At 41.4% G+C, this 72,089-nt stretch overlaps 1 protein-coding gene, 1 non-coding gene and 2 pseudogenes across 3 annotated transcripts; 2 read left to right on the top strand and 2 right to left on the bottom strand.

Moving 5' to 3' along the window:
• Positions 1-21,007: 21,007 nt before the first annotated feature.
• LOC133754171 (zinc finger protein 717-like) lies at positions 21,008-51,527 on the bottom strand. Of its 2 annotated transcripts, XM_062184712.1 has the most exons (5): positions 51,440-51,527; positions 48,030-48,087; positions 33,928-34,054; positions 33,607-33,699; positions 21,008-31,073 (listed from the first exon to the last, which is right to left on the bottom strand). In XM_062184712.1, the coding sequence occupies exons 2-5, from the start codon at positions 48,042-48,044 to the stop codon at positions 29,248-29,250; spliced, it is 2,061 nt and encodes a 686-aa protein (XP_062040696.1). In that variant the 5' UTR covers positions 48,045-48,087; positions 51,440-51,527; the 3' UTR covers positions 21,008-29,247. The 2 variants fall into 2 exon arrangements, with proteins under 2 accessions (XP_062040696.1, XP_062040694.1); XM_062184710.1 differs by lacking the exons at positions 48,030-48,087; positions 51,440-51,527 and adding an exon at positions 34,537-34,665.
• LOC133757266 (small nucleolar RNA SNORA76) lies at positions 45,709-45,839 on the top strand. Its single transcript, XR_009865637.1, has one exon. It is a non-coding gene; the product is annotated as a small nucleolar RNA SNORA76 (small nucleolar RNA).
• Positions 51,528-58,777: 7,250 nt separating the features above from the next.
• On the bottom strand, positions 58,778-60,109 carry LOC133756410 (dnaJ homolog subfamily A member 3, mitochondrial-like; annotated as a pseudogene).
• Positions 60,108-64,838, top strand: LOC133756409 (actin-related protein 2-like; annotated as a pseudogene).
• Positions 64,839-72,089: the final 7,251 nt, after the last annotated feature.

The following is a 72,089-nucleotide window of genomic DNA, read 5'->3' as shown; positions in this document are numbered from 1 at the left end:
AGGCCTAAAGCCCACCAGATTATTATCAAGCCCCTTCTATCAGGTTCTATTTGCCTCTCAATCAGAAAAATTACTTGTAGCTTAGACAGCACCTTTCTTAGCTCCTCTAATAATGACTCTGTCCTTTGTTCTAGGCCCTGTCTAGTGCACTTGAGCCTCATTCCTTTGTAATCATAACCTCTACTCTACCACCAATGGCTCTACTCCCAACCTGTGTGTACTGATGGTCCTCTTCCCCACTTCATGCTGTATAATTGTTCAAACCTGGTAAATGCCACTCTTAGGATCATTGGTTACTATCCTCACTCTGTCTTTTATGACCTTTTCTAAATATGAGCAGTGTCGGCGAACTTGGAAGGCTTCCATATCCTTGGCAACTCATGACGACAGCCTAGGATGGTTACTGGCGCCATAAACTAGAGTGTCAATTTGTTGGGTCAACAACAGGAGCCACTGTGCACTTGCTCCTCATGTGGGATCTCTGTCCTTAATGTGCTGTACATTGTGATTTAATGCTATAACTAGTACTCAAACAGTATGTTTCACGTTGTGTTTCTATGTGGGTGCAAACTGTTGAAATCTTTATACTAAATTGATCTTCTGTATATAAAGAGGATTGAAAATGAATCTTGATGCAAATGGAAGGGGAGAGGGAGCGGGAGAGGGGAGGGTTGCGGGTGGGAGGGAAGTTATGGGAGGTGGAAGCCATTGTAATCCATGAGCTGTACACTGGAAATTTATATTCATTAAATAAAAGTTTAAAAAAAAAAGTGAAGTGAGGGTTTTAAAAAAAAAAAAACTGATTAGGTTAGTGAGCTAGGAGACCACGCTTTTACCACGCCCCTATGTGACCTCATGCCCCTACCTGGCCACACCTGAGCATCCACTGGCCAATCAGGTTAATTAACCACTCCCCTTTGGAAGTGGATTGAAAGCCTGAGACAGGTGTGTCTGGCCCTTTTTCTTCCCGTTCCCTTCCCCTGGCCTCTTGCCAGGAAGGGGCTGGCTGCAGTCCTGCGCCTCCAGGGCTCATGGCCTTCAGGCCAACCCGTCCTATGCTTCCTGGCCTAGACGCTCCTCCACATGGCTGGCTCCTGGTACTTGGTATGAACCCAGATTTACCTCTGTCCTTTAGACAGGGCCCTCACTCTCCTATGCATCTTTCACACTGAATAAAAGCTTAAAATGTACCATGCTGCCTTGTTCATTTATGCTGGTACTCAGAATTCTTCTCTGAATATTAGGCAAGAACCAACATGGGCTTATTAATATTGGGAATTTATTAATAAGCATATGGTGATATCATATGGCACCCCAAATTCCAATAACATATATGGCACCCCAGAAGGGACTTTTGGGAAACTTTAAGGCTCCATATTTCTTTTCTTTTTTTTTTTTTGACAGGCAGAGTTAGTGAGAGAGAGAGAGATAGAGAGAATGGTCTTCCTTCCGTTGGTTCACCCCCCAAATGGCTGCCACGGCTGGTGCGCTGCGCTGATCCAAAGCCAGGAGCCAGGTGCTTCCTCCTGGTCTCCCATGTGGGTGCAGGGCCCATCCTCCACTGCACTCCCAGGCCACAGCAGAGAGCTGGACTGGAAGAGGGGCAACCGGGACAGAATCCAGCGCCCTGACAGGGACTAGAACCCCGGGGTGCCAGCACCGCAGGAGGAGGATTAGCCTAGTGAGCTGCAGTGCCGGCCAAGGCTCCATATTTTGGTATATATTTTAGGGGGGGCCAAATTCTGATATCATTCATACACGTATAATTATCCCCATGTAATAACTGAGACAAATTTATAATAAAAATACACCCTTTGTTTATCTGAAATGCAAACTTAACTGATTTCTGTATTTTATCCAGCATATCACATCCCTGTATGGATCTAATCTAGAGTGATGTAGAAAATAAAAATTGTGAAACTTTGAAGGTTAATACGTATCAATAAAACACTTTAAATCCCTATTACCCTTAAGTGAAATACAAAGAACTGGATGTGGGATTTTATTCTTCATCCAGCAAGCCAGAGACCGTGATAGAATGCAACAGGAAGAGCAGGATTCTGGCCAAAAACAAAGACTCAAGAATTGGACAGTGGGGGTGAGGAAGCAGATATGGGGATACAATTTCTGAGAAAAACACTCGAGTTTTATTAAGGAGCTTTCCGTAGCCAACAACCAGGACTACAAAAAGCCTGGCTGCCACATGAGTCTGTACTACAGAAACCCAGCGCGGTGTTGGTGCCTGTGTGCCACGAGACCACCGAAAGACTTAACTCCAAGCTGCAGGAGGGATTGGACTCCTTTCTGCCAACTCACAGCGCAAGGCCTCCTGAGTGTCCTTTCCTTATTTTCAGTTAAGGGGTCGAGGGTCTCACAGGAAGAGGAAAGCAACTGTGCACACTTCATAGGGGCAGATAGAAATGTTGGAGCCAGGGTCAGTGGTAGTACAACTTCTGGGAGATAAAAATTAGCATATGTGTGTGGGAGGGGCCTAATGAAAACAAAGCACCCACAGAAAAGGACGTAGCTGCCTTTAGTGGCCTCAGAAGCATGCCTGGGAAGCAGCCCAGTATTTTACACTGCAAAGTCCTGCCCATACTCCAATAACTATATAGGTGGTCCCAGCCTACCCCCAAGGAAGGGCACCCTAGGAGAATCCTCTCTACCTCATGCCAACTGGTCAGTCTAGTCTGCCTACCTGATGCCAACTGGTTGGCCTCGGCTGATAACATTGGGCAATAAAGGAACTTACTTATATATAAATAAAGTTATTTATATATAATAAAGGAATTATTCCTTGGGAGGAATTTCACTAATTCCACACCCAACAAACCTTTTATCCAGGAGAAGAGGGTGGGGAAAAGGAAAAGGGGAAATGGCAGGAAGACCTGGACCCTATTCCTTCATAAGCCCCAGTCTAAGTGCAGATTTCATGCTCAGCTCTTTCCTGTGACACTTGCTGGCCTGTCAGGTACATTCTATCAAACTTTACAACGTTACTTACGTCACTCTGAATGACTGGACACTCTCAGATTCTACCTGGAGAGGTGCCCATCCATTCTGAGGGATGCCTTACCCCATTAAACCTTGCTACCCACTACTCTCTGTCTCACGCCTGCATTCTTTCCTTATGATGGATGACAAAAACTTCTACTTCAGTCAACTCTGCTAACAGGAGCAGATCCGATTCATTGGGGAAGCTGAAAAGATCCCACTACTTTGAGTTCTCAGTGAAAGCAAGAATCAGTTTGTGAAATGACTCAAGGAATCATCTCAAAGTGGCTGTATTGGTGTGGCACAGATTTTACAAGTGGCATTAGACAAAATATGCAGAATAATTTGACTCAATTTTCATTTTAAAAAGGGCTTTGAAATGTCAGCTCAGTAACAGGCTTGATTGCTTATCTAAGTTCATTTCAATGTAAGCAGCACAACTATCAAGGAGCAGAATCTATATTGAATGTATCACTGTATCAGGCATGATGATAAGGATTTATGTAAATCCATTCACATGCTTCTCAACAAAATTCTGAGAGAAAGCATTGTTTAGCTGGGTCAGGTGCCTGTCCATAGCCACAGTCATTTATTACAGCTTAATCTTGCAAACAAAATCCCGTGTTTAAAATTAAGAAAATTATTGCCAAAGGAAAACTAGGTGAAAAGGTCAATCAAATGTGCAGAAAACTCATTCTTCTGAACATATTCAGTGACTTAGCTAATATAATCTTAATATCCCCCTGTTATCCTTGAATTTCAGAATGATTGAGAAAAAGAACAAACTGTGACTCCTCAAACAAATGCAACATATCCCAGAAGAATTATTTAATCCATTCTCCCATGGAGAATTAAATATACTCCCCACCCAACCCTTTAAGGTCTGCGTAAAGTAAGGGGGAAATGTGTGTGTGGTGGAGGAGTGTGGAGTGACGGGCAATACTGTGGGACAGAGCAGTCTTTGGACAACCTCTGATATATTTAAGCTCTCATTGTCTAGAACATTCTGATGTTTATTATACCTAAGCGCTCTGTCCAAGAGTAGAGTTCCAATTCAGATTGAAGCCTTTATTTGTTGTAGCCATTTCAACTGTCTGGTATTATAGTCTAATACAAAAATTATTTTTTAGAGATTTATTTTTATTTATCTGAAAAGCAGAGTTAGAGAGAAAGAGAGAGAGATGGAGAGAGCTTTCATCCACTGGTTCACTTCGCAAATGGCCATAATGGCCAGGGCTGGGCCAGACTTAAGCCAGGAGCTGGGAGGTTCTTCCAGGTCTCCCATGTGGACACAGGGGCCCAAGGACTTGGGCCATTTTCTGCTGCTTCCTCAAGTACATTAGCGAGGAACAGGATTGGAAGTGGAACAGCTGGGACTTGAACTGATGCCCAAATGGGATGCTGGCGTCACCGGCGCCAGCTTAACCCATTAAGCCATAGCACTGGCCTCAATAAATTCTGATAATTGTTTCATGATAGGTAGTTTGTTAAATTACATATTACATAATTTCACTTTTTGGGTTTTTAAAAGCACAATAGAAAATTAGCACACTTAAGGCTGTTTCCTTCATTAAAAATAACTTCCAGGAGTGGACATGTGATTCTGCTATTAAGATACTCCTTGGGACATCTGCATTCCATATCAGAGTTCCGGGGCTTTATTTTATTTTATTTTTCTGAAAGGCTGAGTTACAGAGAGAGAGAGAGAGACAGAAAGATCTTCCATCTGCTGGTTCACTCCCTAGATGGCCACAATGGACAGGACTGGGTCAGGCCAAAGCCTGGAGCTTCATCCAGGTCTCCCGTGTATGTGCAGAGGTCCAAGGACTGGGGCCACCCTCTACTGCTTTCCCAGGTGCATCAGCAGGGAGCTGGATAGGAAGAGGAGCAGCCAGGACACAAACTGGTGTCCATATGAGATAACCTGTGTCACAGACAGCAGCTTAACCTATTATGCCACAACACTACCCCCAGTGTTGGGGCTTTAGTCTCAGCTCCACTCCCATTTCTAATTTCCTACTAATGTACACCTTTGGAGTCAGCAAGTGATGGCTCAAGTACTTGGGTAGTGGATTCATCTAGCCCAGCCTCAACTATTTCAGGCATTTGGTCAAAGAAACAGCAGCTGAGAAATCTTTTGTCTTTCTGCCTTTGAAATTAATAAAGTAAATAAATACAAGTTGAAGAGTAGCTTCTACGCTCTTTAATTAATAAAGTAGCATTCTTCCCTTTGGGACTCATGCAATCAAGTTAAATATTTTAATCTCTTACCTTTATCCCAGGATTCCCTGGAAAACCAGGAGTCAGGTATCCCAAAAGGATCCTATTAAAAGGAACCAGAAAAGTAATAATTCATGTATTTAGTTATAGGTCATTTTTTATTCTTTCATAACATTTTGTTTTCTGACATATGATGTGGAAATAGCTCATTTTATATGTTATAATTGTCCCTAATTAGAAGAAAAAGAGAAAATATGGATAAGATCACATTTTCCACAATTTTTTGCATAATTAATTTGTTTTATAAACTTTATTAATTTGTTAAACATTGAAGAAAAATGTTAAAGTCAATCAAGTCACAATGTTAATAAAAATAAAAGTACATACCTACACAAGCTGAAAAAGTAGTAGTAGTAGACCCACTCATTCTTATAGTAATGAAAATCAAGATAAAATAAAGCTGGTGAAGATGATTCTTACATTTTTTAAAGATTTATTTATTTATTTGAAAGGCAGAGTTACACAGAGAGAAGAGAGGGAGAGAGAGAGAGAGAGAGAGAGATCTTCCATCCTATGGTTCACTCCCCAGATGTCCACAACAGCCGGAGCTGTGCAAATCTGAAGCCAGGAGCCAGGAGCTTCTTCCCGGTCTCCCACGTGGATGCAGGGGCCCAAGGACTTGGGCCATCTTCTACTGCTTTCCCAGGCCATAGCAGAGAACTGGACAGGAAGTGGAGCAGCCTGGTCTCGAACCGGAGCCCATATGGGATGCCAGTGCTTCAGGCCAGGGCGTTAACCCACTGCGCCACAGCGCTGGCCCCAATTCTTACATTTTTAATGTATCACCTCTATCATATGAACTCATAGACAAGGACATTGTTAAGAATTCAGTCTTCTTCATATCCAGATTAACGTAGAGGAAGAATACCCTCCTTGCAAAGGCAAGCAAGCAAACAAGACACAGAGAGTTTAGCTTGTGAATTCTGTGGTTTCACCCAGACCCCCCTACACAACAGGAATATTAAGTCAGCTGAAGTGTTTCCTATTGATGACTCACAGTTGGGACTCTCCAGGAACTGCCCTCCACTAAAGGGAATTATCTCTTCCAAGGTTCTGTCCCTGCCTTGGTCTGTGAAGAAAGACAGAGTATCGTCCCCCTACCACCCATTCAAGAGAAGTTTGAAGAGCCCTTAGTGCCCTTGGCTTTACTGAGGTCTCTGTTACACTTGCTGCAACACAATTCCATTTCTTGAACAAACCCTGCTTCTTTTATTCATTCCATCATACATGGCGTTTCTAAGAGCACTGTCCAACCAATTTTGAATATACAAGTCACTGTTTTTGAGATTGTTTCATAGGAAACCTGACTCAAGACCTGAATATGGTTGGTGCTAGAAGTGGTACAAGAGGGGCCGGCGCTGTGGCTCACTTGGTTAATCCTTCGCCTGCGGCGCCGGCATCTCATATGGGCACCAGATTCTAGTCCTGGTTGCCCCTCTTCCAGTCCAGCTCTCTGCTGTGGCCCAGTGGCCCGGTAGGGCAGTGGAGGATGGCCCAGGTGCTTGGGCCCCTGCACCAGCATGGGAGACCAGGGGAAAGCACCTGGCTCCTGGCTTCAGATCAGTGCAGCGCTGGCCGTAGTGGCCATTTGGGGAGTGAAACAATGGAAGACCTTTCTCTCTCTCTCTCTCTCTCTCTCTCTCTCTCTCTCACTGTCTATAACTCTACCTGTCAAATAAATTTAAAAAAAAGAAGTGGTAAAAGAAAGTGGACTGTATAAATGGAATTTGGAAGCTGGATTGCCCACATGCCAGCTGGTGTAGATGAAGCATTACCTTTGGCATGTTGTGGTAGTGCGGAAATACTTTCTCTAGTGTTTAACTAAATAGGGTGCAAGTGTCAGAGAATGGGCTAAGGATGCACTATTTCAGGGATTTAAGAAGGTTTAGGAAAAACAGGAACAATAAAATGGGGGGGGGTTATTATGAGTGTATCTATTGGAAAAAGATACTGAAAGGCTAATAGTGATTACACTAATACAAGGTCTCCTGACAGCATGTTAGAGGATACTCATCTTCTGGAATAAGAGAAGAGAAAAAGCAGACTATCAGGCATAGGTCTTAATGATAAGTTTATAAGGTCTCGTGAGAAGGTTGAGTACTCAAACCTGGAGACTGCACTATGTCACAGTCAGGGTCCAGGTCTGGGAAGAGTGGGACTCTAGGATTTGGCGTTGAGATATCTGAGTTGACACATTTAGGAACCGGGAAATCTCAGGCCTCCTGAAGCCCCTGGGCCTGTGGAAATGGCTCATTTGCCCCATTAGCAACTTATACTTTTCTCTTGTTTGACAAAGATGCAGAAATCTACTACCAGACAACTTAAGCTCACTGTACAGCTGCCAAACCAACAATTAGCACGCAATCAAAAATAACTGTATTGAGGAAGTATTAATTCTGATAAAAAGAGAAAGAGACTATAGACCAAAAGATTTCTAAGGCCTAAGCACCATGTAGAGACAGGATCCTAGAGAGAAGTATGGGACCAGATCCAAGGGTGCTGGATCAAGAAGGATAACATGGGGCCCGCACAGTGGTGCAGCGGGTAAAGCCGCCACCTGCAGTGCCGGCATCCCATATGGACACTGGTTCAAGTTCCGGCTGCTCCTCTTCCAATCCAGCTCTCTGCTATGGCCTGGGAAAGCAGTGGAAGATGGCTCAAGTGCTTGGGCCCCTGAACTTGTGTGGGAGACCCAGAAGAAGCTCCAGGTTCCTCGCTTCAGATCAGCGCAGCTCTGGCCGTTGCTGCCATTTGGGGAGTGAACCAAATGATGGAAAACATTCTCTCTCTCTCTCTCTCTCTCTCTCTCTCTCTGCCTGTACCTCTCTGTAACTCTTTCAAGTAAAATAAATAAATCTTTTTAAAAAGAGAAGGATGGCATATATAGTTGGGAAACTTTAATGATGTGGAAGCACTCTGCCCTGATACACAATTTCACACTCTAGTAAGGACCCTGGGAAATGATGTGAACTTGATTGTTGGTTACTGAAAACATGAATGATCTATAGTAAGTTACACAGGATGGCCAGAATGGCCTTGGCAAATGGTAGAAAGAAGGACGGAGAAGTGAACTCACCTGATTGGGTATACTTTGTAAAACTTGATAGGACAATAGCTTATTACCTTGTACAATACTGTTTATATTCCCAGAGACTATTCTACTTTCTAATTTTTTCATAGAGCTGGCCTAGTAAGGAAGCTTCAAACCAGGTGCTGATGTTGGCACACTCTGGAAATCTCCTGTGTGGTCTCAGGATAGTAGTATAGGAGGCTGTAAACCTAGGATTCATAATAGTAATGCCAACAACAGGCTTTCAAAGACCAGGTGGAACTTTTTAATAGCCTTAAGGAAAGCAGGTGCTTAGTAATGAACTACAAGTTTGAAACAGTAGTCAGTTCCATGCTGATCTTCAGAGCTGTGAAGACTTTTTTTTAAGATTTTGTTTATTTATTTGAGAGGTAGAGTTACAGACAGTAAGAGGGAGAGGAGACAGAAAGGGTCTTCCATCTGCTGGTTCGCTCCCCAAATGCCCGCAAAGGCGGTGGCTGGAACTGTGACAATCCGAAGCCAGGAGCCAGGAGTTTCATCTGGGTCTCCCAGGCGGGTGCAGGGGCCCAAGTCCTTGGGCCATCTTCTACTGCTTTCCCAGGCCACAGCAGAGAGCTGGACTGGAAGAGGAGCAACCAGGACTAGAACTGGCGCCCATGTTGGAAGCTGGTGCCACAGGTGGAGGATTAACCTACTGAGCCACAGCGCCAGCCCTAAAGACATTTAATAGAACACATACCCCTACACTTTCAGGTTCAAAGTGCATGAGCAGACTACAAAGGTATTTTTAAAGTATAAAATTAAACCAACGACAGGATCAGATGGCTAAGAACTCTTAAAGCATACACTCACATTACCCATTATTTAAGGTTGCAAATATGAAACAGATGGTTCAAGAATGGTCGTTATATAACAATTATTTGATAAATGTGACCTATTACATTTGTATTAGTATTTTGAAGTCCATGTTTTCCTATGGCCTATATTTCATGCTGCTATATTTTAAAAATTATTTTCTTAATTTTTGTCTTTAAATCAGGCAACAATTTTACTGTGGTTATTCAAAATACTAAAAGAATCTAAGTGACATAAGCAAAAATTCTCTATACTCTTTTATTTTGAAATTTCTGTACACCTAACTTTATTCCAAAATTTTTTTCGAAAGGTGACCAGTATTGTCAATGTAATTTTGAAGACATGTTATGTAAATCAAATTTGAAAAAGAGTTGCAGAACACATCTCAGCAGCACAAGTAAAAGCAAATGTACTTACAAGAGCCTAACACTGTGCCCCAAACCTCTCCCTCTCCCCTGGCATTTCCCTAAGACTCTGTGAAGGAGAATGAAAAACATACCTTTTGGGTCATCTAATTCGAACTGTAAAATAGTTTCGCTATACCAGTCAATTCAATGAGCCTCAATATGATTATCCAGCAAAGAGCAATGTTTCCAAGAACAACAAACTCTGTCAATCCTTAAATCTACAACGGAAGTCGCTGTGCAACTGCTCCCCATGTAGGACCTCTGCCCTTCATGTATTGTACTATGCAAATTAACGGTAAAACTAGTACTCAAACAGTACTCTACACTTTGTGTGTCTGTGTGGGTGCAATCTGTTGAAATCTTTACTTAGTGTATACTAAGTTGATCTTCTGTATATAAAGATAATTGAAAATGGATCGTAATGAAGAATAGGATGGGAGAGGGAGTGGGAGATGGGATGGTTGTGGGTGGGAGGGAGGTTATGGGGGATAAAGCCGCTACAACTCAAAAGTTGTACTTTGTAAATTTATATTTATTAAATAAAAAATTTATATATAAAAAAAGAACACCACTCTACCTGTTGAGCTACTTACCTACCATCTCCCATGTAAACAAATTTCACATAACCCAGCTTCAGAGTAAGCTTAACAATAATACTGATTGCATCCTGAGTATAGAAAAACAAAAATGTATTCCAACAGATAAGAAAAATAATGGGGCTGGCATTGTGGCATAGCTGGTTAAGCCACAGTCTGCAAAACAAGCATCCCATATGGGCACCAGTTTGAGTCCTGGCTACTCCACTCCAATCCAACTCCTTCCTATTGTGCACAGGAAGGCAGTAGAAGATGACCCAAGTCCTTAGGCCCCTGCACCCATTGGGGAGACCTAGATAAATCTCCTGGCTCCTGACTTCAGCCTGGCCAGAGTGAATCAGCAGATGAAAGAACCCCCCCCCCTTTCAAATACAATAAATAAACCTTAAAAAAAAAAACAGAAAAATGCAAGAAGGGCCTATTTCTATTCAAAGGAGCCAATTTTCTCTCTTGCTGTGCTTGTCTCTCAGTTATCAAGATTAGCTCATTTGGGGCAGCTTTTGTGGCAAAGCAAATTAAGCTGCTACCTGCAACACCAGCATCCCATATGGGTGCTGGTTCAAAACCCAGCTGCTCCATTTTCAATCCAGCTTCTGCCAATGTGCTTAAGAAAGCAGCAGACAATGGTCCAAGTACTCAGGTCCCTGTACCCATGTGGGAGAACTGAAAGCAGATCCAAGCTCCTGGTTTCAGCCTGGCGCAGCCCGGGCCATTATGGCCATCTGGGGAGTGAAACAGGGATGGAAAATCTCTCTCTCTCTCTAACTCTGACTGTCAAGTACATAAAAAGAAATCTTGAAAAAGATTATTTCACTAGCTAGTATATGTTCTCCATTTACTTTTTCATTTAAACATTCTGAATAAATGTGGGGAAAAAAGGAATAGCCAAGAATCAGTATGTATGAGAGAGGATCCATGGCACCCACTGGACAAGTAAGGCCAGCTTCACCCTAATGCAAAAATGTGATTACACTGCAGTGTGAGAAAATTAGAATTAATGTTCACATTACTTTGTTTCATATGTGTAATTTATTTATTTATTTATTTGAAAGGCAAAGTTAGAGAGAGGGAGAAGCAGAGGCAGAAGCAGAGAAAGAGAGAAGTCTTCCATCTGATGGTCCACTCCCCAAATGGCTGCAACAGCCTGGCTGGACCAGACAGAAGCAAGGAGCTTCATTTGGGTCTCCTATATGGGTGCAGGGGCCCAAGCTATTGAGCCATCTTCTGCTGCTTTCCCAGGTGCATTAGCAGGGCCAGGACTCAAATTGGTGGTTGTATGTGATGCCAGCACTGCAGGTGCTGTCTTAACCTGCTACACCACAGCACCAACCCTGTGCGTGTAACTTTACAGTCTTATTTTCAAAGAGCACAATACTATAGTTTCAGTAGCTTTTCCAAAATTCTGTATTACTTTTCCTGAAAATGCAATGAAAATTTAGTTTCTATAGAAGAAATAAGCTTAGAGAAAGAAGAGTGACACTATGGATCACCATGCAAGGTGCTGTTGTGCAGCAATGAATGCAGACACAACACAAAACCCCATAGCTGGGAGCCAGAGGAAACACTAGCTTTGGGGATTGAGGTGAGAGCAGACTGCAGCAGTTCATGCTACTGGATATATACCCAGAGGGAGAGCCTATTGAAAGTGCAGCAAAGCCATAAGGGAGACAGTATACACAGTGGAAAAAAAGAGCACGTTCTCTCTCCCCATCCCCTCATAAACAGCTCCTGGCAACCATCTGAGAAAGGGTGCCATCTTTTTTTTTTTTTTTTTTTGACAGGCAGAGTGGACAGTGAGAAAGAGAGACAGAGAGAAAGGTCTTCCTTTGCTGTTGCTTCACCCTCCAATAGCCGCTGCAGCCGGCGCACCACACTGATCTGAAGCCAGGAGCCAGGTGCTTCTCTTGGTCTCCCATGTGGGTGCAGGGCCCAAGCACTTGGGCCATCCTCCACTGCACTTCCGGGCCATAGCAGACAGCTGGCCTGGAAGAGGGGCAACCGGGACAGAATCTGGCACCTCGACCGGGACTAGAACCCGGTATGCCAGCACCACAAGGCAGAGGATTAGCCTGTTGAGCCATGGCGCTGGCCTATGGTGCCATCTTGATACAAGTAGTGGCAGCAGCAGAAGCACTAACTCCACTTCTCAAAAAATGCAAAACAATTGAAAGGGAAGGAGTCCTCCCAAATTCTTTCTATGAAGCCAGCATCACCTTAATCCCTAAACCAGAAAAAGATACAACAGAGAAAGATAACTATAGACCAATATCCCTAATGAACATCCTCAACAATTACAAAAATAGAAAAATGGAAGATGGCAGAATAGGGAGAGAGCTTACTGATTTAGACCAGGAGAAGATAGTTTAACAAAAGTGGAGATAGTGTAGTCTCAGAGAAAAGCTAGGGAAAAAATGGCAGAAGAAACTCTTCCGTAATTAGAGGGATGTGGTGGACCTACGTGGAAGGCACGGGTGCCCAGGACTTGGGACTCTAGCTGCCAAGAGCCTCCACACCAGCGCTGGAAAGTGAGGAGAGATGAAACCGCAGTAGCCTGAGACACTGGAAGAAAAGTGGCAGGAAGGTCCTAGAGAACAAGGCTTGAAGCTCGTGGGGCAAAGTACACCAGCCTAACTAGAGGAGAGAAAAAAAATAAAAGGGACAATATGGACACGATTCTCTCTTCAGTCACCTCATAAAGCCATACGAACTGATAGACCAGGCACCATTTTGGACATACATAACAACTGTGCCAGCTCAGAGCTGTGCCTGGCAATCAGCCAAGAAGAGAAACCTGACTCTGGTGGGGAGAAATAACAGGCGGCTAGGAACTTGTAACTGTGTGAAGCTTCTGAATTGGGACAGTGGAAACAAAAACACTGAGGGTGTGTGGGAGAACTCAAGTGTGGCCGAGACTTTGAGTAGTCTTGGTATCAGGCACCACAAGCTCAGGTACCCTGGCTGCCTGGTGAGAGACACTGCAGGGGAATATGCCTCGCGTGGCCCTGGTTGCCTGGTGAGAGACATTGCAGGGGATTCTGAACTTATCCTGAGGACTGCACAGGTCCTTTGTGTGGTCCTTGGTACAGAGCAAATATTATACCCACTGGGGCTAACACTCAGGCACTGATCACCATTGAGGAGAAGAGCTCAGCTGAACGGAATTACTTCCCTTCTGATTGAAAAAAGAGAGAGATTTACCTCACTAAACCTGGGTGTGTCACCTTAGGCATGCCCTTAACCCTGAAGAACTGAACAGAGCTCTCTGGCCACACCCACCACAAGCCTCTAAAGATTCACTGAAAGCAGACAGTCCACTTATCTACAGAGTCATAGTACAAAGAAAAAAGCTGCCACAGCAGGAAAAAAAAAAAGAAACCAACAAGTATCTCCACAAATGCCAAACAACAAACACAACAACCCAAGAAACAAGAATAAGGAAGACAACGTGACACTCCCCAAAGAACATGACACTTTAATACAAGATTATGAATGTGATGAGATCGAAGAAATGCAAGAAATGGAACTCAAAGAATTGATGATAAGAATACTTAGAAGTAATCAAAAACAAGCATACAAACTACTAAAATCCATGCAGGACATTAAAGAAAATCATTTATGAATAAGAAATCTTAAGGAATCAAAATGAAATGAAGAATTCAAAACAACATGAAACTGTGATAGTGATGGGAAATCATAATGAAAGGAAGAACTCAATAGATCAAATGGCAAACACATTAGAGAGCCTTAAAAACAGAATGGGTCAAGCAGAAGAGAGAATATTGGACTTAGAAGACAGAGCACAGGAAAGTATGTAGTCAAACCAAAGACAAGAAGAGGAAAATAGAAATCTAAATAATATTGTTGGGAATCTACAGGATACTATTTTAAAAAACCCAACATTCAGGTTCTAGGAGTTCCTGAAGGCATGGAGAGGGAGAAAGGATTAGAAGGCCTTTTTAGTGAGATACTAACAGAAAACTTCCCAGGTTTGAAGAAAGAAATAGATGTCCAAGTACAGAAAACACACAGAACTCCCAATAGACATGACCAGAAAAGATCTTTGCCACAACACATTGTAATCAAACTCACCACAGTGAGACATAAAGCAAAGATTCTAAAATGTGCAAGAGAAAAGCGTCAGATTACTCTCAGAGGATCTCCAATTTGACTCACAACAGACTTCTCATCAGAAACCCTACAGGCTAGGAGGGAATGGTGAAATATAGCCAAAAAACTAAGAGAAAAAAACTACCATCCCAGAATATTATATCCTGCAAAGATCTCATTGGTGCATGAAGGTGAAATAAAGACCTTTCATAACAAACAGAAATTGAAAGAATTTGTCACCACTCGTCCAACCCTGGAAAAGATGCTTAAAGATGTGTTACACACAGAAACACGGTCATCAATACAAGAGAAGGTAAAGGAAGAAAATCTCTCAGTAAAAGATCACAGGAAGTTCAAACTATATATTAGAAATATCTCTGGGGGGCTGGCGCTATGGCTCAGCTGGTTAACGCCCTGGCCTGAAGCGCTAGCACACCATGTGGGTGCCAGCTCAAGAGAGGGCTGCTCCACTTCTGATAGGGCTCTCTGCTGTGGCCTGGGAAAGCAGAAGATGGCGCAAGTCCTTGGGCCCCTGCACCTGCGTGGGAGACCCGGAGGAAGCTCCTGGCTCCTGGCTTCAGATCGGTGCAACTCCAGCCATTGCAGCCAAATGGGGAGTGAACCATCGGATGGAAGACCTCTCTCTCTCCCCCTCTTTCTTTCTCTCTCTCTCTGTGTGTAACTCTGACTTTCAAACAAATAAATCTTTAAAAAAAAAAAGAAGAAATATCTTTGGAAAAATGGCAGGGCAAAGTCATTACTTATCAATAGTCACATTGGATGTAAATGGCCTCAACTCTCCAGTTAAAAGACATAGACTGGCTGAATGGATTAAAAAACAAAACCCATGTATTTGCTGCTTGCAAGAAACACATCTTTCCAACAAAGGTGCATGTAGACTAAAAGTTAAAGGTTGGAAAAAGATATTCCATGCCTACAGAAACCACAAAAGAGCTGGCATAGACATCTTAATATCAGACAAAATAGACTTTAACGCAAAACTGTTAAAAGGGGCAAAGGGGAGCACTATATAATGATTAAGGGATCAATTCAACAGAAAGATGTAACTATTATTCTTAGGTGTTTAAATTTAACTGAAAATTGATCCCTGTTAAAATTAAGAGTGGGTATAAGGAGGGAGGAGATGTAGTTTGGCACATGCTCACTCGGATTTACCACTAATGGCAGAGCTAGAAACTTGCCATGGGACTCTAAATTCCATTAAGTTGGCATGTACCAATGCCATCTTACTAATTAAAGCGATCAGTTTATGTTCATAATTGATCATAAAGATAGGATTAAGTGTCAAAAGGATCACATAAATAAGACCAGTGTCCGCTAATAATAATTGATAGGGTTAAAAAGGAGAAAACGACCCAACGTGGGAAGCGGGATACACAGCAGACTCATAGAATGGCAAATGCCCTAAACAGCACTCTAGTCTCAGAATCAGCCCTTAAGGCATTCAGATTTGCATAGAAAGCCCATGAGAGTTTCTCAGGCATGAAAAGCCAAGATACTGTGGCCAAAAAATGACCTAAATGAAAGATTTCTGTGAGTGAGATCCCAGCAGAAAGAACAGGCCATTAAAGAATGAGGTACCTTTCTCTGAAGGGAGGAGAGAACTTCCACTTTGATTATGGCCTTGTCTAAATAAGGTCGGAGTTTGTGAACTCAAGAGACTTCCATAGCCTTGGCAGCTCATGACAAGAGCATCAGGTGATTACTGACATCATAAATAAGAATGTCAATTGTTAAATCAACAATGGGAGACACTGTGCACTTACTCCTCATGTAGGATTTCTTAATGTTGTACTATGAGAATTAATGGTAAAACTAGTATTCAAACAGTACTTTATACTTTGTGTGTCTTTGTGGGTGCAGTCTGTTAAAATCTTTCCTTAGTATATACTAAGTTGATCTTCTGTATATAATGACAATTAAAAGTGAATCTTAATGAAGAATGGGATGGGAGAGGAAGTAGGAGATGGGATGGTTTGCAGGTGGGAGGGTGGTTATGGGGGAAAAACTGCTATAATCCAAAATTGTACTTTGGAAATTTATATTTCTTAAATAAATTTTTTAAAAGATATCCAATTTCTCAAATCATTATCCTAAATTTAATTTTAAATGTTTTATAAATATAGTGTACTTGGTTGTGTGTGAGCATGTCTTCTGACATTTTTCTCACACATTTTCCCCTATAAATCCATATATTTAATAAAATTTCTTTTGCCCTCTCCTTACAACACCCACCATAATTTTTGTATAGACATGCCATATTTTAATTGCTTTAAGAGCCTACAACTCTGATAATAATAGCAACCACAGTGATAGCCATTGTTATGTGCTGTAGTTTTCTACACACTATATGTGACATACTCAATAGGTAGAGGCTGTTATTTACAAACACTGAAAGGTTAGATTACTTATCCACTTATCAGTAACTGGGAAAACTGGTACTATAATGACAACACTGTGACTACAGAATAAGCTTACTTTGTTATTAATATTCTTTTTTTTTTTTGACAGGCAGAGTGGACAGTGAGAGAGAGAGAGAGAGAGAGAAATATCTTTTTAAAGATGCAGTGTGTTGAATTTTTACATACATGTACTCCTTTGAAGATGTTAACAAAATGACAAGCATGCAAGTATTCATTACTTTCAAAAGTTTCCATGTGCCTGATTGTGATTACTTCTTTCTGCTCTTCTTTGATAATTCCCATATCTTATCCCTAAGTTATCTAACTTACTTCTGTAACAATAACTTTGTTTTGATGCTCTGTTTTAAAAAAGAATACAAAAATGCAAAAATCCTCAACAAAATACAAGCTAATCAAATCTAACAAAACATTAGAAAAATCATCCACCTGCACCAAGTGGGATTTAACCCTGGCATGCAGGGATAGTCAACACTTACAAATCAACAAATGAGATAGATCACATAACAAACTGAAGAACAAAAATAATGATTATTTCATAAGATGCAAAGAAATCATTTGATAAAATACAACATTCTTTCATGATGAAAATCTTAAGTAAATTTGGTATAAAAGGAACATTCCTCAAAAAAATCAAGGTAATTTATGACAAACCCACAACTAGCACTTTATTGAACAGGCAAAGTTGGAAGCATTTTCATTAAGATCCAGAAACAGACATAGATGCCCACTTTCACCATTGCTAATCAATACAGAACTGGATATTTTAGCCAGAGCTTGGGGAAAAAAAAGAAATCAAAGGGATACAAAAAGGAAAGGAGGAAGTCAAATTATCCCCATTTGCAGATGATATGATTCTATATATAGGGAAACCAAAATATTCCACTGAGACCATTGGTAAAGTGGCCAGATATGAAATTAATACACAAAAAACAAGTCTACTGTATACACAGACAATGCTCCATGAATGAGAAAGAACTTCTAGTATCAATCCCATTCACAATAGCTACAGAAAATAAATTAAATACCTTGGAATACAATTAACCAAGGAGGTAAAAGGTCTCTGTGATGAAAATTACAAAACATCATAGAAAGAAATATAAGAAAACAGAAAAATGGAAAAATCTTCCATTTTCATGGGTTGGAAGAAATAATATCATCAAAATGTCCACACTACTGAAAGCAATTTACGGGTTCAATACAATCTCAATCAAAATACCAATGAAATTCTTTTCAGATCTATAGAAAAATGATGCTAAAATTCATATGGAAACACAAGAGGCCCCAAATAGCTAAAGGAAACTTATACAACAAAAATAAAGAATTGAGGCATCACAATAACAGATTTTAAGACATACCATGGGATAGTTATAATCAAAACAGCCTGGTACTGGGCACAAAAAGAGATATGTAGAACAATGGAAAAGAATAGAATCTCCAGAAATCAATCCACACATCTACAATCAACTAATCTTTGACAAAGGAGCTAAAATAAATTTCTGGAGAAAATTCAGTCTCTTCAACAAATGGTGCTGGGAAAACAGGATTTCTGCTTGCAGAAGTGTGAAACAAAACCCCTACCTCACACCTTACACAAAAATCTACTCAAAATGGATTAAAGATCTTAATCTTAGACCTGATATCATCAAATTATTAGAGAACATTAGGGAAACTCTGCAAGACAATGGCATAGACAAAGACTTCTTGGGAAAGATACCAGAAGCACAAGCAATTAAAGCCAAAATAGACAAATGAGATTACACCAAGCTGAGGAGCTTCACACTGCAAAAGAAACAAACATACAGCAATGTGAAGAGACAACCAACAGAATGGGAGAAAGTATTTGAAAAATATGAAACTTATCAATATCCAGAACCTATAAAGAGCTCTATAAATTCAACAGCAACAAAACAAACAGTCCAGTTAAGAAATGGGTGAAGGACTTGAACATGCATTTTTCAAAAGAGGAAACTCAAATGGCCAACAGACACTTAAAAAAATCACTAACCATCAGGAAAATGCAAATCAAAACCACAGTGAGGTTTCACCTCATCCCAGTTAGAATGGCTCTCAAACAGAAATCAACAAAAATAATGCTGGCAAGGATGTGAGGAAAAAGGCACCCTCATGCACTATTGATGAGAAAGTAAACTAGTACAGCCATTGTGAAAGACAGTATGGAGATACCTCGGAAAAGAGATACACCTTATGACCCAGGAATTCCACTCCTGGGAATTTACCCAAACAAAATGAAATCAGCCTATAAAAGAGTTATCTGTACCCCATGTTCACTGCATCTCAATTCACAATAGGTAAGATATGGATTCATCCCAAATGTGCATCTACTTATGACTGGATAAAGACACCATGGTATATGTACACTATGTATTACTACTCAACCATAAAAAATGAAATCCTGTCTTTTGAAACAACGTGGATACAACTGAAAACCATTATACTTAGTGAAATAAGCCAGCCCCCAAAATACAAATACCACATATTTTCCCTGATTTGTGGTAACTAATAGAGTACAAAAAATGTAATGTATATTTACATTTTGAATTCAATGATTATTTGCAGTCCTTGTCTCTATGTTGAGGAACAATATTTTTATTCTTCTTACTATTTGTGGAACTCATTACTTAGTATAGTAAGTTTAGTTTTATGAGTTTAAAGTAAACTGAAATTAGATCATTGTAAAAATTAAGAGAGTGAATAGGAGAGGAAGGGGGAGGTAGGGTGGCAGCATGGGTAGGGTGGGAAGAATCACTATGTTTCTAAATCTGTATACATGAAATTTGTAAACCTTAAATAAAGTTTAAAAAAAGAGAAATGTTTAAATAAGGATGAGGATTTGGCACAGTGGTTAAGACTCCAGTCAGTGATACTTGAGTCCTATGTCAAATAGCCTGGGTTGAATCCTGATACCTCTTCCAATTCCAGCTTCCTGCTAATATTCACAATTGAGTCAGCAGGTGATGGCTCAAGAAATTCAGTCCCTGACACTCATGTAGATGTCCTAGATTGAATTCCAGGCTACTAGCTTTAGCTTGGTCAGCCATGACTTTTGTAGGCATTTGGGAGAGTGAACCAATAGATGGACTCCCCTCCCATTTCTTTCTCTCTCTTTCAAATAAAAAAAAATGTGAAATTAATCTCTTTTAAAAATAAAGGAATGTCTAAATAAAATTGAGAATTTAAACAAGATGATGGGGCCGGCGCCACGGCTCACTTGGCTAATCCTCCACCTGCGGCGCCGGTACCCCAGTTTCTAGTCCCAGTTGCTCCTCTTCCAGTCCAGCTCTCTGCTGTGGCCCGGGAGGGCAGTGGAGGATGGCTCAAGTGCTTGGGTCCCTGCACCTGCATGGGAGACCGGGATGAAGTACCCGGCTCCTGGCTTTGGATCGGCACAGTGCCATCTGTTGCGGCCATTAGAGGAATGAACCAACGGAAGGAAGACCTTTCTGTCTCTCTCTCACTGTCTATAACTCTCTCTCTGTGTCTCTCTTTCATTCACTGTCTAATTCTGCCTGGCAAAAAATTTAAAAAAAAAAAAAACACAAGATGATGAAAACTGTCATATTTAACCATAAAAATTAATTGTTATTTCTGATATATCTCAAGTAAAACTTTTTAAAGAAAAATTGCCTGAATTATATACCCTTACAATAATCCACAGAAGACTTAGAAATAAGAATTTTAAAACCTAATGCTTTTCCACAAGTGTCTCATGAACCTTATCACTTTAGTTCCTCTGCGCTTCTATTATGTTTTCTGTCTGTCTAAAAATAAAAATAGGGAAGAAACAGAATCAAAATGTAGTAAATAACAGGAGAAACTTTATTTGCCAAGGCATTTATTTATATTCCCCTTTCCTCTAAAAGTTTTAGGTACATAAAACTGAACTAAAATGATACAGAGAGGTTACACTGAGGTAACCATCTGCTCTAACTTGACCTTTAGAGCTTTCAGTACCTTTGTATCCAAGAAAATGAGGAATTCATATTTGTATATTGTTTATTTCAATTCTCAAAAGGTTGGGGAAAATAAGCTAACTGGAAGTGCTTTATGAAAACTGGTCTCAAGTGTAAAACTGTTACTCAAAGTATTTCCAAATTCTTAAACATTTTGAGAGAAAGAAACTAGTAGTTTTTTACCTTAAAATAACATTCTCAACTTACAATATTATGATCTTAAAACATTTTTTACTTTATAGACATTTAATCTACAATAGCTGCCAATAAAATAGTACAGAACACACATACATTTATAGAGTTTATTTAGTTATAAAATATGAATTAAGTCCAGGATTGATATTCAAAATACAGTTGGTCCTCCCCATCCACAAATCCCAACAAGCACAGAGGGAGAATATTCAAAAAAATAAAATTCCATTGATGCTGATGGGTAATATGTAGTTAGGCCTAAATGGTTTCTTCTGTACTGAACACATAACAAATGCTTCTGTACAGACTTTTTAATCTTGTCATTATTGCCTAAAAATACATTGCAACAACTATTTACATAGAAATTGCATTACATTAGATATGATTAATTTAGAGATGATTTAAAGGATACAGGAAGATGTGTACAGATTGCATGCAAATAATATGCCATTTTATATGAACTTGTATATCCATGATTTTGATAATCCTAGGGTCCTGCAACCAGTACTGCACAAATATCACTGAAAATGTATTTAAGAACTAGTACAGCAGCAAATATCCTAAACAAAAGCTCAACCACTACAAACAAAGGCCACTCAGTATGTACCAATTATCAGCCTTGCTTTCAAATGATAGATGGATAAATAGATGATAGATAAACAGACTATATATGCACACAATATAGAATGGTTACATATTATCTTGTTATAAAAGAAGCATTTTATTGCTTCGAAATCTGGGTTGACTGGGCCTCTTCTGGGACCTAATGCACTTCCTTACTCCTGTCATGTCACTTACTCCATTACACAGCAATTGCCTACTTTCTTAACTGTGTCACCTATTAGCCTGAAGCTGCAGGTCAGAGACTTTCCTCATTGAACACTTGCCCTATTTTATAGCACAATATCTTGTACACATCAATAACTGAAAATAGATTGCTTTATAGCATAAAATGAAATTCCAAGAAATGGTATAAAAGCATCTGTAACTTCGGTAGTCACAGATGAATACTGTAGCCACAGCAGGTTAAAGATCTCTAACAAATACAATAGTAAAGATTTTTAAGGTAATGCTTCCCATACCTTACTCAGCAAACCACATAACCTGAAAGGAGTATAATGGATTAAACTTACTCAATGACCCTTCAGGTCCTGAAGACCCAGAGCCCCAGGAAAGTCTTTAGCTCCCTGGTGAAAAATAGATAAGGGGTTTTAGAGTCATTAATAAGTATAGGAATTACTTAATATAGATCTTTTTTCCAGAAAGTATCGGGTACAGAGTTCTGAACTACATGCTTAATGAAAAAAAAAAGCAGTATGGCTGTCAAATTATATCTGAATGATCATAATTAGCAAAACAAGCATACTGCTAGAGATGCAAACAAGACTAAACATAGATTAATGCCAGGTACTGATTTGGTGACATTTTCAAAATTTTAGGATATCACTGTGTTACTTTCCAATTTTCCCCCATTGCTTATGTAGCACACCCCAGGGATGGCCTAGGAAAGTAATATGAATAACAACAGATTGATGAACACAGAGAAATGTTCAAGTGGCCTAGTCATGAATTCTGGTGGAGTCAGGTGCCAGAGACCTATTCCTTTTGGTGAGCCAATGCGGGGGGGGGGGGGGGGGACTATGTTAGGAGGGCTGCCAATTAGTGTACTGTGCTTTCAGATTTCAGGGCCCAGAATATTAATCAGGAATGCCAGCCAATAATAGGATTTGGGGAGCAAGTAGGCATAATTGGAATCCTATCCATAATTTATTGTCCTAGCTGATAAAAAATGTTTCAATCATTGAAGATAATATAGGATAAAAGTATTTAAAATATATTTTTAATATAAGACTGAGATGTGAATGGTAGAGGTCAAGCTAGTGACTATTTTCTGAAAACAAATTTCTTTATTTCTGAAAATTTAATACCCAGTTTGGAGAGCATCCAATTTGGGTTCTAATATAATTCTCTGGCTCCAGTAGGGTTACTCATGGTGTAACAACGAAGCAGGTAATTGGAATTAGCTCTTACACTGACAAAACGTCTTCTGGCACTTTCCTTTCTAACAGAAGGAACGGTTGCTTGGTTGTTTGCACTTAGTATTGAATACATATGCATACAATGAATTTCAAGTTAATTTTATTGTTCTTTCTTTTTAGAAGTTTGTCTTTATGTCATACATTGATAAATACAAATGTGCGTGGGATCCTACAAATTCCCCTGCACCAATATCTCTGTTTTCTACCATGTTTATCCTTTACAGAAGAAAGAAAAAACAGAGTGGGAAGCTGAAGAGACATTAAAACATTCTTCTATGAGACTAGATGACAAATAAATTATAAACAAACCTTCTTTGACAATTTATGTTCAAAACACTGAATTTTAAAAACTAGGTTCTATTTCTGATTGCAAACCATACCACAAGTCAGTTTGCAGAACTTTCATTAAGGTATCTAGAAGAGACAGATATAAATTATTCTGGTCTTATCTTGGGCACCATTTTATAAACACAGAGAAACCCATGCACCTAATTACACATATATTCTATGAGATTCTGTATGACCACATGGCACTGAAGTAAAGCACTGCCTCTGAAAATTCTACTTGCCATTTCTTTCTTGTAATAAAAAATCTATGAGACATTTCAATATGTTTCAGTATAATGTGCTTTAAAACTAGCATGACTTACAAAGAAAAAATAATATATTTACATGGTTTAAGGTCACGTGGAAAATAATAGTCTAACCATTTTTTTGATCATAAACTCTGGGACTACTAAGAATCTAGAAAACAAATCTGTTGTTATATATTAGCCAATGTTCACATTATAAACGTTAAAATCTGAAGTCGTCTTATCTTTAATTAAAAATCCAATTGAGAAAGTCACTTACTCAGCACTGGGGAGCCCTGTAGGCACTATGCTAACATATTTTTAAATTCCAAGTAGCTCTAGATCCCATATTAAACCCAAACTGGAAGAGGCAAGTCCAGTCCCAGAATGGAGAACCAGGTTCCAAAGGAACAGCTGAGGAAACTTTTCTGGTGGTCTGAGCTTTGAAACTACAGATGCTGGTTTGAGACCATTTTGAGAAATGGACACACCCAGACTGTGTAGTAATGAGAGCTCCCCACACAAAATATTCCAGGGACTTTGGTTTTCTGAATTACTGTTGTGAAGAGGTGGATGCTACAATGTGTGCTCCACCACACCAGGTGATGGGCATGTAATGGAACCAGAGAGAGCTGTTTCTAGAGAGGATTGGTGAAGACTGGTGCCATCTAACATTAAAGAAAATTTTTGTAGGCTGTATTAAAGAAGATACAGAAAAATATAATTTGAAACACTACTTTAATTAGAATGGCAAGATTGAAACCATAGAAGTTATGAAATACAGGCAGAATAAAGGGTTTGCTTTTGTAACTTGGTGATCACGATACAGTTGATAGAATCGCTGTTCAGAAATAGAATACTGCTAATGGGCATAGTTGTGAAATGAAAAAGACCCTTTCTAAAGAGATTCAGCCTGCTGCTGGGTAACAAAGAGGACATGGATGTCGATCTGGCAACTTTATGGATCATAGAGGAAACTTTGGAGGTGGTGGAGGCAATTCTGGCCTTGGTAGAAACTTTGGTGGAAGGTGGTGCTGTGGTAATGGATATGGTGGCAACAGAGGAAGTTACGGGAGGAAGTGATGTTGGTAGTCCCGGCTATAGTAACAGAGGAAGCTAGGATAGTGGTGGCCCAAGGTATGGAACCCTAAGTGGTAGATATGGTGGAGGAAGAGAATATGGTGGTTATAATTTAGGAGGAAGTGTTGAAGTGGTAACTGCAGTGGTGGTGAAAATCACAATGATTTTGGAAATTATGTGGACAAGAGCAATCAAATTATAAACCCATGAGAGGGGGCAGTTTTGGTGGAAGCAGCTCAGGCAATCATGATGGTGGTTATAAATCTGAAAGTCCCAGAGTGATATATATGGTAGCAGAAAGCTCTTAAAATAGAAGAAAAGTGCTGCAGTTCTTAGCAGGAGTGCAAGGAGTTGCCAGGAAAGCTGCAGTTACTTTGAGAAAGTCATCGCAAATAAGTAACAGGAACTGTAAAAACCTGCCACAGGAGGGAACAATAATCCATAGTAAGAAAAGTTACCACAGCTTAAAAAGGAAACCTTTCTTGTTCAGAACTGTCATAGCTAGTTTGCAGAAAATGCAGCAAATGGGTGATGTAATCCTGAGGTCTTTATGTTGCAGTTTTGTTTTTTCTTTTCATTACATCAGGTATATTTCTCTGTAAATTGTGGTAGTGGTGTCACAGATAAAAAATTAAACAACTGTTAACTCTTAAAAATAAATTGTATTTAATGAAGACTTCATAACGATGTATTGCAATCAGAATAATGTATTTTTTTCTTTCAGATCATTTCAATAGTCTACCAGCAAATGCTGTTGGTATTGTAACAATTCAAGACTCTCATAGAGAAATTTTAATCAGAAGCCCAGAGAAGACAGAAGAGAGATATTACCTAGTAATGTGCTATCAAAGTTAAGAGCCCTTTTAGGTTTTTATAAAATTCCATTCTGAGTTCTCCAGTTTAGACTAAATTTTGTAGGAGCAAAAAATAAAATAAAATAAAATAAATAAATAAATATAGTGGGAGCTAAAAGGGTGGGAATTGATGAATATTCTTGTTTTACGATTTGGCTCCTTTTTAAACTTCAAATCAAAATGAGGAAAAGCAGCTTGACCAGTTCTTTAAAGGGTCCTTCTGGTCCATGTGGACCAACTGGACCCTAATAACAAAATTTTTAAAAAAAGACAAATTTTCCTCTACCTGCTAGTGTTATAGCATAAAATTATTGAGACAAATGAAAAACATCAAAGAAGAGTTTTATTACCAGTTTGAATATTTTGTATCCCTCATGTGCTCAACAGAAAAAAAAAAAAAGAATTCAATTGCCCAAATACAGTCATCTGAGTACTATTTGCTAACCATTGAATCTAAATACTCCACTGAAAGGAACACATTGCTTAAGCACAGTCCATAGTACAGAGTCCCCAAATTGAAGTGCCATTCTTACTACATTATGGTGAAGCAAGGAAAATAAATTATAATGATGGATCGTATATAACTGGGCCCACATGCTTCCTTAACATTTACCATTGGTGCAAGTTTACCAGGTTCACCAGGAAGGCCTAAAATTTAGAACCAGTTATGTAGGTAAGCCAAAGGAAATCCAAATGCTATATTTTATATTCTCTGCAATATACTGTCAAGTTGCCCTATTGACTCTGATCCCTTACAGCTATGTGACTTTGCGCAAGTTACTTTTAACTCAATTTCTTAATCTGAATAATAGGATCACTTGCTCTACACAGAATGAGGCATTTACTGGTATCAGGGATACCAAATGCTATCATTCCCATCTGTTCCTTCACCCAATCTGACTGGGAACCTTTCCTCCTCTGACCCAGATGCACACTCTGAACACGCAATATCATCATCATATGTAACAAGGGCTCAATAATTGCCTGCCACTGTCCTGGGCTCTTTGACCCCAGGGAACTTTACCAGGGCTTTCTCTAACCAAATATCTACTTGAAACATTCAGAGAAAGACTGGAGTAAAATGCAGTAGAAATGAGGGTGTTGTTTCCTTCCTACTGGTATGACCTGGAGGAGGAATGGTGGTAAGTGGAAGGTGAACCCCATCCTTCAAGACCACATTTTACATCCAGCCACTCCCTTTGGGATCTCTCTTGGACTCCATTCTACTTTAGTCTCTCCTATCTTCTCACTGGACTTAACACCAGGATAGGGACACTGCACCTGCAGCACAGGCCAATGCTGCAGAGCCCAGGAAAGTCCTGCCAACCTTCACCATCCACACGTTCTGATCCAATTGCTTCCTTCTAGGCCTGCTGCATCTTGGAAGGTGTACATTATGCCTTGCTTCCAAGTGGACACTGACACTGTTCAGATCTTGTGGACATTTGAGACCTAAGTCAGTGGCAAAAGACTGTTACTCATTGTCCTGAATACAACGTCAGCGTCAGCACATTCACCTCCAACCCTTGTCCAGAGACTCAAAGGCACTAGGAGTTTTAGATAGAAGCTGCAGATGTCCCGGCCAAGGTGAGGTGGCAAAGAACCCAAGACCCCAGCCCAGTACCATACGCAACTCACAGAAATAGCAAACAAGTGAGCTCTTACATATTCACACCGGCAGTCTACACACACTGAGCTGGCCACATGACCAGTTTTCTTGCATCAGGACATAAAAAAGGCTCACAATCTGTACACAACGTGTAAGGCTTGAGTGATGCCCTCCCCACATATTAAGGTGCTGCACAAAGGGTCACATCATCCCCAGCCACTCCTTCTATGCTCCTGTTTCTGACATTTCTAGACCTACTGAGGTCCTGGAAGGAATTGTGCCTTGGTGTTCTTGCTAGTGAGCCTGGCCCCAAACACACAAAATGTATACCTACTCCCTCCCATTTCTGTTCTGGGTCCTGGGTCTTCTGCCTACAGGAGCCTCCGGGGGCAGTTAAGGAGTTACCATAATCAGGGGGCTTCTTGCTGGAATAGGTTCTGAGGGAGCCGCATCCTGGCTGAGCCCTGCAGTCTTTCTTTGAGGACTCAGAGCCAGGGCACTGGGGAGATCCTGTGTGTTGTTGCAGCTCACAATTTGCCTTCTGCACTACGGGATGCTTACTGTACTCTTGGATAATGCTTTTCTACTTCAGTGGAAAAGAAAGTCACTATGTGAAGCATTCTGCTTCCAATGCTACTAAGCTAATAATGGGGTCATGTCCATGTCTATTTACTACTTTTGTAATAAATTTCCTACATTTTCTACCATATCTGCCTTTCTGAACTCAACGGAGGGATGATTTTCTCCCACTACAATCACAGATTTCTCTACTCCTTTAAGTTGGTTAAAACTTTAAATATGCTAGAGCACATTTGTGAGAGCATGGACAATTAGATTATCAGCATAGATTTTGTTTTTGCCTTAAGCTTAACTATCTGGAATAAGCACAGCTATTTTGGCTGTTAATTTAATATGAAACACATACCACTTATTTCCCCTTAATTCTCTAATTTTCCTAATATTCATAATAATGATTAGCACGTAAAAGATGCCTAGGGGGCATGACCAGGACAAAGGAGCTACATCCAGTGGGTAGCAGTGGAGAGGGCAAGGGTGACTTGTAGGAATGTCCTCAGGATGGGACAGGGCAGGGGCAGCTAGCTGCAGCCAGAGTACCCAGCTTCGCATCGGAAGCCTGATGTGCACAATGGCTACACCACTGGAGTGAACTCTGATTCTGAGTGTGTATCTCTGAAGATCCAAGCTGAATGCAAGTCTCACCTGAATCCACAAAGGGCTTTGGGAGTGTGGGATGGAAGTTCACACAGATTTTAGGTTTCAAAGAGAATGAGAAAATTAAAGAAAAAAATATACTAAGAGGGACACAGAGCCACTGTAACATTTGACATTATCATATTTATAAGCAAATACCTGCAAATAGTTTAGTGAAATTAAAAAAAAAGGGGGTCACATGGGTTAGATAAATGCAGTCAAGTCATAAGTCAATTAACAAAGTGTGTAACTCACTTCAACAGAATGTAAAACAAAAGAAAACAAAATTAAAAATAGATGCTGGCACAAAATCAGTCACATAAAGACAGCCTGCACTTTATGCCACCACAACACTCAGCTCACAATTTCTCTCTGCCTGATAGACAGACTCCTACAGTGCAAACAGCTCCAGGTTCATCTACAAATAAGTCTGTGATAACCAGGATCAAAAAGGCCACTAGAGACTCAACTCTCTATACTAAACAGAACACTCATCATGCAGGGCTGGAGCCGTGTGGCACATCTGTGCTCACACAGCCGATGTGTACAAGTAAAATTGTAGGAGAAAGGATGTGCAGGCGAAACTGAGAAATTCCAAATAACTGTGTAAATTATGGAGATGAGATTTCAAACAACTGCATATTACAGACTGAATGGTCATTGGTTCCCAAAATTCATTGTGTAAGCAGGGGTCATTTACATGGTTTCAATCATAAGGGGAGGCTGAAAATGCAGGATGTATGTCTGAGAGAGGAGAGCAGACACTGAGGAACACACAGCCAGTCTCTAGCATACAAGGTCACTTCCTGTGTATCTGCTGAGGTGTCTCTTCTGATAAGAGTTTATCCACATTCAGTACACTCAGCAATGCCTCCTCTGTGATTTAGCTAACATTTGTTGAGGTTTGACTTGTGAGAAAAGATCTTTCAATACTCATTACATTCATAGGGTTTTTCTTCCATGAATATTTTTGAAAAAAGTTATGTTTATTTGAAAGGCAGAGGGACAGACAGAGGGAGAGACAGAGAAAGAGAGAGATCTTCCATTTGTTGATTTACTCCCCAAATGCCTGCAACAGCCAGAGCTGGATCAGGTTGAAGCCAAGATCCTGGAACTGCATCTGGGTCTTCCACATGAGTGGCAGGGACCCAATTAATTGGGCCATCATCTGCTGTATTCCCATGTGCATTAGTAGGAAGCTGGATTAAAAGTGGATTATCTTGGACTTGAACTAGATCTCTGATATGGGATGCAGGCATTCCAACTGGCAGCTTAACCTCTTGTGCCACAATGCCTGTTCCACTCCTGTGAATATTCTGATGCTTGTTGAGATGTGACTTCCTGCAAAAGGCTTTTCCACATTCTTTACATTCATATATTTTCTCACCTGTGTGAATTCTTTGATGTATCCTGAGATTTGACTTCTGGCAAAAGGTTTTAGAACATTCATTACACTCATAGGATTTCCCCCCTGTTTGAATTTTCTCATGCCTGACGAGATCTGACTTTCGGGAAAAGGCTTTCCCACATTCATTACACCCATAAGGTTTCTCCCCTGTGTGACTTCTCTGGTGTATAATCAGGTATGATTTCTGGTAAAAGGCTTTCCCACATTCATTACATGGATAAGCTTTTCCTTCTGTGTGATTTCTGCGATGTATGATGAGGTTTGACTTCAGATAAAAGGCTTTTCCACAATCATTACATTCATAGGGTTTCTCCCCTGTGTGAGTTTGCTCATGTCTGCTGAGGCTTGTTTTCCTGAAGAAAGTTTTTCCACATTCGTTGCACTTGTACGGCTTTTCCCCAGTGTGAGTCTGCTGGTGCATGCTGAGGTTTGCCTTCCTGCAGAAAGTTTTTCCACATTCATTACATTTATAGGGTTTCCCCCCTGTGTGAGTCTGCTGATGCCTACAGAATAGAGACCAGTGGTAGAATGCTTTATCACACTTTTTACATTCATACAGAGTTCTCTGATGTTGAGAGAGAGATGACTTGTAGAAGAAAGTTTTCCCACATTCTTCACATTCAAATAATTTCTCACCTGTATGAAGTCTTTGATGTGTCCTGAGGCTGGACTTCCGGCAAAAGGTTTTCCCACAGTCATTACATTCATAGGGCTTTTCCCCTGTGTGAATTCTCTGATGTATGATAAGGTCTGACTTCTGGTAAAAACTTTTTTCACATATATTGCATTCATTGTTTTTTTCCCCTGTGTGAGTTCTCTGGTGTCGGTGGAGGTTCGACTTCCGGCAAAAGCTTTTTCCACATTCATTACACCAATAGGACTTTCCCCCTGGGTGAATGCTGTGATGCACGGTGAAGTTTGATTTACAGTTGAAAGACTTCTCACACTCATTACACGCACAGGGATGTTCTCCTGTATGTGTCACCTGATGTACTGTAAGGTCTGATTTGTGTGTAAAGAACATTGCCTCGCTGTTGAAGGTGCTCCTTTGTCCACTGTGTTCAAAATTCTGTGGCAAAGCCTGATGCCGACTAGGATACTCGTAGAATCGGAGAGATTTCCCAGGTTCATCAACAGAGGCATCAGGTTTCTCTCCAGCCCACAGATCATCAGGCTCACTAAGGAGAAGAGAGTTCTGACATATTCTATACTCCTCAGGCCCCATTTCTGCATAATTTCCATCCTTCATTATCAGTTTTGACATATGGTTGGATTTTAAATTAAATGTTTCTCCTAAATAAGTGTTCTCCTTGGTTGATGTGTTGTTTGTCATTACAACTTGCCAGAAAATCACGTCTTGAATTTCCTGGCTTGTTCCAATGAGGTCGTCCATTTTCTGGAGAACTGAAATGAGGGGAAAAAAATCATATTCATCAACCACATCTAAACATTTCTTCTGGAATACGTGTATAAAGGCAAAATAGTTCCTTCCTGTCATGACAAAATCTTTAAACGTCAATAAAGGACATTCATTTATGACAGTACATGTTAATTCTCCCTGGTGAATCAATATAATAAATTACACTAGTAGATTTTCCAATGTGAAATCAGGATGGTTTTTGTTGTTTTATTTTTCCTTTTAACAAATTGGAAAACACTACTGCCTAGCTCTAGTATTATGCTGAGAACTTTTCATCAGCCATTTTTCCCACTCTCTCCATTTTTGCCTCATAATAACTATATTTTGTGCTTTTCTTTTGCTCTTCTTTCAGCTTAGGAGATGGCAAGGTTTTTATAAAACATCTACTTGTAGGTACAGGTGAGAGCCATGCATCTGTCAATTAAGCAGAAACATGGCTTAGGAACAGGCGATGTACGTCTGTCTACTTCTCACCATTCCCCAGGGAATGACTGTAGCCATTTGTGGGATTTTTCAAACACGTGACCTCTTCTCCCCCATTCATTAAGACAGCATACACCACATTCCTAAAGAAAGCTGACATCTTCTGCTCCTCAGCATCTTAAGAGGTTCAGAAAAGCTCTAGCCCACCACTCCTGGGCACAACCTCTCCCTGCCGGTCTAAAGGATCTGGTTCTGCAACCCAGTCTGAGACCATCATCGCTGAAAACTCTTTTTCTGGCTCCTTTTGAGATTAACATCCTTGACATTCTCCACTCACTTCCTCGTACATACTCCAGCCTGCAAATAATCTGCTTCTGGTGACTAACCTTCCATAGGCATTTCAGCTGTCACAGGCCTGTCACAGAAAACTGAGTCTTCTAAACATTTATCTCTTTGTACTTTTAGAACGCTAGCTTCAAAATCTATCCTCAAACAAACATGAATCCTTCAGTATGCATCTGGTGATTCACTTGGCCTTTGAACTCAGAATCCTCTGGTTCACCTCCCAAGTCTAGGACCAACATTTTCTAAGCTCCTATGCTGGATCCTAACTGGGCAACAAGATTTGTAAGGCTGTAGTACGCAAGGTTCATTCCTGAATCCCTATTCTCATGTTCTTTTTAAAAAGCATTTGTTTGTTTGTTGTTTATTTGAAAGGCAGAGTGACAGAGCCTAGGAGAGATGGAGATTGACTGACTGATTTGAAAGGCAGAGTGATAGTGCCCAGGAGAGAGAGATGGAGATCATCCACCTGCTGGTTCACTTCCCAAAAGGCTGGGCCAGATCAAAGCCAGCAGCCAAGAACTCTATCCAACTCTCCTGCATGGTGGCAGCACTTGGGCCTTCTTTTGCTGCTTTCTCAGGCACATTAGCAGGAAACTGGATCAGAAGCATAGCAGTAGGGACTTGAACTGACATGGGATGACAGCATCACACACGGCAGCCCAACCCACTATACCACAAGGCCTGACCCTTTTCTCACGTCTCACCACCTTCTAGGAAATCTACTAATACTTTAAATAACAGACCAGGGGGCAAGTATTTGGCAGAAAGGTTAGTAATCACATGGGATGTCCACATCCAATTTTGCAATGCCTGGTTTCAATCCTAGCTCTGCTCCCAAAACCAGCTTCCTCCTAATGTATACCTTGGAAGGAATAAAATAATAGCCCAAGTGTATGCATCTTGGGGGAGACCCAAATTGAGTTCTGGGATCATATCAACCTGGCTCAGTTTTGCATGTTGCTGTCATTTGTGTGAACAAGCAAATATCTGTCCCTCTGTTTCATTTGCTTTGTTTATCTGCCTTTTAAATAAAACAATTAAAAAAAAAATCCCAGTTTTAAGCTGATGATTTATAAATCTGTTTTCCCAATACAGATGTACACTATCTTTTCTGAATTTTACATCCTCCGTATATCAAATTTGGAAAACTTTAATCTCAACATTAAGGTAACCCAAGATAAATAATTCATATGTCTCTAAAATTGCCTTCTTTTAGGACCCTACCTAAAAGAACATGTGCCATTTTCCAGTCTTTCAATTTGGCAAAACATTCTTGAGTGTCTTACCTCATATCACCAAATACTGGGGTTTTTCTCTCTCAAAAGAATGCAAGCTCTTTAAATGAAGACATACCTGTTTCTTCATACTGTTATTTTTAAAACTACAAAAGGGTAAGCGCCTAAAAGCTGTCCAGTTAACCAGTACTGAAAGAATAAACATGGAAATAAATGCCTAAAGGATAACAACAGCATAAAATATAGAAAAGAACAACTGACAACTTAGAGAATGCATCTAAACCAAGAAAAAAATCTAAGAAAAGATGGGTAAGGATATTCAGCAACAAAGAACAAGGAAGATGAATATTAAGTGAGAACCTTCCCTGGAGACTAGAGAATGCCTATGTCTGATGCACACAACCAGCTGTCTGCAGGGCTGAGACTTGGGAATATTGGTTGGTAACATCTCAACCAAAGACATCTGGCGAGTGCTCTTTGTCCCAGCCTCACTACCCAGGATGCACAGACTGACCTGGCAGGCTGTGGTTTACGGGTTCTTCCACAACCCATGGCTCTACTCCTTGCTCCAACTTGAAGATGACCTCTGGTTTGGAAATGCAGCAGCCTGTTAATGCAAAACAACACAAGCCAGACGGCTCAGTCAGGTCCTTTGAAGAATAGCAATGGTTTAACTTCAGAAACTGTGCAATGAAGGGCTAATTTGAGCCCCTTGCTTCAGACAGTTGATGCTGACATTCTTTGTGGAATCTTACACCTAATGTCAAAGGGTTCATTTATTTGTCAAGTAGGAAGAAGGTGTTCTTCTTGGAAGGGACTGAGGCATTTCACTCACCTAAGCACATCAGGTTGCTGTAGGTCTCCAGCATCACATCCCTGTACAGAGCCCTCTGAGCACTGTCCAGCTTCTGCCACTCCTCCCAGGTGAAGGCCACAGCCACATCCTCAAAGGACACAAACATCTGCAACATGAAATATCTGTTAAATACTGCAGCTGTGAATCACAAAACAAGACTGGAAGTGCATTCTTCTGTGTTTATCTTACACACACCTTTTATAAGATGCAGCTTACTTTGTAGTCTATATAGCAATAGCAACAAAAATCAATATAAATATCCTGCCTGCATATTAATTTTTTTAATTTCAAAAAAGACAATATAATTGTTTCCCTTAATATCTGGAACTCATGTTTTTCCTACAAAGAACAGGATGAAAAATATCTGATTCCAAAAAGAGCTCATTGTTTTACCTAAAGACATAAACATTAGCTGAAATAACATGGTAGACAGACTGAGACACACATTCAATGTAGATCAGGGTAACAAAGAAGAAAATAATTTTTTCCTTTTTTTAAAAAAAATAATTATTTATTTGAAAGATACAGATAACAGCCAGGACTGGGCCACTCTGAAACCAAGAGCCAACATCTCCACCCAGATCTCACCCTGAAGCCAAAAGCCAGCATCTCCACCCAGATCTCCAACATGGGTGGCAAGGACTCAAGTGCCTGAGCCATCTTTTGCTGCTTCCCTAGGACATTAGCAGGGAGTAGATCAGAAACACAGTAGTCGAGTATCCAGGACTCCAAGCAGCACTCTGATATGGGATATGGGCATCCCAAGCAGAGACTTTATCCACCGTGCCACAACACCAGGCCCCTAAAATAGATTTTTCTGCATCATCAGGCTGCACTTCACTGAAATGCCAAAGTTACTCAAACTACTACACAAATGTGTCCTCATGAACACGAAGCAACAGAAATCAGATGCACTCCAGGTAAATCAAACTACATCAAAAGAACATACACAAAGTATATTTTTAAATATCATCCCATTTATAATACAGACTCTCACTAAAATAAGTGTCCAGGGCATTCTTCTTACCATGATAAAATGAATGTCACAGCTAAAGGAGACACATGGGACGATAATGATGCTCCATCACCACAGTTATTTATAAGAAGCAATTAGTCAATTCATATGCAAAGAGAAATATTGAAATGCTTTATAATTTATACTTACAAAACAATCTTCTGAAAATTATTATGAATTACATGGTTCAATGAATTAACAGATTATTTAAATAACCTACAAAATTCATTATACAAGTGAGAACACACAAATAAAACAACAAAAAGATGAAATGCCCAGCAGTACATTTCACAAAAATGTACGTTGCTCTACTTATTTGATAGGAGGGAAAAAGCAAACATACAAAAGAACCAAGCAACTGAAAAGACACCATGTTCAGACAAGAAGGATCTATATCAGTGTCCTTAAATCAGTACATTGACCTAGTATTACGCTCCCAGAAACAACACATTCTTGGATATAGACAAGCTAATTTAAAAGTTCGTGAGAAAAAATTAAAGAAGTAAGAAGAGATAGGGTATGGTATCACCACAAATCAATGTCCTTCCCTGGACTGCCATAGAAAATACAATGTATTGGATAGTCTAACTGCTCTACACGCTGTACAGTCCAGAGGTAGGGGCTGGTGTTGTGGCATAGCTTACTTTGTATTCTATATGTCAATAGCAAAGCCACTGCCTGCAATGCCGGCATCCCATATGGTGGCAGTTAGTGTCTCAGTTGCTACACTTTCCATCCCGCTGCCTGCTAATGGCCTGGGAAAAGCAGCCCCTGCTACCCACATGGGAGACCTGCAAGAGGCACCTGGCATCCTGCCAGATGGCCAAACCTATGCCACTGCGGCCATCTGGGGAGTAAACAAGTGGACTGAAGATCCCTGTCTCTCCCTCTAACTCTTTCAAACAAATAAATAAATAAATCTGAAACAAACAAAAAAGTCTAAGATCTTCTTCCTGGCTTATAGGTGGCAGCCTTCTTGGTGTGTTATCAGACGGTGATACCTCTTCCTTTTTTCTCTCTTCTTGTTCTTCTAAAGCAATCAATCCTACTAGATTAGGGTCTTGCCTTTATAAATTCATTTAAACACGATTACATCCTAAAAGTTCTAGCTCTAAATGGAGTCACCTTGAGGAGCTGGGACTAGCCTTAAACATACACATTCTGGGGACCTAAATCATCTCTCATGTTATAAACGTTTTGCCTAAAAATGACCTAAATGAAAGATCTCTGTGAGTGAGATCCCAGCAGAAAGAACAGGCCATCAAAGAAGGAGGTACCTTTCTCTGAAGGGAGGAGAGAACTTTCACTTTGATTATAGCCTTGTCTAAATAATGTCGGACTTTGTGGACTCAAGAGACTTCCATAGCCTTGGTAGCTCATGACAAGAGCCTCAGGTGATCACTGACATCATAAATAAGAGTGTCAATTGTTTTATCAAATACAGGAGTCACTGCGCACTTGCTCCCCATGTAGGACCTCTATCCTTAATGTGTTGTACTGTGAGAACTAACGGTAAAACTAGTCTTCAAACAGTACTTTATACTTTGTGTGTCTGGGTGGGTGCAAACTGTTGAAATCTTTACTTAGTATAGAGTTGATCTGTATATAAAGATAATTAAAAATGAAAAAAAAAAGACTAAAAAAATAACATGGAATTTGCCTTTCTCTATAGAATAATTGCATATTCCCCTTACAATGGAAATCACATAAACAGATTCATAGTCCTCTCTATGACTTGCTTTGACCAACAACATATGAATGGAAGTGACTTATTTTATAATTTATTTTTACTGATGTAAAGATTTCATGTAGTTCATAGAATTCTAATATGATACTTTCTTCCCCCACCCTCTCCCTTTTGTAATTTTTGTGATACATTTTAATTTACTTTATAGTCACAGGCTTAATGCTCTACTAAATAAAAGAGTTCAACAAGTAAAGAGTAGAGAGACCACTGTTCAGCAGGACTATAGATGAAGACTTCTTATAAACAGTAATCAAATCCTAAGATGTCAATTTCATTCATATACATTAAAATTTTTTGTACTCTATATATTAGCTACCACATATCAGAAAAAAACATGTGGCATGTGCAATTTCTAAGCAGAAACTGTAAGACCCACACATGGGTGACCATGTTCTCTCTCTGATATAAGGACAACCTGGCCATCTCGAAATTCTGGGGGCAGATATTGTGAGTGTTCTCTACTCTTTGGATGGGATGCGTTCTTTGATGAGGCCTTGCTTCTGTAGAAAGTTTTGAGAGCTTTTCCAGTTTTACATGACCCCAGTTTCTGGGATCTACCCATTTTCTTTCATGCCTGCAAACTGGCTTTTTTCAACATTTTCCTCTAGTACTGCCAAGTGCAGTGAGCAGTAAGTGAGATAGATACACTACTGTCAGTCCATTTTCTAGTTTCTTTTCCTGGAGCTCTAAGTGTATAACATTATTGGACTTCATCAGCAATATTTATGTTACAGAGTTACTGTTATCAAAAGCTATTATCATTAAGCATATACGAGGAGTCTTCAAAATGTTCATGTAAATACATATTGTGGAACAACCTGCATAGATTTTATTATTTAAAATTTTTTTTCTCATTTTGATTTATTGGAACACATTTTTCTCAGTGCATACTTATATAAAAATTAAAAACTAGAAATAAAACTTAGGCTGAGCTAGTCCAATGTAAATCTAGCCAAAAAAGATATATAGAGAACTAGCCAGATGCACTGGGCTTGCGGATGGCCAACATGCCTTTGGCTGAAGGTTTACTACATCCATCCTTGGAGAAGGAAAAGAGGAAACATATAAAAAGAAACAGCCAGTTCAAAGCCTGAATTCTTATTTTATGGATGAAAATGTCTAGGTTGCTACAAGATTACCATAGTTTTCAGCCATATCCAGTGGTTCTTTGTATTGATTGTTCAACAGTGTTGTGACAGCCTATAGGATGAGTGGCCAGGTTCACAGAGCCAACACTATTTTTTAAAAAATTTATTTATCTGACAGATAGAGTTAGACAGTGAGAGAGACAGAGAGAAAGGTCTTCCTGCCGTTGGTTCACCCCCCAAGTGGCCGCTATGGCCAGCACGCTGCACTGATCTGAAGCCAAGAGCCAGATGCCTTTTCCTGGTCTCCCATGCGGGTGTAGGGCCCAAGCACCTGGGCCATCCTCCACTGCCTTCCCGGGCCACAGCAGAGAGCTGGACTGGAAGAGGAGCAGCTGAGACTAGAACCTGGCGCCCATATGGGATGCTGGCACCGCAGACGGAGATTTAACCAAGTGAGCCACGGTGCCGGCCCAGAACCAACACTATTAATTCACACAACTTCCTGATTTGAGTTTTCTCACAGAAAGCTTTATCATAAGTTCAGTAATTGTTTGTTATTTTAAAGCTTTATTATTTTGAAAGTCAAGAGTTAGTGAGGCGGTGGGTAATCTTACATCTGCTGGTTCACTTCCCAGATGGCCATAATGCTGGCACTGGGCCAGGCTGAAGCCAAGAGCCAGGAGCTTCATCTGGGCCTCCCATATGGGTGTCAAGGACCCCAACACTTGAACTATCCTCTACTGCTTTTCCTAGGCCATTTTCAAGGAGCTGAATTGAATAGTGGAGAAGTCGGAACACAAACTGGCACCTATATGGGTGTTGGCACCTCAGATAGAGGCTTAATCCTCTATTCTGAATGCTAGTCCCAGTTCAGTAATTATAGTGACTCTTCCAAGACATTGTAATTATGTTTGATTTTATAAGTCATACAACAGTAATCTTAGCATTGCGTTTTCAGTAAAGTTTTGATTATGTGCAAAAATAGATACTTAAAGTAATAATAAAAGCTTGATTCATTTATTAAAATCATGTTCTTGGTAGACTTGTGTACATCTGTTTTCAAAAGTTCATTCGGATCAGCATTGTGGTAAAGTGGGTTAGGCTGTTGCCTGCAATGCCAGCATCTCTTATAAGAGTGCTGATTCAAATCCTAGTTGCTCCACCTCCACATCTCCCTTTCAGTTTCTCTGCCGCTCAAATAAATAAATGTTAAAAATGCACAAAACAAAGTCAAGATAAATACAAGTCACATCACATTAAGCTTACCTTCCAAATAATAGGAAAACTATACATTCATAAGAAAAAATACAAAGAATAAACATCCTGAGGCTGGCACTGTGGCGTAGCAGGTAAAGCTGCCACCCGTCTGGGCGCCAGTTCCAATCCTGGCTGCTCCACTTCCAATCCAGCTCTCTGCTATGGCCTGGGAAAGTAGTACAAGATGGCCCAAGTCCTTGGGTTCCTGCACCTGCGTGAGACACCCGGAAGAAGCTCCTGGCTCCTGGCTTCAGATCAGTGCAGCTCCAGCCATTGCGACCAATTGGGGAGTGAACCAGCAGATGCAAGACCTCTCTCTCTCTCTGTCTCTACCTCTCTCTGTAACTCTTTCAAATAAATAAAATAAATCTTTAAAAAAAAAATAAGCATTCTGGCACAAAAAGGAACAAAAGATTACAGTTTACGTTCTGCTCTTCAATAATAAAAAGCCATTAGAAGTAAGAAAAATTGGTTAAACTATGTCAAAAAAATGAAAAACAAAAAATTTTGGCAAGTCAAAAATTATATAAGGACTTGTTTTGTGAACCAATCAACAATCATCCTAGTAGTTCAATGCTCAAAATATATTCATCAGACTAGTCCTTACCATTTTCACTGTTAACTACTCTCACAAACCACCATAAACTGATACCTATCTGACTGCAACGGTCCCTTAAATGGAGAAAATACAACAGAGCTTTCAGAGGGCAGACAGAAGTGGATTGATAAAATTGGCAATTGGAGGGGTCTCCACACTTTCCACTTCAGATATCTGCTTAATTCTGTAGATCTACAAAGCTGAAGTTCAGTTCAAAGTCAAAAAAGTACAAGTAGAATGAGATTTCATTCATCCTCATCTTACTGAGGACAAGACATCCAGCAGGGAAAGGGTCATCATTAATGAGACCTCAGATGAAAACAATGGAGACAGCGAGCTGTATGAAATTATGTCAGGTGGTAAAACAAGCAACCACTGCAGACCTTAGTGGAGAGTAAGGTCTGAAATAACACTGAACGTGAAAATTAGACAGTTTTCAAATTCTGTGAAAATTCAAAGCCCATAGATCCAAGAAACAGTGTACAGATCACAAGGTGTAAAGGACTATTGTCTCTCTCTGGTCCTATGCCAACTCACTCCCTCTTTCTCTCTCTCTCTCACTCACACACACACATGCACACACACTTATTTATTTAAAAGGCAGAGTTATAGAGAGGAGAGACTGAGAGAGATCTTCCATCCACCAGTTCACTCCCCAAATGGCTGCAATAACCCAGTCTGGGGCAGGCTGAAGCCAGGAACCAGGAGCTTCTTCTGGGTCTCCCACATGGTTGGCAAGGTCCCAGGGACTTGGGCCATCTTCTGCCTTCCCAGGAACATTAAGCAGGGAGTTAGATCAAAAGTGATGAAGCTAGGACTTGAACCAGTACCCATAAGGGAAGCCAGCACTGCAGGCAACTGCTTAACATGCTGCTGGGGATGTCTGATCTGTTTTTTTGTTTGTTTGTTTTTAACTTAAAAAAAAAAAACATTTATTTATTTATTTATTTGAAAGTCAGAGTTAGAGAGAGGCAGAAGCAGAGAAAGGTCTTCCATCTGCTGGATCACTCCCCAAATGGCCGCAACGGCCAGAGCTGGGCCGATTGGAAGCCAGGAGCTTCTTCCAGGTCTTCCACATGGGCGCAGGAACACAAGGCCCTCTTCCACTGCTTTCCCAGGTACATTAGCAGGCAGCTAGATGGGAAGTCGGGATTTGAAAAGGCACCCATATGGGATGCTGTCACTTCAGGCAGTGGTTTTACCTACTATACCACAGTGCTGTCCCCTCACCTGTTTTCATTTATCTTAAGGCTGTTGGCTACAGGGATAGTCTGGGCTTACAATGTGATTCATGGTGGAGGTATTCAGTCATGTGGTATTAGTCCAACCTCTAGATATGCTGGAGACCAAGAGCAGCCATGGGGTGGCCAACCACTTCTATGTGACTAGACCCCAATAAAAACTCTGAAGACAGGCTCAGATGAGTTTCTGGTTGCCCATGTCCTGTATTGTCACCCACTGCTGGAAGACACAGGCAATGTCAACAGGACTCCACTGAGAGAAAACAACTGGAAGTTTGTGCTGGATGACTCATGGCCCCAGCCCTGTTCTGTTTATCCTTTGGTTGACTAGTAGATTCTCTCATACTAATAAACCGTGCCTGTGCGTACGAGGCTTTTCTGAGGTCTTTAATTCCTCTGAGGAATTACTAAACTCGAGGGTAATCTTAGAGACCTCCCAATGTGCACTTGGTATCAGAAATATCATGGCATTAAAGACATCTGAACTTCACACAGCAAAACTCAACATGAAGCTAATTATATCACAATTATACCATGGTCAAAATACCAAAAACAGAAAACCAAAACAGATAAGCAAAAAAGATCAAAATCTGCATGAATACAAATAGATAATGGAAATGGTAAATATGGAAGCAAAAACTTTGCTCTTATTTTCAAACTTGTTAAAAATTCATTGGGTTATTAGAAGCAAGATCCAACAATATATTGTATGATTTACAATACATGTAAATAAAACATTTAACAAGCACAGTATAGAAGCTGGGAAGAGATCAGTGGAAGTACACTACTATAAAATTCTCTCTTATACATGAAAAGGTCTACTATTACCTGAAGGTATACTATACATCAAAGAATACTGTGAACCACAAAAACACATGCTTAAAAAGCTACAAAGGCAGGCTTTGGTGCAGTGGTTAAGACGTCCACATCCCATGTCAGAGTGTCTGGGTTTGAGTCCTGGCTCTGCTTCTTACTCCCGCCATCCACTCTTGAGCACCCTGGTAAGCAGCAAGTGATGCTGCCCATACTTGGGTGCATGTCATTCCCATGGAGACCTGAATTGAGTTTCATTCTCCTGGGTTCAGCCTAGCCTGGCCCTTGCTGCAGGAGGCATTTTGGAGGTATAATCAATATATGGAAGATCTATCTCTTGCTGTCTCTCAAATAAATGACGAGTAAATAATTTTCTAAGCTACAACCAGTAAAAATTTATGAGACACAGAAAAGCAAAAGAGGACTAAATCAGGCATGTAGGCCATAATTTTCCTGGCTCTATTTTGTGTATTATTTCTGTATAATAATTCACGCAAAATTGTGTAGCAGAAAATGATATTTAAGAAATCTTAATGCAGGCCGGCATCGTGGCTCAACAGGCTAATCCTCTGCCTTGCAGCACTGGCACACGGGGTTCTAGTCCCGGTAGGGGCACTGGATTCTGTCCCGGTTGCCCCCCTTCCAGGCCAGCTCTCTGCTATGGCCCGGAAGTGCAGTGGAGGATGGCCCAAGTGCTTGGGCCCTGCACCCCATGGGAGACCAGGAGAAGCACCTGGTTCCTGCCTTCGGATCAGCGAGATGCGCCGGCCACAGCGCACCGGCCGTGGCGGCCATTGGAGGGTGAACCAACGGCAAAAGAAAGACCTTTCTCTCTGTCTTTCTCTCTCACTGTCCACTCTGCCTGTCAAAAATTAAAAAAAAAAAAAGAAATCTTAATGCAACAGTCCCAGGTAGAGAAAATGAAACCATGAATAAATACAGGTGAAATTAAGAATAGAAGCCAGATTTTGTAATAAAAACAACTTAAAAGCATCATGGTTGTGACAAGCTGTTTTTCATTCTTGAATGAAAAAAAAAATTAAAATTTGACCAAATTTTTGAGGACAACCATCTGATGATGAATTGAAATAAAATCAAAATAAAAGTAGAAATTCGACTAAGGGAACACTTAAAGGACAAACACACATATCTTTGGCATTGCATTAGAAGAAAACACCCCAGCTGGCATAAAGATTGAGGAATCAAAAACAGCTGATTTACCAGCTTGGGATGTTAGTGGGGAAAGTTCAGGGCTGAGAAAACAACCAGAAATTGGGGAGAAGGAGAAAAATGCAGAGGGGAGGTCATAAAATTAAAGCCTACATATTTTAATAAAACCCACCAAAATTGTTGGCTAACTACCAAACTACATGTATGGAAGCAGTCACTGGAAATTGAAAGAAATGGATAATCAACCACTGAGCATTACAAGGTACACAGAGGTTTTTTCTCCCAAACCAAAAGAAATCAGCATATCAAAGAGTTATCTGCACCCAACATGTTCATTGCAGCACAATTCACAATAGATAAGATATGGAATCAACCCAGATGCCCATCAACTGTTAACTGAATAAAAAAATTATGGGGGGCTGGCACTGTGGCAAAGCGGGTAAAGCCACCAACTGCAGTGCCAGCATCCTATATAGGTGCCAGTTCGAGTTCCGGCTGCTCCACTTCCAATCCAGCTCTCTGCTATGGCCTGGGAAAGTAGTACAAGATGGCCCAAGTCCCTGGGCTCCTGCACTCACATGGGAGACCTGAAAGAAGCTCCTGGCTTCAGATCAGCGCAGCTCCAGCCCTTGCAGCCAACTGGGGAGCGAACCAGTGCATGGAAGATCTCTCTCTCTCTCTCTCTCTGCCTCTCCTCTCCTCTGTGTAACTCTTTCAAATAAATAAATAAATCTTTAAAAAAAAAAAAAACTTAATTCCCAATACAACCATTTATGTCCCTTAAATGTATTAACACCAATTATAAAAGGGACCGAGACTGAGTTCTATCTTTTGCTATCTCACCATGCAATGCCTTCTGCCACCTTATTATGCAGCAATGTGGCCTTCTGTAGACCTGGCACATACCTTTGGACTTCACATCCTCCCAGACTATAATACATTTCTTTACTTTTTAAATTGCTCAGTATGTGGTATTTTTATAGCAACACAGAGACGACTAAGGCAGAACACAGATCAATAGGTATTACCTAACATTTGTGAAAAAGAGAAAAAAAAAAAACTGGGCAGAGGTTAAAACTGCTGGAGCAATTTAGAAAGCAATTTGGTATACAAAGAATACTTCAAAAATTTAAGAAAAATAGATTTAAATTTATGGTGGGCATTTGGCCTAATTGCTAAGACATGAGTTAAGATGCCTCCGTCCCATACCAGTACCTGGGTCTGACATGAAGTTGTAGCTTCTCTCTCCAGCTCCCTGCTAACACAGTTCTGGGAGGTAGTGGTGATGGCTCATGTAATTGGGTTCCTGCCTCCCACACAGGAGATCTAGACTGACTTTCTGGCTCACTGCTTCTGCCTGGCCCAAGTCTTGGCTCTTGTGGGCATTTCAAGAGTAAACCTGTAGATGGCTGCTCTCCCTGTATATCTGTCTCTGCATCTCTCTCTGTCTCTCAATAAATAAATTAAATACTTGAAAACCAAGTCTACTTTAGTACAGATTTTGCCATTGTGCATAGTTTCGGCATATTATGCATATCCAATAGCCTTATGGAATAATAATAATTTTTAAATTTACAAAAACTTTTTTAAGCACACTGTACATGTAACTGGAGTTTTAGGAAGAAAAGAGAAAGAATAGAGTGCACTATGTAGGTTTAGCAAACAATGATTAAGGAGACATAGAGGCATAGAGGGTAAAGCCACCACCTGCAGTGCTGGCATCCCATATGGGCACCTGTTTGATTCCGGCTGCTCCATTTTTGATGCATCTTCCTGCTAACACGTGTGGGAAAGCAGTGGAAAATGGCCCACTGTACCCACGTGGGAGACCTAGAAGAAACTCTTGGCTCCTGGCTTTGGTCGGGCCCAGCTCTGGCCATTACAGCCAGCTGGGGAGCAAATTCTCTCCTTCTCCCTCTGTAACTCTGACTATAAATCAAAAAATAAATGAATCTTAAAAAAAAGAAAAAGAAAAAGAAAACAAAACAAAAGCTAAAACTCTCCCAGTTTGTCAAAAACCTCAATTTACAGATTAAATTGTTCAGTGACCTCTTAATCAGCACAGACACAAACAAAACTACTCTAAGCAAATCACCAAACAAATTCAGACAAAGAGATCTTGAAGACAGCGAGAAAAAATGCACACAGCGTACTGGGCCACAGCCACATACGAATGACAGTTGACTTCTCTCATCAGAATCAACGGAATGAAAAAAAAAAATCCTTAAATATAAAATTTGATATACAGGGAAACTTTCCTTAAAATGAAGTGTAAGGGGCCTGTGCTGTGGTGTAGTGAGTAAAGCCACCGCCTGCAAGGCCGGCATCCCATATGGGCACCAGTTCAAGTTCCAGCTGCTCCACTTCTGATCCAGCTCTCTGCTGTGGCCTGGGAAAGCGGTGGAGAATGACCCAAGTCATCGGACCCCTGCACCCATGTGGGAGACCTGGAAGAAGCTCCTGGCTTCTGTCTTCAGATCAACACAGCTCCAGCTGTTGTAGCCAGCTGGGGAGTGAACCAGCAGATGGAAGAACTCTCTCTCTCTCTCTCTCTCTCTCTCTGCCTATGCCTCTCTGCAATTCTGCCTTTCAAATAAATAAATCTTTTTTTTTTAAAAAAAAGGATGTTTTCAGAAAAGAAACTAACAATTAATCACCAGTCCACCTACACTATAAAAATGTTGAAGTTCTTGAGGACAAACGATGGCAGATGCTAATCTGGGTGCACAGGAAAGGATCAGGATCACCTAAATGGTGAGTCTGTTTGTAGGTAAGCATAAAGGACTGCAAACCATTTTATTTTCTTAATCTCTTTAAAATAGATATGATCCGCGCTGCCTTTGAGTCCCCGTCGCACCTGCGCATGGTGCCGGGGGGTCAGGCTGCAGCGCCAGAGCACAAGCTCACACGACCGGGGCTGCCTGCAGTTCTCAGGCTGCCCTTTTAATCGCTAGCGACACGGCAGCCCAGAAAAAAAAAGATATGATCATTTATAGCAAAAATTATAATATCATGTGTGAGGTTCATAATATATGTTGATTCAACATCTATAAACACATGTATAAAAGCACTAGAACAGGGGCTGGGCCATGGCACAGTAGGTTAATCCTCTGCTTGCAGCACTGTCATCCCACATGAGCGCTGATTCTAGTCCCAGCTGCCACTCCTCCAATCCAGCTCTCTGCTGTGGCCCGGAAAAGCAGTGGAAGATGGCCCAAGTGCTTGGGCACCTGCACCCATGTGGAGGACCAGGAAGAAGCACCTGGCTCCTGGCTTCGGATCGGTGCAGTCCCGGCAGTTGCGGCCATCTGGGGAGTGAACCAATGGAAGGAAGACCTTTCTCTCTGTCTCTCTCTCACTGTCTGTAACTCTACCTGTCAAATAAATAAATAAAAATCTTAAAAAAAAAAAAAAAAGAAGCACTAGAACAGAGTGAAGCAGTACCATACTACCTAAAGTATCTAATTAAAGACTCATACTGTAAAACCTTACAAAAACTGACACAAAATATATACAATTGTTACATGTCAATTAAGTGTTATGTTTGTTACCCAGGATATCCTACCAAAGCACTACAGAAGTGGTGTCTCAAACTATAGAAATTTATTTTCTCATAGTTCCGGGGACTAAAAAAGCAAGAACAAGCCACTTGCCAGGTTGTATCCCGTTAATTCCTGAATGTCTTCTCCCACTGACTCCCAAGGCTTCCACCGCACCAACTGTCTAGTAGCACAGATCAGGAGGATTTAACATCATTTCTGAGTTAATACAACCTTTGGGAGTACCAAAGAGTGACATTTCCAACGTAAAAACACATACAATTACTGTACTTGTTTTTTGAGAACCAACAACTTCTCTACCTCTGTGTACACTTCATGTAGGCATTAGAATAAAAATGTAAAAAACAAATCGAAGGAAAGTAGCATGAAATGTACTATATGAGATTGACCTAAATGGAGGGGCAGAGGGGGAATCTGGGAGAAATTACATTTCAGTGGTTTGAGTCCAGGCTGGTTGGCAGTGATGCCACAGATAAATTTTAGAGAAGAATGAAGGACATGGTTTTTATATTGTATTTGCTGAGTTTGAGGTGGCTCTTGGAAAGCTACAAAGAAGCATTCACCAGGCAGTGAACTACAGTCTAAAGGCTAGAAATGGGGTTCAAGTTGGAAACTCTTGGAGTATGAGGTTAGAGAGGGCCACGTCACTCAAGGAAAACTGAAGAGTGGCGTGACCCTTGGATCAGATGGAACAGTCGAATGAGTCATGTAAAGAAGAAAATACAGAGATTCTGAGAAAAAGAAAACATCAGTGAGATTACAATAGATACTAACAGAGAAGAATTTCCAAGTGAAGAACATGGACAGTAGCTTCAAACATGGCAGATGATTCAAATAAAGCAAAGACTAGAGAACAGACTTTAGATCCAATTATAAATTAAATTACTGGTAAACCTGTGAAGAACTGAAATAAGCTATACCAGTGCATATAAGCAATGGAAATATCTGCTCAAAAATGTATCTGTAGGTAGTCTGTGGCACAACCTGCAATTACAGACTGGCTCAGACAAACATACGGAGAGTTACAATTCAAGGACCTGCAGTAGACTCTATCCTCCATACACTCCTGGTTGTATCCATCAGTCAAGTACAGCCTTTCAAATGCTATCTAGGACCACACTGTTAAAGCAAGTCCACACTGCATCAGGCATGAGAACAAGATGTCAAAGAAAAGAAACCAAAGTAGCAGGACTTAACACCAGATGGGAAAAACCTTAATACCGATTTGTTTTTATGCATTGTTACTTTTAAGAGTGCTAAGCCTTTAATTCCAGGTTGGTAATGTTACTGTCTACCACATCAATGGAACTAATAAATCTTTCAGACTAAATAACCAATGTGAATTTAGCATGTTCACTTTAAAATCATGTAACAAATATGTCTTTTTCGCTAGGGTATCAGAAAGACCAGAGACCAATTTGCACTCAATTTAGATGGCTCTAACAGCTTATACCCATGAAAAACTTATCCTGTTTATACATATTCCTCTGATACTGAATTTTATTTTTCTTTTCCATTTTAATTAATAAAGTCTAATAGTGCTTCTAAAATACAGTATAAAACAAACAGGAATAAATAAATACACAACTTACTGAAGATGCACTCATTTTCTTGGCTCTTGGAAACAGGTAGAGGACTCTAGAATTATACCTAGAAGAGAAAGTGAGTGGTGGGAATGTGAGAAAAATAGTCTGGTCTGATCCTATGTTCTAATGTGCAAAGCAAGATCATGACAGAAACTAACAGAGGATAATGGACACACTAGCTGGATAAAAGAATACCAAAAAAAGCCCCCGGGGAAAATAGTACTACATACCTGAGAAGAGGCAGAAAAGATCTCATTGAAAGAGAATCCACAATTTTACTAGTTGATAGAGTTCAAACAAAAGTTATTAGGTTAATGAAAAACTCATTTGCTACTGATTTTGTAAAAATTATTGTCCGTGCCAAGAAATAATTTAACATTTTAAGAATGGCTGTTGAAATGAATTATACTACACCAAAGGAAGAAATATTATGTTATCACTAAAATTTATATTATAGAAAATAGTAGTACAGTATTAACTATTTTCCTATTAAGAGAGGTATGTTAAAAGACTGAATCTTAGTAGTTCCACTAGAACATCCTATGCTCTCAAACAACCTAAATTTCATAGAAAGTATCCATATTGCAATTCAACATTTTCTGCCCCAAAATTACACAGGAAAAATGGATTATATACATTGTAATACACTTTTCCAGAAACTGTTTCACATTACACACCTTCTGGTACATATACCTTCACCAAGGCCCACCCCACAATGCTTCTGTTTTGCCATTTCACTTGCCTTAGCCAGTGGGACATCAGTAAATAAAACACTAACATAGTTTTTGGAAAGTGTTTGTCTACAGGAGTTTGCCTTTTTTGGGTTCTGTTATCTTACGAAAAAGCCTGAGCTTGCCTGCTGGAGACACAGGGCCTACCCAAAAGCCAGCCCAAACCTCCAGACCAGTGAGAGAAGCCATCTTCAAGAAACCAGACTCCATCAGGGCACCAGATGACTAAGCCCTCAATTGTGATCCCAGGCAACACCTACACAGGACCTGCCCAGAGAGCTCATACTAAAATGCTGAATCAGAATTACAAATAAAATGGTTATTTAACTCAGTTTTCTTTCAAAGCTGTTCTTAAGAATGAACAACTTTGAGTTACATGCCAAATAAAATCAACAGAACTTCAAAATCACACCTAGAAGTTTTCAGAAACTTGATACACGCTGACCAAATGGATGTCAGCAAGGTTGCAGGCATTAAAAAGGCCATTTAAATCACACAAAAAACAGGCCGGAGATCACAAGACTATATTTTAAATTTTTATTATATCTTATCATTGTATTGTGTTTCACTTATATTTTTAAGAAGTTGATTTGTCATCAAGGTGTGATCCACTCTAATTTTCCCATTTTAAATACAGGAAAGTTAGCTAATTTGCTGTAACATTTGTGATTTTCAGTGAATGAAAATCATACAAGTGGGAATGATTTTCTCACTGACATTTATAAGTGAGAAAAATGCACTACAAATCTTTTGAGATCACAGGATCCACACTAAATGCTGGTGGAAGTTTTAGGCATGTTCGAGGCATAAGTCTAAATCATCATTTGTTATAAACTGATTTTATTTCCTGAAATTTATCTCAAAATTAACCATGAATTTTTAATTAATTACGGCAAAAAGAAAACTAGTCAGAAAGTCATGGAAGGGGGCCAGTGTGGCGCAGCTGGTTAAGTTACCGCCTGCAATGCAGGCATCACGTAAGGACACTGAATCCAATCCCAGATGCTCCACTTCCGATCCAGCTCCCTGTTAACATGCCCAGGAAAAGCAGCGGAAGATGGCTGCAGTATTTGGGTCCCTGCCACCCATGTGGGCTACCCGGATGGAGCTCCCGGCTTCTGCCTCAGCTTGGCCCAGCCCCAGCCGTTGCAGCCATTTGGTGAGTGAATCAGCAGATGCAAGATCTCTCTTTCTGCCTTTCCCTCTCTGTCTGTAACTCTGCCTTTCAAATAATTTAAAAAAAAAAAAATAAAGGGAACCTGACATCTACAAATCATGTAATACTGAACGACCCACTTTTCTCCTGAACACAATTTGTTTCATCTTTCTTAGGCAAAAATGCCCTGGCAAATTCTTTCTGAGCTACCAAAAACTATCAGAATAGGGGGCCATCAGCACATCTCTGGATACCAGCGTGATGACTGACTAGGTTTGAGTCAGGTCCAATTCTGGAATGAGATTAGATCGAAGGAATCGCGGACAGATTTCCAGATAGTACAGGTTATTCCTCAATCCAGGTCACACCACCAAGGCCCCTTTAGGAACTCCCTAGTCCCCTTGCATGGTCTTCTCAGCCCACCATTATCCTCCTTCTGAAAGTTCATAGGAAACTTCCAACGTCACCCAGTATTTTAAAGATTATACAATTTGTAATGTAGCATCGCTCAAATCTTGTCTACTCTGGTTAGCAGGATCAATAATTGTTTGGGCCATGCAAAGCTGGGATCTTCACTTTACTGTGACTTTTTTTTTTCCTGTGTTTTAAGTACTAGGGGGGAAGGTTCGGGACAAAGGAATATTCTTTCAGGTGGAGTTCCTATTCAAGAAGCCCCATTCTTAAAAAAAAAGAAGAAGAAGAAGAAAACCTAAGAACTACTTGATCCCAAAGGAAACACAGTCATCACCCACTTGGAACTCATGGTCGCTGGAAAGCAGGAGTGACCCAGAACCTTCACCTGCGGAACACACGACGAAACCCCGCACACACGAGAAGCACACACTCCAAAACCATTTCCAGAGTTTGCAGGCATTCACTAGGGTCATCTCACGGATGAACAAACCGATGCCATACGTGACAATGACAGGATCCTTCCGTGGCTGACCCAGAGCAAGGACGGACACAGAGAGAGAGAGACACAGACAGACAGACACACACACACATACACAGACACACACACTCTCACACACACTCACACACAGAGACACACACAGACACACTCACTCACACAGACACACACACACACATACACAGACACACACACTCACACGCTCACACACACACATACACAGACACACACACTCTCACACACAGACACACACACACGCTCACACACACACACTCACACACCATCTGCTCGCCCACCCTCAACTCTGACGCTGGCTGAGCTTCTGGAACCAGCTTCTTGGCAGCTGGAGGCACACTCCCCGCTTGCTGGCAAGCTTTCCGTCCGCGGTGAAAGGAAAACGCGGAGAGCACCGCCTGAGCGGCTCCTGCCGCAGCCCCAGCCCGGAGAAGTCTGGCCCCTTTAACACCTCCAGAGACCCACCCCAGACCGGCCCCTCAACAGCTGCAAGTCGGAGCTCGCCCCCGAGAACGGCCAGCGCCGCTGCGCCCGCCGAGTACAACACCCACCCCACTGCCCACGGCGCCCACGGCCTCCAGAGACCCCCTTCCTCCTCACCAACCTTCAGCAACACAGAGTCCAACTCCAGCGCCTGCAGATCTGCAGATCGGCGCGGGCACAGACGAGCATCTGGAATTTCCCAGAGGAAGATGGCGGGAGTGGGCGGGGCGGCACATGCGCAGACGGAACCTGGAAGAGTTCCCACGGCCCTGCACCGGTGAAGTCATAGGCGCGTGGGACTACATCCCCCACAAGCCCGCGTGCCCCTTTGTTAAGGAGCAGGAGCACGACTCCGGTGTTTCTTGGGTGGTCAGCCCCGCTGCCTGGAGACCAGCTGTGACATAACTGACCCGATCCCTACCCACGTGACTACCACTTGGAATCCCCACTCTTGAATAATTCCCAGTGGGACAGATTCATGCTTGAAAAAATCGTGCCACGAAAGTGGGTGGAGCATTTAACAATTATCCCCTGCTTTATTTTTTATAGTTCTGATAATTATACTGCACTTATGGAACCCGCATCCATTTATTACGCAAGCTTACTAAAGCATGAAAAAAATCACAATGACTCTTTAAAATACTTTAAAAAATCAATATTCTGAACCTTTGAAAAGATGCTTTAGCCCATCTGCTAACATAACTTGTAGCCCATCCGTGGATCATATCCCACAGCTGAAAAAACTATTCTAGTGCATATACTGAAATAAAATAGCTGGGTCATTGGGTGAATAAATTCTAAAATCATTGTGCAAATTGAAAAGTGCCTCTGTCCAGTAATTACTTAACTATATATAAAGTCCTAAAATGTGTACGCCTGACCATCTATATAGCTGGAAAAATCTCTGCTTCTTTTTCTTAAAGCTGAACCAGAACTTTTTCATCCGATTAGCAAGGAAGCCAACACAAGTGTTTCAAGAGCCCTTGTTGCCCTAGCTACTCCTGACCAGAAGTAGGACAGGAAGGACTGCCTCCAGTGATCAGCATTTGATGTGGTCCTGGGAGGGGATGCAACTGGAATACTGACTCATAGTTAATGATCTATCCCTGGCTTTCTCTATGTATACAGTAGCGTTTTCCCTGTTAAATCCCTGTATATTCTTATATCTTGCAATTTTCTCTCAGTGACCTTATTCTGCCAACCAACGGACCTCAGTCTTGAGCTTCTGATCCTAGGTACCTCCAACTTAGACCACAGAAGCAAGTGGGCACTGAAAATAGTGTCAGGGCCGTATTCCTGAAATAGAAAATGAACCAAGATGGCTCAAATACCTAGATACACCACCTGGAGTAGTGATACCCCATGTACTTTCCAGAAATCGTTGCTCCTATGCTGTTGGTCACATACCTCTGCCAGCAGGAAGTGCTCACACTGGGACTGGACATGTGGCTTCCATGGGGGAGCCCTCAGAGCTGAGAAACTGGGGGAGCCAGCATTGTGGCACAGTGGGTTGGGCCATACCTGTGATGCCAGCATCCCATATGAGCACTGGTTGGAGTCCCAGCTGCTCTGCTTCCAATGAAGCTCTCTGCTAATGATTCTGGGAAAGCAGCAGCAGATGGCTCAAGTACTTGGGCCCCTGGTATCCACATGGGAGACCTGGATGGAGTTCCAGCCTTCTGGCTTCAGCCTGGTCCTGACTGTTGCAGCCGTTTGGGGAGTGAACTAGCAGATGGAAGATCTGTCTGTTTTTTTCCCCTCTCTATAATTCAGCATTTCAAATAAAAGCATAACTCTTTTTTTTTTTAAGTGGGAGGATCATGCTCATTTATTGTTAGCTGACCTTAAATAACACTTCTTTTCTCTGGACCTTAGTCACAAGTTATATGTAATGACTATACTGCATAATTTTGAGGATTCAGCCAGTGACAGAAGTTCTAATATGGGGCCGGCACTGTGGCACAGAGGGTTAAAGCCCTGGCCTGAAGTGCCAGCGTTCCATATGGGCGCCGGTTCTAGTCCTGGCTGCACCTCTTCTGATCCAGCTCTCTGCTATGACCTGCGAAAGCAGTGGAAGATGGCATGAGTCCTTAGGCCCCTGCACCTGCATTGGAGACCTGGAAGAAGCTCCTGGCTCCTGGCTTCAGATCAGGTTCAGCTCTGGCCATTGCAGTCGCTTAGAGGGTGAACTGGCAGATGAAAGACCTCTCTGTCTCTCCCTCTCTCCGAAACTCTGTCTTTCATATAAATAAAATAAATCTTAAAAAAAGAAGTTCTAATATTTGATTTATACTGAATGCAGAAGAATAAATAAAATACTTCCTGTAATAAAGATAAATTCACAAGGACTGAAACCTAAGGTTAGTCTTTTCCCATTTACCACTAACAAAAATATGTAGTCATGTAATTGTGGCATTTGACTGTGTTTTGGGGTATTAATTTAACTCAGTAATATATTATTTTGAAAAGATTATATGGAAAAGGTTAACATCACCTTTCCCCATATTCTCCTTGAGGATCCACAACTTAAGTCAAGCATCACTATTTGTAGTTTTAAATCCATACATATAAACATAGAATGTACCATAAAGAAATCAAATTTCATGTGGATTTGAATTTGGGCTATTAGTATATAAAATGTTGCACACAAACTTAAAGTAGTTCAAATTTTAAAAATTATCAGGGGAGCCGGGATTGTGGCATGGCAGGTAAAGCCACCACCTGCAGCGTTGGCATCCCAAAGGGGTGCCAGTTCAAATCTGGGCAGCTCCGCTTCACACTCCTGCTCCCTGCTCATGCACCTGGGAAAGCAACAGAAGATGGCCCAAGTGTTTGGGCCCCTGCAACCATGTGGGAGACCTGGAAGAAATTCCTGTCTCCTGGCTTTGGCCTGGGCCAGCCCTAGTCATTGTGGCCATTTGGGGAGTGAGCCAGCAGGTGGAAGATCTCTCTCTCTCTCTCTCTCTCTCTCTCTCTCTCTCTCTCTGTCTGTCTCTCCTATCCTTCTCTGTAACTCTGACTTTCAAATAAATAAGTAAATAAAAATCTTTTTTAAAATTGCCAGGAATCACATAACTTTTAAAAAGAGCTTTATTAACATATGACCATTATTCCTTATCAGGCAACTCATTCACTAAAAGTATAGAATTAAATGACTTTCATGGAGATGTGCAATCATCAGCAATGTCACTTCAGAATATTTTTATCGCTCAAAAAGAAACAAAACAGGCTGGAATTGTGGTGAAGTGTGTTAAGCCTCTGCTTATTAGGATCACCCAAATGCTTGGGCCCCTGCACCCATGTGGGAGACCCAGATGTAGCTCCTGGCTCCTGGCTTCAGCCTCACCCAGCCTTGGCTGTTGTAGACATTTGAGGAGAAAAATAGAAAATGTATCTCTCTTTCCTCCTTTCTGTCACTCTTCCTTTAAAATAAATGAATCTTACAAATAAATAAATCTATAGAAAAGAAAGTCAATACCCTTTAATTATTTTCTCATTATCCCTCATTCCTCCAAATCTAAGCAATCACAAATCTGGTGTTTATACAGATTTTCCTACTGTGGACATTGCACATAATCAATAGTGGAAGCCAAGTGTTCTCAAGACCAATACAGAGATCCCTTACTCAAGTGGACTCTCTTCCCTACCCATCACTTGTCCTCACACAGAACATAATCCTGGCAACAGCTAATTGGGAGTATGAGGTAAAATAATGCTGTCTAACACCACCAAGGGATTTAGCCCTCTAACTGGCAGCTTCCAGGAAAGCAAACACTGTGTTTAGTTGCACTTGTCTGGAGTGGATTTCACATTCCACTGAGGAAGGAAGATGAAGGCAGGAGTATATCTGGATTCAAATACCACTGAGTCTGCATGTTCTTATTCAATCTTAGCAGAATTTCAGTAACAAGTATATTTCCATTTGCTATATATCCTTGGGACCATATCCAAATTCTTTATTTTAAAATATTTTTATATATTTGGAAAGCAGAGAGACATAGGCAGAGATCTTCCATCTGCTGATTCACTTTCCAAATGCTCACAATAGCTTGGGCTAAGCCAGGCCAAAGGTGGAAGTCCAGAACTCTATCCATGTCTCCTAGATGGGTCACAGAATGCAAACCCTAGAGCTATCACTTGCCATTTCCCAGGATGTGCATTAGCAGGAAGATGAAATCAGACCCAAGACTGTAACCCTGGTGCTCTGATACAAAAGTTTTCAAAAATCTAAGGAATTTTATATATTATTCAAAAATGGCATTTTAAGATGCTACCATTGATGATTTTGTTAGGAGTGACACACTTTCCCTAACCTCATGGAGAAAGGTTTGTCTTTTACTAGTTCTCAGCTATTTTTAGCTAAAACTAATCATAGTAGAAAAAAAAACCTCATGCAATTAATTTTATTTTTGTTATAAATAACTAAGCCAGCTTAATATTCACACCAAGTGAAGGATGGAAATTAAAATGAAGTGGAGCAGGGATATGGCCTAGCAATTAAGATGCTTATGTCCAACATCAGACTGTTTAGGTCCTACTCCAGCTTCCTGCTAATGCGGACCCCAGGAGGCAACAGGTGATGGCTCAAGTAGTTGGGTCCCTGACACCCACTGAGTTCCCAGGTCCAACTTTGGCTTGGCAGAATGAATTTTTCAGGCACTAATGAAGATCGTCAGAGAGGCATCTCTTTCTCTCTTTTCTCTCTCTCTCTCTCTCTCTCTCTCTCTCTCTCTCTCTCCCTGTCTCTCAAAAACACAAAATGAACCAAGTGGTCCTGAACAACTGGCAATATTTGAGTTCCTCAGTAGGTAGTGGAAACAAATGATCCCTCAGCTCATAATCCTACCTCGGACCAGGACCATGTTTCTACCTCCTTCAAAAGGTCTCATACCTCTGTCCATAGGGATGAACAAGTGATAATAAAATTCAAAACACCTGCCCCTACTGGGCTCCAAGTGGGTTAAGATTGTGTTTAGGAACCACTATGCTGTTTTGTTTGAATCAATACACCACCTCCTTCAAGTTAAAAACTTTAAGTTAGCCAACCAACTAAGCATTTTTGGGAAGTTATTAACTTCATCTATTGTGAGTTAGATCAAGGTGAGTCAGCCTCCCTGAGCCCAGTGTCCAGTCAATCCTGGACACTGACAAAACTGAGTTTGTGGGTATGAAAGTTGGTGGGTTGTGTCCTAGACAATGATAAATTAAAACTATCACCATTTGGGTGGTCAATCAGACATCCATCCCCTAGAATATACCCAGATGTGATGGCTTACTTCTGTTTAAAACTTGTATGCTGGCCGGCGCCGCGGCTCAATAGGCTAATCCTCCGCCTTGTGGCGCCAGCACACCGGGTTCTAGTCCTGGTCAGGGCGCCGGATTCTGTCCCGGTTGCCCCTCTTCCAGGCCAGCTCTCTGCTGTGGCCCAGGAGTACAGAGGAGGATGGCCCAAGTCCTTGGGCCCTGCACCCCATGGGAGACCAGGAGAAGCACCTGGCTCCTGGCTTCGGATCAGCTCGGTGCGCCAGCCGCAGCACACCGGCCGCGGTGGCCACTGGAGGGTGAACCAACGGCAAAGGAAGACCTTTCTCTCTCTCTCTCTCTCTCTCTCTGTCTCTCTCTCTCTCACTGTCCACTCTGCCTGTCAAAAAAAAAAAAAAAAAAAAACTTGTATGCTAACACCTTAATTCTCAGAGCAATAGTCTGTCCTCTCTGATTCACCTTGGCAAGAGTGTGTGACTCAGCTACTTGAGTGAGAAGACAACTGTTTTAACCAAATTTTACTGCATGATTGGCATAATTGTCTCAAGTAGGCTCAACTTGTATAATCACCAAGTTTGCATATGGCTTCATTTATAAAATGAGCAGGATGGGGCCAGCACTGTTGTATAGCCAGTAAAGCCACCACCTGCAGTGCCAACATCCCATATGGGTACCAGTTCAAGACCCAGCTGCTCCACTTCTGATCCAGCTCCTTGATGACGTGCCTAGGAAAGCAACGGGAGATGGCCCAAGTCCTTGGGCCCCTGCACCCATGTGGGAGATGCAGACGAAGCTCCTGGCTCCTGTCTTTGGCTCGGCTCAGCCTTGGCTGCTGCGGCCATCTAAGGAGTGAACCAGCAGATGGAATCCCCTCCCCACCCCCTCTCTCTACCTCCCTAACTCTGCCTTTGAAATACATAAATAAATCTTTTAAAAAATAAAATGAGCAGGATAGTAATTACCTAAACTGCTCATTATATCTAAAATTGTTGTGTGCTATGTTGTGAATACTCCCAGGAAGAAACATGACATATAAAAATAAAGTCGGATGGCATGACTGTCAGATTCAATGAATACTTTTTTTTTTTTTTTGAATACTTTTTTGAACACCAATGATGTGCTCTTGTGTTCTGCCCACTGCGTTGGGCCTGTTATTTGACTTCCTTTTAAGAACAACTCAATGCAGTGAACATTGCCCACATTTCATGGATGAAGAAACTTCTCCCAGCTTCTTAATTCTGGATATTTAGTAACTCCACCAGAAAATGACAGAACCAATTCTTTTTTTCTTTCTGAATAGATAATCTTATTCACACAGATATAGAACCATTTTACATTCTTAAATCAGACACTAATAGATTTTGTGTGTGTGCAAAGTATAAAGGAAAAGAGGAAAAGAAACTATGGAGAAATGTTCTTCATTAATCTGCCTTAAAACAGCTCAAGGGGATTGGAACACATGAAACTGCAACATGCTACAGTAGAGGCTGAGGGTCAGGTGCTCTAGCCAAATGGTCAACTGCTTACAAGGTACTTCCCTTTCTGAACATTTACACAGGCACATCCAGGTTCCTAGCATTGAATAATTTAAACATATTTTGGATAAAACACATCAACAATATAGGTGGGGAGAACTCAGTTCTGGCTGTGGTTGAAGTCTGCCTGGCAGAGCCACAGTACTACGGCTTAGCAGGTCAGGTGCTACCACATCCGCTTAGGACAACAGAACTCAACAGGTGGGGACAAGTGGCTGTCCTGGGTGGAGTCAGAGGAAGGACTGCCTGCCCTGACAAGCACCTCCACCCATGCAGTCAGGAATGGAGACGGCAGGGTCTCTCCAGCAGCTGAGTACCTTTGGGAACGGCAGCAACCTTCACCCAGCAAAGCCTGTTTGGGCAGGAAGGTGCTGGTGGGCATGCCAGCCCCAGGCTCCTGGTGAAGGCAACCGGTTGGGAAAGACTCATTCCGGAAGCTCCCAGAGGCTTGCTGAGAGTGGAATTAACTCTTCATAACCGGGAGCAGCTGAAGGCTTCATTGTTGAATTGAAATCATGACCTTTAGTTCTGTAAGGACAGCCTCTACAACGTTGGATTCCGAATCAGAGTCTGGTGCTGCAAGAAGTGTTCAAGAGCCTTACACCACCTGAGCCAGAAGAGCGTAAGTCACCCAGCTGTGAACAGGGGCCTTCTACCTACCCTCAGTGCCACACCTTACTTCTTAGGGTCTGTCCACATGGTTTCCCGTTGAGAAACGTGTTGTCACTCAATTCTGCTGTTGCCAGGTAGTCTGAAGAGCTCAGCAGACAGTGCTGCTGCCTGTAATCTTCCTGTCTCCAAGGTGTGCTGGCTGTAGGGAGGAGCTGCTGCTTCTTGGCCCAGTTTCTGATGAAACATTTCCCAGTGCTTGTGTGGATGACATCATTCACCACCCCTCTCCAAGTCTGTCAGCCTCTGCATTGCTCAGGATCAGGCTCTGTTGCTGGCTCCTTACCCACTTTCAAACTCTGTTCTGGAAATAAATGTAGGCATCTGTGCCGCTGTAGCTGTTGATTCCGGGGATGCATTTCCCAGCCAGCCAAATCTCCTGGTCTGTCTGATTCCCGGGGGCATCAGCACATTGATGGCCACATACAGACCCTGAGCTCCTGCTGTTCCCCTAAGAATAGCCTGCGCTACTGAAAGGGAGAGGTCAGAACGGATGTCTCTGCCATCATTCTAATACACAGGGCTTCTCTACACCCTGAACATGACGAAAACTCCTCCTCTTTTTCCCATAGGCATCCTCACAGTCTGGCCATCCTGCAGACACAAGGGCTTGCCAGATCTTGCCATCTGCTTCTTCTGCTTGGCCTCTCTGCTCCCCTGCATATCACACAGGGGGTTCTGATGATGGAGCCACAGCCACCGTATCTCTGCATCACAAAAGGACACATGGACCACATCACAGAAGGGCCCCTGTTGGCGGTTTTCGTGCCAGAGCTGCCTCAGTAGTGGGGTTGCCCTACCTCGGTGTCAGGCTCATTCCCCTTGCCGCTGTGGCACTCGGAGATGTCCATGACGTTCATAGTAAATTTCTGGCTGATGCCCTTGGCAATTTGTTTCAATGTGAACTCTATGATGTATTCCTGAGGTTGATCAAACGTACTCTAGAAATCTCCAAGTGAAGGTGATGAGAACTCCCCCAAAATTTTCTGAATAGTCCATCAGGGTCATCAATGGGGCTGCCTAGAGCTGCTGGTGCCCCTGGGATCAAAGCCAGTGGGCCATAGGCATTGTACTGTTTCCTCTTCTCCCAGCTTCTACCAGCTGGGAGAATTCTCCTTGGCTCTGGGGTCATCCTTATTTGTGTCAGGGTGCTTGTAATAGGCTTTCTTGATTTGTTTCTGGCTGGCATTTTGAAGCACCCCTTACATTTGGTAATAATCTTCTTTGGCCAAGGGGGCACTTGTGTGGAAGAAGGCAGTGCAAATAAAAGGGACACTTTTTGCCCCTGTGAAGCCGATGTTGGGTTCAATGTCAGCAGTGCCCATGGGGGCCGCAAGCCCTCAGGGAAGGTATGAAGGCAGCCACACTCAGCTTGCAGCTACCACAACCTCCCTGGACAGCCAATCCTCTCTCCCTACTGCAGCCACAGCCAGAGAACTCCACAGCTACCAGCAACCAGCTACCCTGTGTGTGGTACACTGCTGGATTATCGGCCTAGGAACCAACAAAACCAATTGATAAACCTTCTTTTCTTTCAGATCTGGTCACTTGGTTGCAGCCTGGTACCTTTTGTTTTATTTTTTCCAGAATTATGAACAAAATTTGAGAATAAGATATCTATACAAACAACAAGAATTCTAGAAGTTAGAACTTCTAGAAGTTAGAAGTGGTAAAATGGGGCCGGCGCTGCGGTGCAGTAGGTTAACGCCTTGGCCTGAAGCACCAGCATCCCATATCAGCTCTGGTTCTAGTCCAGGCTGCTCCACTTCCAATCCAGCTCTCTGCTGTGGCCTGGGAAAGCAGTAGAGTTTGGCCCAAGTCCTTGGGCCCCTGCACCTGTGTGGGATACCTAGAAGAATCTCCTGGCTCCTGGCTTCAGATCGGTGCAGTTCCGGCCATTGCGGCAATTAGAGGGTGAAGCATTGGATGGAAGACCTCTCCCTCTCTCTCTGCCTCTCCTCTCTCTGTGTAACTCTGACTCTCAAGTAAAAAATAAAATAAATATTTTAAAAAAGAAGTGGTAAATCAGCAACAGAGGTCACTGTGTACTTACATCCCATGTGAGATCTGTCCTTAATGTGTTATCTAATGTGCAGTGATGCTATAACTAGTACTGAAACAGTATTTTTACACTTTGTGTTTCTGCGTGGGTACAAACTGATGAGATCTTTACTAATTATATACTGAATCGATCTTCTGTATATAAAGAGAATTGGAAATGAAAAAAAACTGGTGTTAAATTGGAAATGGCATAGAAAATTAATTAATTAAAAAAATTATGTAGGATCTCTGTCTTTAATGTGCTGTACACTGTTATTTAATGCTATAACTAGTACTCCAACAGTATTTTTTTTCACTTTGTGTTGCTATATGGGGGCAAACTGTTGAAATCGTTACCTAATATATACTAAACTGATCTTCTGTATATAAAGAGAATTGAAAATGAATCATGATGTGATTGGAAGGGGAGAGGGAGCAGGAAAGGGGAGAGTTGTGGGTGGGAGGGAAGTTTTGGGAGGGGGAAGCCATTGTAACCCATAAGCTGTACTTTGGAAATTTATATTCATTAAATAAAAGATTAATTAAAAAAAAAGAAGTGGTAAAATAAGAATCATTCTGTGGCTTTTCTTCTTCTTTCACCGGACACTTATGACATGTCAAAATCCCCAGAGATAGAAAATTCTAAAGCTAATTAAATTAAAATAGTCTGAGTTTTACTTTGAAAGAAAAATATACTCCCCAGCAGCTAAAATGTGACTTGCTCTTGGTTACCACCGTGAACCAAAACTGAACTGTTGGTTCTAGGTTCCAGTTCTGCCTAGGAGTTCACTGCTAGCTGATTAGATTTACTTACTTTAAGGACTGTTCATTGGGTAACTACTTAGTGGTGAACACGCCCTTAACTAAGGAGCTTTTAAAAAGACATGATCTACATTCAAGTAAATAGACATCTACAGTACCCAGTGTAATAAATATCATCCAATCCCAGTCTATCCGTGTGAAACCAGAGAACTAGCAACATGACTTAGTGAGAATTTATTCTTATTTTTGGTAAACTCTTAAACCAGAAAAAAAAAATTACCCTAGTGGATAAAACAGCTCTTTGTCTCCAGGAAGTGGCATTATTTTTCCTTTATAATTGTCTGTACTTTTTGGCTTTTCTAAATGATTATTAAGTGGCCAACATTTGGTGCTGTGATCCCAGTCTCCAATGTATCAACCCCTCAAGAAGGCGATGGCTCCAGAGACCAGAACCAGTTATAAGCTCAGGTGAGAAGATCAGAGTGGGAGGTGAGCATGCAGGAAGAGTTCCAACAGGCTCCTCAGTTGCCAAGTATCTGGGGCTGAGGAGGGTACCCTGGTAAGTGGCTCCAGAACACCCCCTCCGCAGTTCTCTGGTGCCTCGCCGTGCCCGTAAATCCTTGTGGGAGCAGGGAGAAGCCCTGGGGGCTGTGCTAGCTGACCAGAGAACCCCAGAGATGATGTTTCCTAGAATAGCCTTCCCATGGCTCACCTATCCTGCAGGGAAGAAATGACCACATAATTGTAGCAGAGGCCTTGAGCCTCCCTCCTCCTTTTTATTATGGTGGATAGGGTCAGCATTGTGGAGTTCCCTGTGGCAAGGGAGTCATCCAACCTGAAGGCGGTGTCAAGGATCCCAACCTTTGACCTTCCACACTAACATTCACACAAGGCACTAGCACATGGTCTCAGCTGGCTTATTCCTCCAAACCAAAACCTGTTCACATCACCTGGGATTGATACTTGGCTAGGGGTAGTCAGGAAGGGATGGAAGTTTTCAGAGATGTACACAAGAGTGAACGGACAGGACCTCTCTCTTCTCTCTGCCTCTCCTTCTCTCTCTGCGCAACTCTGACTTACAAATAAGTAAATAAATCTGAAAAAAAGAAAAAGGACAAGACTCGGTCACAGGGACATTTAAGACCTGAGGACATACTGGAGGAGGACACCCTCCCTTGCCCTAGTTCAACATTTACTTAGTTGGTGAATTTAGGTCACAGCCAAGCTGAGGGCCGAAGATCTATCTCAGGCAGACCCTGGGAGCCATGGACATTGGCAGCCCAGTGTTTACCCAGTGTTTCCCCTCCCCATGCCCTGGTGACGTTGTTAGGCTACGCACTACTGAGGAAAGACACTTGACAGTACATGTGCTAGCTGTCAAGTCTGGAATTTAGAAACTGAAACATCAGCTAGATGCAAGTGATACTGAACCAGAGTGTATATAATAAAATTTACAACTGTTATTACATGAAATATAATACAATTCATGAAATTACTGATGAAACAGACATAGCTAGTGCAATGCTGAGAAAAAATGTCAGAACACAAAATCTATATTAAGAATAAACAGTAGATGAAGCTTGATATTTCTCAAGCCTCTAGAGGCTAATAAATGCTCATCTTCTGGCCAGCATACTGGCATAGCAAGTTAAGCTACTGCCTGCAATGCTGACATGCCACCTGAGTGCTGGTTGAAGTCCCAGCTGCTCCACTTCTGATCCAGCCTTCTGCTAATGCACTTGGAGAAGCAGCAGAGCATGGCCAAAGTGCTTCAGCACTGCCACCCACAGAGGAGCCCTGGCTTCATCATGGCCCATCTCCTGTTGTTGTGGCCATTTTAAGAGTGAACCAGTGAATGGAAGATATCTCTCTCTCTCTCTCTCTCTCTCTCTCTTTCTCTCTCTCTTCTCTCTCTCTGTAACTCTACCTTTCAAATAAATAAAATACATCCTAATAAAATACATGGACAATGGTGTAGTATAAAATTGGGATGCCATAAAACAACTATACATTTGATAGTGGGACTATACTTTTGATGAAACATATTATGATTATCAGAAATTGTAAAGTCTTACAAACAGGATACCTTGTGAACTCCAGAAAAACCAGAAAAAGTTTGGAGATGTAATGTTTGAAACATACCAGTTTTCTGACATACATGCAGCCATCCGGGCAACTCTGAAGTTGTGTGCTCAAGGTTTACTAATTGGCTTAGTAGCATACTCTGGAGGTGGTCTCACATCTTCCCAGTGGGGGATGGGTTTCCATCTTACTGGGAGACCGGGATAGTACTGGGAGAGATATTACCAGATATCTTATCAAGGGGAACATAAGCTATCAACCATTCTGCTGATTTTACAAATTTTTGAATGATTTAAGAAAAACTGTGTTATGTTGGAGATAATACTGAGCAAGAGCAGAAATTGGCCTTAGAATCTAAAGTATTGGTTGAATCTTGTACACTCCCAGATGGACACATTATCAAAAGTGGGTGAAAGAGAACTGAAGCATAGAAGCTTTATTTAAGCCTGTTTGATCAAGGTTGAGGGAGTTGGTGTTTACTGAATTGTGTTTTAGCACAATCCAGGCAGGTGACGTTGATACCAGATCTGAATTCTATAAGCACAGTCTATTTTCTGGATAGTGAGTTTGTACACTGGCCTGACATCATGGCTGGAAAGAGAACTCAAATAGCTTTACTTAGAATGACTTAAAAAAAAAAGATTTATTTATTTATTTGAAAGTCATAGTTACACAGAGAGAGAAGGAGAAGGAGAGAGAGAAGTCTTGCATCTGCTGATTCACTCCCCAATTGGCCGCAATGGCCAAAGCTGCATAGATCTGAAGCCAGGAGCCAGGAGCTTCCTCTGGGTCTTCCCATGCAGGTGCAAGGTCCCAAGGACTTGGGACATCTTCTACTGCTTTACCAGGCCATAGCACAGAGCTGGATCAGAATTGGAGCAGCTGGGACTCGAACCAGCGTCCATATGGGATGCCAGCACTGCAGGTGGCATCTTTTCCTGCTATGCCACAGTGCCAGTCCCAGAATAACTTTTAAAGGGAGAGGTAGAAAATCTTCATAAACATAAGCTCTGTATTGAAGACTCACCCTGCAGAAAGTAGATGGTATTCTTGGGTGGAACAGATCTAGCAAATATCATGAAAGACAAAGGCAACTTTCTGATGATCCAACAAGAGTATCATGGGAAGAATGTCCATGTTCTGGAGAAAGTTGTGATGACTGTGCAATGAACTTCAAAGCTTGTTCCCATCACACTCCTAGTGCTTTTCTTTTGAACTTTATTCTCAATCTTTGAACTCATTCAGCTCAGGATATCAAAGAGGCTTCTCTGTGGGTACACTGTATTTTTTGTGGGTACAACTGTATTTTATTCTCTATATCAGATTTTTTTGTGAGTACAACTGTATTTTATTCTCTATATCATATTCTTGCCTCTCACTAAGATAAAAATTCTAAGTGGAGAAACATAAAAGGGTACATGTAGGAACAGGATTCATTTCACAGTGAGAGATAATGCATACATTCATGTGTGACTGTGGGCTGCCCCACATGGAGAAATACCTGGTATGAGTGGGTAGAGGGTTACCAAACCTAAGTAGCACCTCCAATTTTGGTCCTTGGTGAAAGAGAAGTCTCTTTCCCATTCCTGGCCTCTTTTATGAGGTAGGGAGTGGTGCCTTTACATGCATGAAGACAACTGAGGATTTTATACATTTTATATATACATACATTCCACAGGGAGCTTAATTTTCATAATTTCATTGTGCAACACCACCATCACCACCTCAAAGTCTGGCATGAAACAGGTGCATCCTGGGAAATTTAGCATTGTGATTGACAGGGAAAGAGATAACCTTCCATTTTGGTACTTGCAGGGACTTAAATGGCTGCAATGGCCAGGGCTGGGCCAAATGGAAGCCAGGAGCCAGGAGTCTGCCATGTGGATGCAGAGGTCCAAGCACTTGGGCCATTTTTTCCTGACTTCCTGGGCACGTTAGCAAGGATCTGGATCGGAAGTGGATTGGCACCCACTACATCAGAACACTGGCCTCAAACACACTGTCACTTTTACTGCAAAGGTCTTTTTATTTGGTATCTTGGGGTAACTTGGATAAATGTTTGCTAATGTTAGTAAATCCAACAGTTTAGTTCAACCACTGACCTACAAACATAACAAGAATAAAAAGGATTCTCTATGATAAATTATTTCTTGTTTTTTAAATTATTTTTAAAGTTTTATTTTAAGAGAGAGAAACATCTTCCATTTGCTGCTTTACTCCTCAAATCCCTGCAACAGCCAGGATTGGCCAAGAAAAATCCAGAACCTCCATCTGGGCATCCTACATGGTTAGCAGGGACCCAAGTACTTGATCCATCATTTGCTGCCTTCTCAGGGATGTTAGAGGAAGTTGGATTAGAAACAGAATAGCCAGGGTTCAAGCCAACACTCTGATGTGTGGTGCAAGAGTCCTAGGCAGTAGCTTAACCCATTCCCTGACTTCACCTGCCGGCTTTGTTTCTTCTAAATTCAGATGACTTTGGTAGGTTTCCCATTTTCGCTTTATGCCTCCAGTGCTGCTAGCTGTTTTCTTTAGCACTTGAGGTTGTCTACTTTATCAGCATAAGAAGCACACTTTACCAGGCACTTTTACTTATTATTGAGATGATGATGATCTGGCTTCTGTGGGCATCCCTGAAACTCAAAACTAAAGCGTTTGAGGTGGATTTTGCATGGGTGTAGAAGAGCGGGTGGTCTTTTGATTGTAAGTTTTGAGAGTTTCTTTGCTCTGAGATATATAAGATAAATTCTACTTTGATTTGGCAGATTTTCGTCTGCTTTGGGTCTGTCTGGAATTGTTTCCATATGTTATAAAAAGCAAGTTTAGTATTTCATTACCATATGGTATACGGATTTGTTTGTCTTTTAAAATCAACCATGTTAGATGAGACTAGACTTCCTAAAATCTATCAGTGGAAAAATAACATTTAAAAATGCCTTTGTTAATTGACAGACTTAAAAACTATTTAAGAGCTATTTTTTCCCAAATGCTTAACATAGACACAGAGTAAGTGTAAAAAAAATGCAAATACAGTTTCTTTAAAACTGAAACTCAGTGTGAAAATACATGTTTATGTATCAAAAAAGACTTGCAAACAAGATTTAAAATATTCATTTTAAATATTTACACATTTTACACTATAAGAATCACAGAGTTCACCTCTTTTATGGAATTCTCTTCACCATCTTAGATGTAATCTCCTTGTTGTTTATTTATAGAAGCATTAAGGTAACTCAGTACCATTTTTGGAAGTTCCCCTTTTATTTAATTTACCAGTTGTTATTTAATAAAACAAGCAGATACACATAAATACTGTCAGTATGTTATGCCTGTTGGGTTAAAGCTAACGTTAGGTAGGATGATAGAGAAATTGTGTGAAAGGGCCCCAATGGAAACAAAGCACCTGCAGAAAGGAACGCAGCTTTCTCAGAAGCAGGCCTTGGAAGCAGCCCAGTATTTTCCACAACAAAGTCCAGCCCACAACTTCACAGGTGGTCCCAGGCTTTTCCCCAGGAAAAGCATCCCAGGAGAATCCTGTTTGCCCAGTGCCAAGCAGGCTGCCCTCTAAGAAAACACTGGATGATAAAACCTCGGGAGGAATTTTACCTATTTCACTTCAGGAAACTCTTTGTCCGGGAGAAGGGAGTGGGAGAAAGGAGAATTGGCAGAATGAACTGGACCCCATACCCTTATAATCCCCAGTCTGAATGAAAATGGGGCTCTCAGATCTTTACTGAACCGGCCTGGCAAGTATGTTCTCTTCATTAAACTTTATCATCTTGCTTAGCCAGTCTGAACGACTGGGTATTCTTGAAGAGGTGCCCATCCACCAGAATGGATGTACTACTTGTTTACATCTTACTATCTTGCTTATCACTACTCTGGTCTCATGTCTAAAATTCTTTTCTTATGGGAAGAGCCTCTAATTTCAGCCATCTCTACTTACACATATTGTTAGGTAGGAAGTCAGTTATGAGCTTATGTGTGTGTGACAGGCCTAAAGAGAAGACATCTATATGCATCTGCATCTCAAAGTCATCCTAACAATGTTTCAGGGGAAGCCCAGATTTCGCATCCTGCCTGCCCTGCCCCCTTCTACCTGGTAACCTGCCAGGTGGAGGCCCTCACCCCTCCTGCTTCCTGCCTGATAAATCTTCCACAATCTCCCAGGTGCAGCCCAGTATCTGCATCTCAAACACCCTGCTCGCTTCCTCAGGTCTGATAACATTTGCATCCATAAAGTCCTTTGTTTCAGACCTTCAAGAGAAGTTTTTCTATTTACATCCAAAAAGCCCTTTGTTCCAAGAGGAGCAGAGGTGGGGAAGCAAGACCCATCTCCTTAAAAACCCCCAGCCTCAACTGGACTGCGAGCTCAGCTCTCTGCATCTTTGCTGAGCCGCCCGCCTGGCCTGGCCGGGTGTACTCTCCACTCACCCATGCAGCCCCGCTCTCCCCCAGTCTGAGGGACTGGGCACTCTCTCTCAGGCCCTGTCTGGAGAGGTGCCCATCCGTCCTTACAGATGTTCCTTCTTAATAAACCTTGCTATTTTACCTCCCACTACTCTCTGTCTCACGCCTGAATTCTTTCTTGCGCGAAGACAAGAACCCTGCAATTTCTCCGGTAACAATATGAATACTGGCAGTAGCTTATACCTGGCAGGTTAAAAGTAACATTGGAATGTGGGATTTGTTTCTAGTTGAGTACATTTTATTCATTTGTAGTGGTGTTCAATTGTTTAAATTTGAAACCTAGAAGTGAAGTTTAATGTGATTATTTACAATGTTGGCTAAAAAGAATAAAAATTTATATTCTTGTTTGTACTAAAAACTAATCATAACTGATAATTTTCAGCCATCTTCTATGATGGAAAGAAGAGCACAAGATATTTTGTAAATGTTAGCAGACGGCACCGCAGCTCAATAGGCTAATCCTCCGCCTGTGGCGCCAGCACACTGGGTTCTAGTCCCAGTCGGGGCACCAGATTCTGTCCCTGTTGCCCCTCTTCCAGGCCAGCTCTCTGCTGTGGCCCGGGAGTGCAGAGGAGGATGGCCCAAGTCTTTGGGCCCTGCACCCACATAGGAGACAAGGAGAAGCACCTGGCTCCTGGCTTCGGATCAGCTTGGTGCGCCAGCCACAGCAGCCATTGGAGGGTGAACCAACGGCAAAGGAAGACCTTTCTCTCTGTCTCTCTCTCTCACTGTCCACTCTGCCTGTCAAAAAAAAAAAAAAATGTTAGCAGACTTTCCTGTCTGTGGCAAGAAATCCTATGGATGAATCCTGCTCGTGTTGCTTGGTATGAAAAAAATACTGCCCATATGGCAGAAGTTCTTTCTCAATTTGAAAAATAAAACAATGAGAAATTATATCAAGCTAAGTAAAATATGCAGATCCTGGAAGAAAACTTTTTTCTTCATTTCAAATCTTTCTTTACCAATAATGTATTTGAAAGAAATGGCTTAATTTTTTAGGTGACTGAGATCAGAAAATGCTTGCTTGAGTCTCTTTTTTATGAGAAAACTTAAAAATGAGTCTACATGAAACAAGCAGCAAAAGGTTACTTTTCATTATGGGGTTTCTGTTAATATGCAGTGTGTTCTGTTTACCTGATGTGAACAAGCAGAAGAAGCTGTCCACCCGCTGGGTATGCTTCCGTATGTAGAAATCAGCCATGAGTAATGTCTACAAGATCTTGAAGACTTGGATCTTTGCTTCACTTTGGAATTCTAAAGTGTTCCTAAATCCACTGTTGGCCAGGTGCATTAGCAGAGGGCTGGATCGGAAGCAGAGTAGCCGGTTCTTAAGCTGCCACCCCTATATGGAATGTCTGCATTCCAAGTGCTACAGCACAATGCCTGCCCCCGCTTACACTTTTGTAAATGAAACATGTAAATAGGAATTTCACAACAATAATGATTATTGCAGCCAAAATACCATTTCATTTATTGTTTGGACCTATATTAAATCTTTGGAGGATTTTTCTGACAGCCTACTAAAATGTCATTGATTTTTAAATATTAGTCTTGGGATTAGTTTTTATGAGACACCTCTTTTGAAGCATTTCAGGCAATCTTGGTTTCCCCTTTTCCTTGCATCCTATGCCACTGTTACAACTAGCACTGTAGGCATTGCATTATGCAAGAACAACCAAACAGATCTGTGCTTATGCTCCTGCCTCTCTCTTCCACCTTCTAGTGGCCAGGATACTTTCTGAGGCAAGTACTCCTGAGATTGGAAATATATAGCAAAAAAAAATTTATGACTCCTTTTAGGTCCTTAAAAGTTAATTTTTTATTTCTGGAATGTTGTTCAGAAATAGTCCTCACTAATTTGTTAAAGAGTTAGAAATTTTTACTTATTTGAAAGGTAGAATAACAGAGATGGAGAGGCAGACAAACAGAAATAGAGGGGGAGGGTTTTTTTTAGCCATTTGTTCATTCCGCAAAAGGCCAAAATAGCTAGGTCTGGGCCAGGCCAAAGCCAGGAGCTGGGAATGCCATCCTGGTCTCTCACATGGGTGACAGGGTTTCCAACTGCTAAATATTTACACATTTTGGTGCAATATATTTTTGAGATTCATGCACAGGGTGGGTATTCAAAAAGTTCATGGAAAATTTGTATTATAGGGTTCAGCATTTGGACTTACCATTAAGACATCAGCAAAGATGACTGCATCACATACTGGAGAGCCTAGCTTTGAGCTCTGACTCTGTTCTTAATTCAAGCTGCTTGCCACAGTGCACCCTGGGAGGCAGCATGTGATAGTTCAAGTAACTGGGTGCCTGCCCTCCATGTGGGAGACCTGTACTGACTTCTCATCTCCTAGCATTGGCTTGGCCCAGCCCTAGCCTTGGGGGAGTGAACCAGGACATGGGAAATCTATTTCTGTTTCTCTGCTTGTCTTTGATTCTTAAATAATAAATACATACTGTCTTTTTAAGAATCAGATTTAAAGGCCAGTGTTAAGCCACTGCTTGCAACACCGGCGTCTCAAATGGGAGTGCCAGCTTGAGCCCTGGCTGTTCTGTTCTGACCCAGTTTCCTGCTAATTCACCTGAGGAAGCATCAGATTACTTGTGCTTGTGCTCCTGTTACCCACGTGGGTGACACAGATGGAGGTGCTGGCGCCTGGCTTCAGCCTGTACTATCCCTGGCTGTTGGAGCCATTTGGGGGAATAAACTAGAGGGATGGAAACTCCTCTCTCTCTGATTCTCCCCCTTTCAAATAAATAGACAAATTAATTAATCAATTATTCTTTAACAATCAGAAAGATCGAGAGACATAACATTTACCTGGAGAGAACAATAAAAGATTTGATCTCCAGTTAAAATTAATTCTCCTAACTCAATTACAATCAAGATCTAATAATTCTTGACATAATGTTAAAAGTTCCTTTCAGCTAATGTACAGGGGCCTGCCCTATGGCTCACTTGGTTAATCCTCTGCCTGCGGCACTGGCACCCATATGGGTGCCGGTTCTAGTCCCGGGTGCTCCTCTTCCAGTCCAGCTCTCTACTGTGGCCTGGGAAAGCAGTGGAGGATGGTCCAAGTGCTTGGGCCCTGCACCCGCATGGGAGACAGGGAAGAGGCACCTGGCTCCTGGCTTCAGATAGGCACAGCTCCGGCCGTAGCGGCCATTTGGGGGGTTAACCAACGGAAGGAAGACCTTTCTCTGTGTCTCTCTGTCTATAACTCTACCTGTCAAATAAATTTAAAAACAAACAAACAAAAAAACACAACTAATGTAGAGGTAAACTGCCAAAAGACTACTAAAAAGGGATGAATAAAGTGGTGAACTTTGGAACTATAATGGGTATTAAAATGGTGTATATTTATAGCAAAAAAAGTTTAAGTAGCAGAGTACTAAGGCAAGAGCAAACCATTCAATGTGACAGAATGAAAAACAGGAAGAGAAAAATCATACCTATGAACTTAAGGTAAGATAAAGTGGCGTTTTACCCTCACTGCTGAAACCTTAAGTTTTTGGGACAAGTGAACAGGTATTTTTTTAAAAAGTTTTAGATGTTACACTATGCTCCAAAATATATTGTGGTTTGATTAAAGATTAAATTTGGGGTAAAACGCAAAAAAAAAAAAAAAAGAAAAAGTAAAGCAAACAACAGAAAGGCTGGGCTGAAAGGGAGGAGCCGGAGGCCTAAAGAAATCTTCTTTTACTTCTTTTGGAAAGTTTGCAATGCTTTTGCTGACATATATGGACACGGCCTCTGAGACCACTCCCGTGGTAAACTCCCATGAAGACCGGATGGCTGGGACCCAAAGTGACAGGGAAGGGAGCTAAAATGGAGAGACAAGGAGACTGAGATTGTAGAGGGGGTTATCTTTCCAACTACGCTAGCCCCAGTGCAGTACAAAGACTGCTTTCCCACAGAACCGAGTTTTTCTCCCGCTAGGTCCTCAACAC

This window comes from Lepus europaeus, chromosome 3 (assembly GCF_033115175.1).
Source record: "Lepus europaeus isolate LE1 chromosome 3, mLepTim1.pri, whole genome shotgun sequence".
NCBI lineage: Eukaryota > Metazoa > Chordata > Mammalia > Lagomorpha > Leporidae > Lepus > Lepus europaeus.
This window is presented reverse-complemented; position numbering and strand designations above follow the sequence as displayed.

What these genes read in the sequence shown, in the direction of transcription:
- LOC133754171 (XM_062184710.1), bottom strand. Translation starts at nt 34,608, where the DNA reads ATGGCTCAGGCACTTGAGTCCTTGCCACCCATGTTGGAGATCTGGGTG. An exon ending in TGCTGGCTTTTGGCTTCAGG is followed by an intron (nt 34,055 to 34,536) that starts GTGAGATCTGGG and finishes TTCATGTTGCAG; the next exon opens with ATGTTTGTGTCCTTTGAGGA. An exon ending in CAGCAACCTGATGTGCTTAG is followed by an intron (nt 33,700 to 33,927) that starts GTGAGTGAAATG and finishes TTGCATTAACAG; the next exon opens with GCTGCTGCATTTCCAAACCA.